The sequence below is a fragment of the Haemaphysalis longicornis genome, unplaced genomic scaffold, assembly GCF_048455015.1.
Source record: "Haemaphysalis longicornis isolate Haplotype H1 unplaced genomic scaffold, Haemaphysalis longicornis Haplotype H1 scaffold_5, whole genome shotgun sequence".
In the NCBI taxonomy this organism is placed as follows: domain Eukaryota; kingdom Metazoa; phylum Arthropoda; class Arachnida; order Ixodida; family Ixodidae; genus Haemaphysalis; species Haemaphysalis longicornis.
Window position 1 is genome coordinate 126,878,977 of NW_027526385.1, and position 72,089 is coordinate 126,951,065.

Genomic DNA, 72,089 nt, shown 5'->3' on the forward strand with positions numbered 1-72,089 from the left:
TATTGAGCTCATCACTCAAACTCCGCGCACACTCAAAACACAATAGAAACGGCAAAACTGTGCCTACAGGTTCAGGCATAGAAGAGGTCCGTACACAGCGATGACGACGACGGAAATGGGATAATCTACCCGCGATGTTGACCAGTGACAGCCGATCGGGCAGCCATGTCCTATGTGACGTCCCTCAGGCAATGCATAATGAGGACAACTGAAGAGTGAGCGGTTTGTTTTTCCGCGTCTTTCACATCGATTTGCGCGCTCACCGCTTCACGTGCACGTGTAATATTTGGCTCAGGTATTCCTGGCAGTGTTATCTAAACGTTGCGCAGGTTTACTTGTACTGCTCAATAGTGTTGCAGGGTCCCTTTAATGTTGTTAACTTGTACAGAGTGCCAACAGTTCGGGCCAAATTTATGCACAAGTATTCTACTTGGGCTTTTCATGATAATTCCTCCTGAAACCAAACGCCCAGGAACTTTTGCTCTCTAACTCTTTCAAGGAGCTGGTTATTGACCATAACTTTAAAAGTGGTGCATAACGGTTTATTTATAGAGCGAAATGGGATGTACGTAGTTTTTTGGCATTCAATTGTAACCTGTTATTTTTCAGCCAGTTTGACTTGGCTGAAAAATATCGGACATGGCTGTAAAATATCCGGTTTTCAACTTTGTAGTCTCACTTTTATTTAAAAAAGCTCCCTTCTGATCACAACTAATAGATAACTGAAATTGTCTCTAGTGTTTTCACGGGGGTTTTACCAAAGTTTTATATAGAGGCAAAATAATTGCATTTTCCTTCCGCTGCCATAAGTACCATGTGGCATAGAATACGCGGCAACATTTGTTACGGTGTTTCGACTGGGGTGCTGCCCTTATCAAGTAGTCTCATAGCTTCCACCAGGTCAAGTCATGTCAAACGAGAGCTCTCCATAAGCATCGATGTGGCCGCATCGGGCTGGTTTTTCTGTGAAAACCCTGAACCACACACCGAGGCTGCCTACCGAACCCTCCCGCGGCGCTGCCAAGCGGAAAGGTGCCTTAAAATTCACATTACAGAAATAAGATTTAGCGCAGCGAAAGACACGGACGGTGAAAAGGACGGGTCGGGCACTCGTCATGTCCCGTACTTTCCAACGTACAGGTTCAATCGCTGCACTAAATCATATTTCCGTAATATGAACCAACTCCCCCAGCAAAACGTCTTACTGAACGTTCACTTATTCTCACGGTGACCAATTTAGGCTGCCATGAAAAATGCAATATTTCGCCTCAGCGCTCGCTGACGTTACAGACCTCTAAAGGTGGATCTGCTCGGACCATTCCAATTAAACCGCCTTTGGATGGGGGCATTTGCGTCAGAAGAAGGCATGCAACTGTTGGCGGGTCACACGCAGGTCACGGTGAAAGATAGGCACTAAAAGAGGGACAAACCCCAACCGCCGCGAAATACGGAAAATGTTCACTAGGTTCTTCGTACAAGGCAACCTATGACGAGCTCCTGCTCCGCAGCTCCGGCGCGTCGCCGGGGCCCAGTGGGTGGTACGCGAAGGATGGCAAAAACCTGAACTCGCGCCCATAACCGTAACCACGAGGGTTTTATGTGATCAGAGCATATTGAGTACTGGTGAGTACCATTCGCCGGCACTACTGTGGATACAATTTGTATTATCCTTTGCATTGAATCTTCAAAACATTGCAATATTTTTCAAAACGGGCTCATTGCTCCAGGTAGGTCCCGATTTCTGGCCAATCTCCATAGTGGTATGGGCCACCAAGAAAGGACTACCGACGACATTTTGTGTTTTACACTAGGATTGCGCTAATATAGCTGCCGCTGAAAACACTGGGCTGCTTCTCTGTAGAGCCGTGATGAAGTGCAATCTGATCACAAAGGTTTTTTAGTTGTAAATTATAACCGTTTTCAGCCGTTGCCTTTCATCGGACAACAACAGCAGGAGGCACTGTCATAATGCCGCTTTATCGAAGAATGGGGCACTTGTGGCTTTTTCTTTTTATTGAAGACACCCCAGAAGGCACCCGTTTTAAGCATAACTGTCAACGAAGCCGTAAATAAGTGGTCTGCCATAGAAAACCCCCGGTCTTCATCTGTGGTCTACCCCAACCGCCAGTAAACTGCGTCCGTAAGATCGGCATAGAGATAAGAGAACAACCTCTGAATGCTTTTTTTTTTGTTGCAATGATGGTGAAATCTGGCTATTCAACGACCCTTTCATAAAACAATTTTTTGTGTGTTTGCCATGTATAAATAACGTTCGCCTAGTTCCCCAAATCTTTCCTGGTTCTTGGGAATATGTTAGTTGTTTGATACGCGGTCAACGACACCTTTGCGGCGACATAAATCTTACCCAGTGTTAGTGCTTAACGATACATCGTGCTTTCGGCTGCGTCTGTACCAGAGTCGTGAAACGCTTCCATTTTTTTTTCAAACTTCTGACTGCTTGCAGAACTCACTTAACGGACCCATTCAGTACCTAGACTATGGTTTGCGAAGTCCTCGGCCGAAGACTACGTCTCTATGCCCATGAGATAACTTAGCCGTTTCTCTCTGCTAGCTTTCCTCGACCACTCCAATTCTATCCCCAGAAGTTAAAACCTCAAGGAATAGCCACAAGGTATTATTCCTATCGAGCTTTTGGTGACAGGGTCGAAACCTTGGGGTGCGAAAAAATGCAAGAGATATGTGAACGAATATAACAGCACTAGTACCACATGTCTCGTCCGGTTCATCTTGCTCCTTGGGGCCTGACCAATGGGAGGGACTGTTCCGAGAACTATGAACTGTGGTGCGAATTTTTCTAGGTCATCCAAGAAGATTGCGCGCCGCAATTCACCAAAAAGACTCGTCGATGGAGATCTCCCTGGATTTTGCTTGATATCATTGAGTTGGCCACAAGCAGCGAGCCTTATTCACTATCTGAAGTGCCCCGTTACACATCAGAAAGCAAACGAACTTCAGCACTCAATGAAGGCTACAAGGCAGATAGCTCATGAATATTACGCACTGAATATCGCACTTAATCGCGCTTAAGTCAAAGGAGAATTACAAGCTGTTTTGGCCATATATTACCCGCTTATCGACCAGTTCTCACGAGTCCTGCTTTAGGGACCATTCCTTCCTTGTAACTGAACTCTCGTCAATTGTTCAGCCGTTTGCCTCCTAGTTTTCATCCATATATAGCTCTACTACATCTCTTCACCCCGACATCCTCACCCAAGAGGCTGAAGCAAGAGTCGCAACCCCCACAGCCTCATTCAGAACTCTACACTTTCCCTTCGATGACCTGGGTGTTGTGCGTCTTATTAGCCCATGCTAAAATTCAGGTCCAGCAGTCATTGCTCCTCCCTTTTTTAAACTCCTCTACCTTCATATATCGCTCCCTCTCCTATTCATGTTTCAGACTTTCCTTGGCAATGACTTTGTTCCTCAGATGTACAAGGATTCCTTCGCCGCCCCCTTCATAAAGGCGATGGAAAAGCAAACTTGCGAAGTGACCAGCTATCGACTCGTATATTACATCTCCATCAGTTGTAGAACATTTGAGCGTCCCTCAAATCCTGCCATTTTGACCTTCCTGGAGAGGAACCCCATTTTTGCTACCTCTCAGCATGGATTCCGTGCAAATCACAGCTGTCAGACAGCATTGCTGACTGTCACAGGGCCCGTCGACTGACCTCATCCAATTTGATCTCAGTATCGCAGTTGATACACTTGACCATTCCCTTCTGGTGACAAAGGTGGCTCAGGCTGGACTTCGGTGCACTTTGCTCCTCTGGCTAACGCTCTTTTTGGTGGGACTTTCTCAGCGGATTCTTTAGTGAAGATCGTGCACTAGGAGCTACTCCTCCCTCTCTGGGGTACCCCAGAACTCTGTACTAGGACCTACTCTCTAACCTTTATGTTATTCAAGAAGCATGTTAAGTCGAAGTACGATATAATTTGGCAGTACGCGGATGACACATCAATTTTATCCTGTGTCGCATCATCCGTTTACTTTTGTGCCCTCTTACAAGACCACCTCACCCGGGTTTCTCAATTGGCAACACTCAATCATCTCTCCATCAGCAGCACTAAGAGGGTGGTGCTCCGTTCTACCTAAGTAAGCGGGCTACCTCGCCCATCTATATATACACTGGGTGACTGTATCCTTCCAGCTGTTTCGTCTGCTTCAATTGTTGGAGCACCCCATAGCTAACTTCACACTCATCTCGAACACAGTGGACAAGGCACGTCGCACCCTGGGCTTCGTGCTAAGGACATTAAAGCTTTGTTGTCTATGGCCTTCTGTGCACATTACACTGTCCTCGTGTTGGCAAGAGTTGAATATTGCTCCTCCGTGCAGAACCCCTATCAGCTTCACCTGACCAAACGGCTAGGGAGCATTCAGAACCTGACCACCCGAACACTGTTCCCTCGTCTACGCTGAAGCCATGACGCCCTTAAGTGATATGAGGCTCGGCTGCACCACCATCGAAGGCAAACGCTCCAGCACCAGAGTTCTGTGGCCCATGTGGGTTTTCTCTTCCGCGGATTGGACAGCTCCCTGTGAGTCGCCTACATCTCCGCTATTCGTGTTAACAAGCGAACCGGCCAACCTGACGCAACGCATGCGAGGACTGTCCACCACCAGAAACCCTCATCCAAGCAGCAGTGGGGGACTTTCTCTCTGCACCTCTAAGTGTCGATCACCCCTCCCCACGGACAATTACTTGTATAGAGCGCTATGCAGAGGCATTGCAATATGCATATGATGACTATCATCCTCATCACAATCATCATCATCATTATGATCATCAGCCTATCTACGCCCAGTGCAGGGCAAAGGCCTCTCCCATTTTACTCCAATTATCCCGGTCCTGTGCTAACTGCGACCAATTTGATCCTTACAAACTTCTTGATCTCATCTGCACATATAATCTTCTGCCGCCCCGTCAGCGCTTCCCGTCTCTCGGGATCCAATCATTTGCCCTTAATAACCAACGGTTGTCTTGCCTTCGCATTACATTCCCTACCCTTGTCCATTTCTTTTTCTGAATTTTTACTAATTTGTCTTTAACGCGCGTTTGTTCCCTGATCAACTCCGCTTTCTTCTTGTTCCTAAATGTTACACCTATCATCTCCCGTTGCATTTCTCGCTGAGTCGTACTGAATTTAATTTATATTCTCTTTGTGAGCCTCCCAGTTTCTGCCTCGTAGGTGAGTACCGGTAAGAAACAGCTATCATACACTTTTTTCTTCAGGAACAATAGTAGGCTGCCATCCAATATTTGAGGAAGATCTGCCATTTGCACTCCACACCATTCTTATCCTTCTAATTATATCTACCCTATGGTTGGAATCCGGTGTCACAAATTGGCCAAAGTAGATATTTGCGGTTACCATGTTCATTGTCCCGCCACCTCTTTGAAACCGCGGTACTATCACGTGGTTATTGATCATTGGTTTAGTTGTCTCCATCTTATTTTCAGGCCCATGGTTCTTCTCTGTTTAGTGCGAAAAGCATGCTTTGCAATTCCCCCCCCGAATTACTTAGCAACACATCATCAACAAACCTGAGGTTACTGGGATATTTTAAATTAACTATTACTCCCACTGCTCTCCATTCAATGTTCTGAATAATTCTTGCAATCATGCTGTCAATAACATTGGAGATCTTGTCTCTCCTTGTCTTACGCCGTTCCTTATAGGTATTGTACTGCTATTCTTATAGAGGATGATGGTAGCTGTGGATGCATTGTAAATATCCTCCAGTATTATTGCATCATGCTCATCTACCCCATGGTGCGTAATGCCTGAATGACGGCTGAGGTTTCGACCGAGTCAAATGCTTTCTCATAATCTATGAACGCTATGTATAGGGTTCCGTATACTTAGCGCTCTTCTCTATCACGCTTTTGATGTTGACTGAGATTTAAGGTAGCAAAAATTCTAATTTTCATCTGCTCGGTAAGTACCTTTTTTATATTCCTTCATGTCAGCTTTCTTATGAATTAGCATGATGTTGGAGTTCCTCAAAGATTGCAGTACACTCGCGGTCATCAGGCATTGCGGATAGAGGTTTGCCAGTTTTAGAGTACGATTTGCCGGCCATCCTTCAAGAGGTCTCCGATAATCTGGTGCTCATGACGTGCTTTGCAACTTTTCATTTCTTCCAAAGCCTTTGTAACTTCTTCTGTCGTTACTGGTGGCATGTCTATCTCCTCTGAACTACTTTCTCGTCCGGTATTATCCCGGATGTCGCGGCTACAGTACAGGTATCAACAGAACTCCTCGGCTTCTACGACTATTTTATCCCTCTTTGTTATCACATAAATTTGTTTATCTTTATTTGCATAGATCTGATTTTTCCCAAGGACAAGACTCCTCTTCACTGCTTTCAGCTTGCCTCCGTTTTTACAGCATATTCGATCATCTTCATATTATACTTCCGTACGTAAGCTTACAGCTTATTGATTAACTTTGGAAGTTCCGCTAGTTCTATTCATTCAGCTGGGGTGCAGATTGTCTAGGTTGGCGTTTCCTAATTAGATGCTCCGTCTGCTGGGACAATTTACCAGTATCCTGTCCAGCCATTGTATCCTCGACTTCTACTGCATACTCCGTGGTAATCTATGAAAGGTTGTCGCTGGCTTTTTCAGTCGTAAACTCTGCTTACTCGTTAAAACCTGAATTTCGGTTCTGCAGGGCAATTCTGAATTATCCTACTTTACGTCTTACTGTTAGGTAATTAATCAGCTCCTGTTTTACTAGCTTGTTACGGTTCACCTAACAAATCTTGCCTAATTCGAGATCTCACCATACGGTGGTCACTACACCTTACCCTTCGAAGCCCTGCAACATCCTCTCCGCACTTGGAACCGTGAGTAATCTTGGTGACTGTAGTGGCGACACCGCGGACCCCGATCCTTCATACTCACGCTGGAACCCTCCGTGGTAATGAGTGTTAAGGTGAAGGGTGGAAAACTGAAACGGTGGCCGTCGGAGCCCACGTCAACCTTCGGCGGATGGGCTTCCTATATGTTTTGCAGGCGGGGAGCTTCGTGACCTCTCTAGCTAACAGGGTAACCCGAGAGAAGTATCCCCGTCTCCTGCTTTTGTGCATGATGTATTGTTCTTTCTAAGTTTCCCAAACACCACGATCGGTCACCTGCAGGGGGCCGCATCAAAGTATTCTTTCCACCCTTTCCTACCATAACAATCCCAAAATCTGATAATTACCTCCACTTCTTGGTAATTGAATATCAAGCCAGGCATATTGCTTCACAGTGCGTGTTCGGATTTCGAAGTTTTTAGAAAGTATTAAAAGGGGTATCCTATAAGAAGCAAGGAACCGGTGAGAGCTTGGTTGAGGTAAACAGTCAACTGTAGGCCAGAAAACTCCTACAGCACGACCGAATTGCCAAACTTGACATTAGGTTCACGACCCACCGCAGCCTCAACAGCTCGCAGGGCGTGATCATGAAGCCAGATGTACGAAACGAGACACAGACCGATCTTCTTGAAGGCCTGAAAAGTCAAGTTGTTACGGCTGTCAGGCGCATAACCTTAGAAGAGACGTTAAGGTAGTACCCACTAGACATATGGTCCTGACAATTGAGCATTCCGTGCTTCCACACCACATCAATGCTGGTTTCATCTGGTGCTCCATCCGAGCTCACATACCGAATACGCGGGGCTGTTTTAAGTGCCAGTGCTCAGTGCTTTGGGCATGATACAGTCAAACGCCGCTACAACGAACGCTTCTACTACGAAATGGCCTGTACAACGAAGCATGCCATATGGCCTGGCCAGATTCCACTGTTTCCTATGTACTGTGAACGCCAGTACAGCGAATACCACTACAGCGAATTTGCCTGTTTAACGAAGAAAACCATGCGTTCCCAATCGCTGAATTGCTGTTTGATAACGAATACGGCTAGCCGCACACGTGGTAACGCGAAGTAAGGAACCGAATCTGAGCAACCGGGTTGCTCGGTATAGGCTCGGGGCTTCATCGCCGCGGCACGCTGCTGCTGCCGATGGCACTTTCTAATGCAAACGGCCAGACAAAGGTAACCCCAGGCTATCTTTTAAAGAACTACAAAAATAAAAAAGGCGATAATGCCGCTGCACTGCTCCTCAGGGATGTAGCCAGCGGGAAGAGGGAGTAAACACATACAATGCGTGTTGCGATGCCGCATTGGTTGGGACGACCGACGATTACGTCTCGGTGGACGACCAGGTCCTAATTTGCTCTGACCTTACCACTGACGACATCGTGGAGGCCATCATAGAGAAAAGGGACGCCACAAATGACCAAGCGAGTAGCGATGAAGAGCTTGCAGAGGAGCCAAGCGTTATGACTACCCGCGAAGTGATAGCGGCCTTTGACGCGCTACAGGTATATATCTCGTAACTTCCTGACCTCGCGCCGCAGCATGCCGTGAACCTCGATAGCATCAGGTCGGTGGTGGTTGCGCATTCAGAACGTCATACTACTGTGCAGAAGAAAAGTGTTTACTCTTTTTCACCTATTGGAGTCTAAATCTGATGTAAATATAAACATATAGGTTCGCTGCTAATTCTAATTATTTGCTTACTTTATTGCACTAACTACGGTAAAAGGCATTAGCATTTTTCAGTTATTGCAAACTACTACAGCCTGCCCGATGAAATTGAAGCTCTATCATCTTTATCATCATTTAAAAGCCTTCTAAAAAACTTTTTTGTAGAGTGCTGAATGGTACATAAAAGTCATAGTGAAATTTGTTGTGTATTCTTCAGTATTATCATCGTTGCACTTTTGCGGATTGTTTTTTCTCGCTGAATGTATGTTTGTAGTGCTGCACTGGGTTTTTATTATTTTTATGTTACATTTCACTTTAATTCTTCTTTTCCTTTTTGCTTCATCGTGTTTTCTCATACTGAGTGAATGCAATTATGCCTGCTTTTGTTTCTTGTGGCGTAGGGTGTTTAGAAATTTCACCTAGATGCGCGGTTTACTGTTTTCTATCTCGTGAAAATTCCTTAGTGTTCTTTTGAATATTACTATAGTTTTACATGCATAATATTGCGTTTTCTGTTATTCTATTTGTCTTTTTTTCTCCCCCTTCGAGTCCGCCCTAGATATACTACTTATTTTGTATTGCTATATTGTTAATATTTTTTAATAATTTATATTACTACTCTGCAATGCATATAGCTCTATAATATGCCACTGTATAATGTGATTCTAGCGGCTTTCACTGTGTTTTATTCTTCTATGTAATATTTAACCGAGGGCCCTGGTGCAGTCTCGACTATGGGACCCTCGTCTGTATAATTTTGCTTTGTAACCTTCATCTTCTTGTAAGATAGAATGAACTTCTTCTTCTTATATATGCTTATATGCTTTATAGGGCGTTAATTTAGTGCGCGACGCATATAGCGAAGTGACTTGTATAACGAACAATTCACACGGTCCCGCACACTTCGTTATACAAGCGTTTGACTGTACTAACTCGTGTCCTGACCAAATACCCTGTGCCAAGTGCGCCCAACATATGACCATCTCACAGATAATGGTAGTTCACAACTCCCCTGCAGTAACTGTCAAGGCCAATAAGCGGCCTTCTCTAGGAAATGTGAACAGCTCCAACACAAAAAATTAATCATCAAGGTCACATAAAACATAACCTTCCCGGAGGCGCAAAAAAGGTTCGCCTCTTTCCCCCTAGGAAAGTACGCCGACGCGACTCGCGGGGGACGGAGCGGCGTATGGTTTCGGTGGGAACCCAATACGGCGAGACGGCCCTGGTTTCACCTCCGAACACCATCAGGTGGCCTCCGCCTGCCCAACCCGTCACCACACCGCCAGCTCAGTCAGCAGTGACTGTGGTGTGAACCACGTCCATCGGGATGCTGCGGCATCCACTGTTCTCTGTCTACCGGCCAAAGACACACGCGAGGTCACGGAGGAGATACAGAGGGAGGACACCGCAGTAGTTCCCACCGCCGCCGTACCACCTGTGCAACCCGGGACGCTCCTGAATCCACCTTACGTACATAGGCACAGTCCTGTAGCTCGAACATATCATAATGGGAGTTGAATATATTGTTCTATGGAACTGAAGCGGCCTTCTTCATAACCTTGGCGGTCTATACGAGATACCGCATGCTCAGCAGCTAAGAGTATTGTGTGTCCAAGAAACACATTAAAATTCTAGTCACACGGATTTCTCAAATATTTATATGGAATTCAGAATGGATATGGATGGCTGCACACACTATTCGGGGGGTGTGGCGAAAATTGCCTGGAATTTCTCATCATGCCTACCTATCTAACTGAACACTGTCCTTGAGGCTGCAGCAATTCACGCAATATAATTTAATACGTAGACAACAGTATGCTTTATTTGCATTCCACCCAATTTCGCCATTCCAACATCCGACTTCGAGGCGCTGGTTCACCAGCTACCAGAAAACATACATCCTCACAGGTGACCTTAATGCGCACTACTCACTTTGGGGCTCTTCCCGAATGGATGCCCGAAGTAGTAAAGATTCTAACATCCTCTGGAGCATGCCTTTTCAACCAGAAACAGCCTACATACCGTAACTTAAGACACAAAGCACACTCATTTCTTGACTTGGCTATTGGCTCTGAAATTATCTTTCATTGTTTCGAGTAGAGTATGGGCACGGACCCATACGGCAGTCACCATTTTCCCACCTCACTAACTTATGTAGGTAAAGGCCGATGCAGTCCATCTTCCCAGAACATGTTAAATAAAGCAAGAGCTAACTGTGATACTTTAGGAGTGATATCCAAACTACACTATACAACCATAAGACACCTACATAATGAAGAAGCTTCCCAACTGCACATGGCGCACATTCTCGAAGCTGCCGAAATATCCATTCCACACGATTTTCGTGCTATGCGCAACAAGAGGTCGCCATGGTAAAATGAGGACTTCTGGTGGTCGTGAGAGGCCCAGAGCAAGGCGTGGGGTATCCTCTGTCGGTGGCCCACGTCGGGAAATCTTCTATTGTACAAAAGGGCAAAGGCGAAGGGAAATCATGTGGGCTATTACAAAAAACGAGAGAGTTTGGGCTCAATCATCACATCCATATTCTAATACACCGACACTCACAAACTCTGCAAACAAATACGCAAAATACACGAACAGCAGATACACAGCCTCCTCTTGGTAGTGCAGCAGGGGACGAGGGAAATGGACGACTAGGCTAACACACTCACACAACAGTTCAAACACGTGTCCAGTTCAAACCACAAAACAAACACTTTCATGCAACACAAACTCCCTGCCAAAAAAAGCCTTTACATGACAATGACCTTTCAACGACGTCCTAATGCTCCGAGTTTTCACTTTATGATCATAGGTGTGCTTTCACTACCTGTAAGCCCCAAGCTCCAGGCCAAGACAATATCACATATGCAATGATACAGCACTTACACGCACACACTCTTGTTACACTAGAGATGGAGGGCCGTGGTTTAATTGGCGTGTGCATGAGAGGTTGGGGCCGTTACTGCACCAGGGTGGCCGATCCTGCTCTGGTGAGGGAGTCTGTTACCAGAATGGTCGTAGGGGTCAGGCCACACGCCAGGCCTTCTTTTGCAATTAGATCAACACAAGGGTTTTTTTTTTATTCCGATGGGAAATGTCCGGTACCGGTATTCGAACCATGACCCTTCTGCACGCGAGGCGGATGCTTTACCTCTACGCCACCGCTGCACCCGTGATGCTATAGCTAACCGCTTTTTTGTTGTCTTCCCTCCGTCCTAACCCCTCCTGGTTTGATGGCTGGCATGCGCTCTGCGTACGGGTTTTCAATTTTCTGCGACGCGTAGCACGCCACCCAGGACGGACCCTCTTTCTCTTACTTCTTTACCCCTATACACTCACCTCCTGTGCAATAAAGAATAATATTATTACTATTTTGTTACTTTGCAAACATGGTCAAAAACGTGCATGACCGACACTGGAATCCTTTACCTGATGCCGGATGTTTCTTCCACACAATTCTGGGCCATTTCAAGAGTATAATTAAATGTATGAAGCAGCGTAAGCACTTGAGTTCGGTGAGATAAAGGCAGCCCAGGGTCAGCAGCTTGAACGAAGAGAGCAGATGATGGAGCCGATGTCTCATGGGTAGGAAGCCCAGGTCGTTTACATAAACGTCGGGTAGATTGTCTAACATGTCTATCAATGCAGCACAGTCTAGAATCTCTATGCGGTTTCTCTAACCACGCAGCAGCTTAGAGGGGCACAATCCGGGGGTAGCCACGAAGAATTTCGTCTGGCCTAAGATAACCGTGGGTCGTGTGAATATAAGGAGCAGGCCGTGTGGTTATTGGAATAGGCCAGGAGATGCAAAAAGTAAATTTAATTGCCTTGTTGAAAGGAATGATGCGGGAGAAAATATGCCGACTTTGGATGAATGTTGACATCTTTGCCTGCAAGATTTTCAAAGTAACAATTATATCTATGTTCAGATTGGTTGAGTCGCGAAAATTTGTCTCTTCACCATGGGTGCAAACGATGACCACAATGTGAGCCAAAGAAAAACCCAACAGGACATTAGGTCATGCGATCGCTGTGCCAAGACGTTAATAATCGCATACAAGACGTTATTAATCGCATACAAAACTTTCAGGATGGCGAGACGATGGCACAGCACGCAAGCAAGATGCGCGTTACCTGAGCCTAAGGACCATGCGGGGTGCGGCGTTGTCAGTTTGTTGAATCCCCTCAAATATTTGCCAATATAACGGAACGTCCACATCCCCATGAACAATTGCAAAATCGCGATGCATTCCATGACAGCATTGATGACATTTGCGGTATGTATATAAGGTCCTTGGTTAATTGACGGCGAAGGAGTATTGTCTCCAGAGGTTTGAAGCATAGTTTTTCGGAAGATTCTTGCTAAGGCTTTGGCGCATCAGAGACAGTGATGGGCGCATGGAAACATCGACCGAATGCTGCGTAAATTACGGCCGTGCGAAAGTTCAAATGTCGAATTGACGGCAGTGGGCGGTGTGGGTGCGGAATGGCGTAGAGAAGAGCCTACGATAAGTTGCTAGCTGCCAATATGCTGGTACGGCAGTATTCTCGTAGGCCCTCTCTAATCACGCAAGAAAATCACATGAGACAATTGTGCTGCCTCCGCGAAGGATTGGAGAACTGGGACGCTGGACTTCACGATGAACACAGAGGGTGGACATTTTCAGGCACGAAAAAAAACACGATGCCCAGTGCTGTGCCTGCTGCATTTCATGCAACATGCAATTCGGTTGGCTCAGTCGTGAAATGACGTCATTGTTTAGGGCTATTACGACAGCGGAGGCCGCAGCCTGAAGCCGGCCTAAATTTTCTAGTCAGTTGTTTATAAAGCACCCCTTCCCCTCTGTAATTGTCATCACCAACAGTTATGCATTAGCTGTGTATAGCCGTGAACCATGCGTTGTGTTTGTACGCTCTTGTTTTGTTTCTTCTCATCCACCGGTGCCCGATTATGTTACAGTGTTTCAAGCAGAGTGAATGTATTCTTTATTTTTTTTGAATGTGTCCGTCCTATCTTTTTCATTTTGTTTATGTATCTTTTCCTTCCTTTTGATTATGATAGGGAGACTGTTTGGCCCTGACGTCACTAGCCTACAATATTCTGCTTTTATCTCCAGTGTTGGCTTCTCGTGGTAACTGGACGTTTTGTGAAACGCCCATGCGGAAAGGTGGGTACTTCTAGTGCAGATGCCATGGTATTCGATTCCTCGACACTCGCCTGCGCAGGTCGCTTTGTTGATCGCTGATTCACCGCTTGCGTATTCTTAAATTTGTGAAGAGAGCACAAGTACACTCCAATAGCCTTCTGTTTCCATTTTTATGTCAAGAATGCTAGTCAAGCTGCTTTTACGGCTTATTTCCCGGCTCCCTTTGTGCGAAGGTGATTTGTTTGTTGTTTTTTGGGCAAGAATAAGAACAAATCTAAGCAAATGCATCTTATTTGGTCACGTGACATCTTGGGGGTGCTGGATACATACATCTTAAGCCGCAGGCAAGTCTCCAAGCAAGTCCAAGCCACGCAAGTCACTGACTTCAGGTCTTACCCCAGAAGTTGGTGTTCTTCAAGACCATCCAATGAAAGTAAAGGCACGGCAATGGCCAGCGCCTCGACTACCTGACCTATCGACCTGAGCAATCCTCGGTAACTGCCATTATTTCATTGGTAACCTTCCGAAGCTCCTTATGTATGGCTGGAGAATCTCGAGTTGGTCCAGTTTTCACCGACGGGACGACGGCCAAACGTTCAGGGAAGTGTACTTGAATCTTAGAGACACTGCATGCATTTTGTTCCAGGACCTAGACTGCACCGTCCCCACATTTCAGTTATTCAACTTTGAGTTTTAAAAAAACGTTCATGCCTTTGGTACGCAAACAACGCGCCGAGCAGTGGCTTTACACCTGCACGCAGCATCCCAATGGAAGCCTGCTATTTTTTGTGGCGGAGATGAAGCGAGTTTTTTTGCCCGAGTCATAAACCAAGCCATTTTGCTTGCCTTGTTCGTAACCTCCTAAGACGGTGTCCCAATTCGCATCAAAAACCGCAGTGATAAAGACCATTTGAAATTATTATAAGGAAACACGAACGCCCGATCAGTGCCCTGGTCTTACAGACGATCGTTGGCGGGGTATTAGCTCCTATGCGGTACGCGAGACAATGCCCACAGTCCACAGAGAGGAGCTCGGAAACGTTTGGCCTCTCTAACCGAACTGATCCCGGAAGAAGTAGAACGCGCTTCGGTGACTTCTATGCCATCAGCAGCAACCCCAAAGCAACATGCTAAAAGAATCTTTGCAGCTGTTATTCTAGCCTGGCCACCTCTGACTCTCCGTCAGGAGGCCCGACACGTACGAACGTCCACTGTCAGCCGAAGAAGAACGTGAGGTCTTATACCCGGCATCAAGGAAGACCGACTTACAGCAAACCCGGAACGTTGTCTGCCGCGCTACGACTGGACAAAGACTGTTTTTGCTCTCGCTACTCCTACCGACCACTGGGGCTCCAAGATTTGCCCGTCGGGCCAAAATCTAGTTAGATAGAGTGCACCTAGTGAGAATTTGTGCCGGACCAGTGGGAGCCCAGCCAGTTTCAACCGTTTGCGGTTCCTAAGCCCGCTTAGGGGCAAATTAAAGAAGCCACGTTTGGAGGCGAATTTGCCCAATGGCTCAAAAACGAAAACCTTCCCACGACCTAACGACGCCCTGGAGAATAAAGTTTACGCGCGCCCATTGGCTGACGCTTCACTGCATCACTGACTTGGTTCCCTCACAGCCATTCTGACTTGGTTCTGACATTTGGTTCTTACTTGGTTCTGACTTGGTTCTGACACTTGCTTCTGACTGCCATTCTTGCTTCAGAAGCCTGCCATGACTGCCATTCTTGCTTCAGACTGCCATTCTTGGTTCTCACACTTCCTTCAGAAGCAAGTCAGAAGCAAGCTTCTGACTTGCTTCTGACAGCCATTCTGACTTCCCTCACAGCCATCAAGACTTGGTTCCCCAACAGCCATTCGGCGCAACTCCTTCACCACGTGACCAAACCTGCCATGAAAATGCAAAGGAGAGGACGACGAGTTGCCGCCAGCGATCAATATCAGCCAGCCGTGATACGACGGCCCGACGAAATCGCAACTTTAGAACGACTATTTCAATGTACGGCTATTCATTAACGCCCTCGTCGATGGATAGATACAGGAGCCGTATATTTTGTGATAAGCGGATCATTCGCGCCGAAACTTTAAAAAGTTGCAAGTTTAAAGGATGTGTGACGGTCCGTACATACGCAAAGACGGAGGCCATAACATTGACCCTAGTAAAACCTGTACGTTTCGCTACACCATAATCGGCACCAGTTACCCGGCTGTGTTTGCTATACTTCTTAATTGCCCCTTGATGTATTCATGCGCATAAACTTTTTAACCAACATCGGTGCTATCAAAAATTATCAGGCGAAGTAGATTATTTCCTCATTCGAAGGTGCCCAACTTACGTCAGAAATTGCAATCATGACGTCACCCGGCCTCCACGTTCAAGTATGATGGTGGATGACTACACTAAAAATGGTGTTCCTGACCCCAAAGATAGCGTGGAGAGAGATCAGAGGTTGTTTTTGAAATGGTGTAGTTCTGTTGCCAGTTGCATCGTGAGCTTGAAACTCGCCCTTTTAACGAACAATTACAGAATACAATAAAAAATACGTCGATCGATAAGGCGCAGAACTATTCCTTATATCGACCTTTGCATGATGCCTATCGCGGCATAATGTAACAAGTCACCCAAATAATCGTGATGCCCATTAAGCGTGCTCCACTGCCTATGTGTGAGTTCGGCAATAAAAACTCAATTTCTTCCACATTACAATGAAGTTTACCCGTGTCACATTCCAGCTAGTGTGTCATAGGGCGGTGGTACCCTGTTACGTGTCAGTAACACGTTCGGATTGCTGGAGAAAATAAGCACGGAAATGTAGAGATTTCACCTCGGCAGCATACATTGGGGGTTTTGTCAGATCTTAAGAATGAATACGTGCTTTATGATCACACCGTATATTAGACGGTCATAACATATTACCTGGTGGAATCCGTATGCATGGTAGAAACATTTTGGCACCTAATCACGATATTTCTGCAGGTTGTTTACCAAAATATGCTTGATCACCATACTAAGAGGAAATCAAAATAATACTGAACACAATTAAAAACGATCATGAAGTTTAGGAGTGAGCTACACTTTTTGTGCTTTTAAAAGGTTTGTTGCACATATTTTGCCTTAGTATCTTTAGATAACGATGGTGTACAAATGTGTCTTTCTAAAACATGACCAGTTTGACAAATTGGAGTATCCTGGTGACACCTTGCTACGTAAGTTTTATTGTTTTTTACTTCTTGTGGCGGCTCTACTGAACTGACGTACGGACAAATATGTGGCAAATATATAGGAAAACTGAAACAAAATTTCCCAAATTGCATGACTCATCGGCACAGTATACCAAAGACCCTGTATCAACAGTGCAAGCAATGTTCAGTTATTTGACACAATTTATTTTCTTACAAGCGGTCTCATATAACCTTCGCCAGGCATGCGCCCGACGAGCAGACGAAATTAAAATGATAAAGGCTTCCATGGCGGACCATACCCCGGCTTTGTTATGGTCTTAGAAAGGGTTCCAGGGACCATAGGGGTGTAGTTTTATTCTCTTTATCAGCTTTTCTTTCGTCTACTTCGATCACCACTGGATCTCCTGCACAAACACTTTCGCTTTTTTCCTAACTGGCGTGTCCCCTTGCTCCGCAGCATCAACGGAGGACGTGTACAGGTGTTAATTTCTCCCACTGAGGTGTGATCCTCCAATGGTGTTACACTGAGTCTTAAGATTTCAGATGTGTTCTGTTTGAACGTCTGAACGTGCTTGCCATGATCCGCACTTGCTGTCAGGAATTGTGGCCGTGGCCCGTGGTACACGCTACATTTCAGTACACAACCATAGGAAACTACTTTACAATATCATTTGTTCATTCAATTTTTTAGTTGTTATTGTCTCAGCTTTCCACAGCAATATTTGGCAGATTACATTGAGCCTTCTTGGGAATCCTACGCGCGAAACTATTTTTCGACGTAATTGCTATATTTCAAATTTTCAACACTCGCAGTTACGACGCGTTGCCACTGCCGCGAGACAGTAATAAAATCAGGGTTCTGCTGTATGTATGTATGTATGTATGTATTTATGTATGTATGTATGTATGTATGTATGTATGTATGTATGTATGCATGCATGTATGTATGTATGTATGCATTCATGTATGCATGTATGTATGTATGTAAATAAACAAATTTTGAGCAAGGTATAAACCACAATTGTTGGCAATGTTTCAGCAAAGGGAATCGCCTCGGTGAGGGCAAACCCTGGCCGGGCTGGCAAGCTTTATATGAGGGTAGCTCCCCTGCTGAGAAGAGAGAACGAAGAGGAATTGATCAAGCAGTTGGGTTTGGGAGTATGTAGGGGAAGGTTGTTCAGGAGGAAAGAAGGTTGCATAGTTTCATACGCGAAGAAGGTAAGAGGGAAGCCAGGGGGGTTGATATTTTGAGAAATTCTTGGAGAGGAATGATGAGAGGGTGTTTGTTGCCCCTTCGCGCGCTCTAGAGAGAGGTTCTCAGAAATGTTGGAAGCAGAAAAATGCGGTAAGATGAGTCCAATCAGAAGGTATCTGCAAGCCCCAGGTCAAGAGAAAAAGTAGAGACGGGAGAGAATATGCATCATGGGCAAGAGAAAAAAAGGGAAAACCACACACACAGACACACACACACACAAATAAGCCTTAGCCGCACAACTAAAACGGCAAGTGTAGCCAGCGGCAACATTCCTGCAACCTGAATAGCAACAATCGTGGCTTCTTTTACATTGCTCGACGTTTTCGATTCTTGTGTTCTCTACCATCTTCCTAGCGTTAAGTTGTACTGCTGTTTATGTGTGTGTGTATATGTAGTCTCCCCAGCCACTGAATACCTTGCTGTATACTCTTCCCTTTCTTTTGAAACCGCGGTTTTCCAGTGTCCCGCATTGTCTGAACTTGCAGCCCGCGCGGCATACGTTGACCCGTCATGGTGCAACCTTGAATGCTGCTTTGTTAACACCACCCCTTTTTCTCTCTCACGCTCCCCCCCACCTTTTTTTTGTAACTTAGGCGTAGCCCGACTGTATGCACACTCACCATTTCCGAAACATTTGTCGCTCCTTCTCACAGTTTTCTGTTAACCTATATAAGAAATGTGTTCGAAATGTTTGCGAATGCCAAATCATGCAACTTTACTCTGATGAAGGCAAGTCCCGTTGCCGCTACGTAAGTAAACCTTGTTTGTTATTGTTCTTTCTGTGTATCCGACTCTTTACGTATACTATTTCTGCGCGCTTTGTGAGTTCATCTTTCTCAAGATTTATATATATATATATATATATATAAAGAAATAGAAACCTTCGAACAAGGTAGAAACCACGGTTGTTGTCAATGTTTCAGCAAAAAGACTTGACTTCGTAGGGTAGGTCAGCAAATGAGAAGAGAGGAGCGAGTGGGTTTAAGAAAGCGCATTGGTTTGGAAGTATGTCGGTTAAGATATTGAGGGGGAAAGAAGGTTGTGTACTTTGAGACGTGAATTAGGTAAGACGGAATTTATCTGGGGGTTGATATTCCAAGAAATTCTTTGCGGTAAAGGACGAGAGGGTTTTTGTTGCCTCACCGCGTGGCATATTGAAAGCTTTAAGACGTAGGTTCATAGGTTTACTCCTCTCCTATATACTGTTTTTGCCACATTGAGCATTCCTACATATGCACAATGTTGCATGAACTGCACGTAAATCTTGAATTAAACTTGTGAACATAATTACCAGCTGTGCGTTTTACAATTCAGTCTGTCTGCAGGTTGCTGCACTTGTTGCATCTTGCACGGGAGCGGCTTGGTATGACTTGTTGCTTTGAAGGCCCTGTTTTAGCATGCACTGAAATATCTTTTAGATTCCTGGTTCTCCGGTAGGTAACCCATGGTGCTCCCGGAAACGCCTTTTTATGTCTGTCGTTACTCGCTGAAATGGGGTAGTATTTACGCAGTATATTGTTTACGTTTGGGAGGGTGTTTGAAAATTTATTAATTAGAGCAGGTGGCCTGCGCTTACGTTTTGTCGCTGTTTGTTGAGCACATCATGCCTTTTGAGATTAGACGCCCGTTGGCACGCCTGATCGAGCGAGCTTCTACGGTGGTTCCTGTTCATAAGGGTGGGCTTGAGTTCATCTAGATGCTTTACATAGTCCCTGTCATAACTGCATACACTTCTAAGTCTCGTGGCTTGTCCCACAAAGCTCAATTCTTTGCATTGTCTTTGGTGATGGATTTTATATTCAAGGTACTCCTGCCTGTCTGTTGGTTTTCTAAAAATCATGGTTTTATATTTACCGCGGTCTAGATTGACTGTAGTATCCCGGTAGTTCACTTCTGTTTCAGAATGCTGGCAGGAGAATGTATTTGTGTGATGCAAACAATTGGGATGAGATTAAACATTTCTAGACTGCCACGACCATGTTCCCAAATATTCAAGATGTCGTCGATGTAGCGGAGGTGAACCTGAGGTTTATGCGGAAAAGAGCCTCATAGGGTGGCTTCAAGTTGCCCCATGAAACCATTGGCATAGGTCAGAGCAAAGGGAATACCCATGCTTGTTGCAAAAACTTGCAAAAAGTAAGACGACTCAAATTCAAAATATTTGAGAGATTTAAAACTAGTTTTAATAAAGTTATGCCCAATTCTAGCGCATGATGGTGCGGGTTCTCTGATGAAGCTTTTGAAACAGTTTCGATTCCTTCGTCAAAAGAAAAGTTTGTATACAATGCGGCAATGTCAAGAGTAAGAAGGAGTGTTCCACTGGGTAGGCGCCACCCATTATTTGTCTCTTCTATTATTCGGAGGAAGTGGGGGGTTTTCCTAACGAATGAAGGAAGAAGAGCAAGAATGTTAGATAGGTAATGATTCAGAAACAGAGATAGTGGTTCGGTTCGGGTAGTGTTCTGCGAAACTATCTGTCTGCCGGGAATTTCGGCCGTAAAAATATTTCTACGGGTACTCTGGGGACTTTTGGGAAAGGTAAAAACGTCCTGCCTGCTTATTACTTGGTTTCATGCAATTTAGGTCAGTGGTCGTTGATAATTCTCTAGATCACAGATCTGTGAGGCTCTGAAGTATTCTTGAGATGTACTCCTGGCTCGGATCGTTATATAAGGAATTGTAGTGGCAAAAGTTGTTGAGCTGATTTTAAACTTCATCTTTGCATTTTCCCGTAGCTAAGACAACTAGGCAAGCATCTTTGTCGGCTTCATGGTAACTTCTTCCGACTCAGTGAAATTCTTGCTCTCGTTTGACTGCTTCGTTGTGGTCTATTTTTCTCTTGATACTGGTTTTTAGGTACTGATCTTATTCTGGAGACTGATCTACACTAGGTGTCCACGAGGTAAGAGGGTGGAGGGTGCGCTCGTTAATCTTAGCTTGGTCCGGTTTATATATATTATATATATATATATATATATATATATATATATATATATATACATATATACATATATGTAAATATATATATATATATATATATATATATATATATACATATATGTATATATGTATATATATATATATATATATATATATATATATATATATATATATATATATATATATATATATATATATATATATATATATATATATATATATATATATATATATATATATATATACATATATGTATATATGTATATATATATATATATATATATAATATATATATATATATATATATATATATATATATATATATATATATATATATATATATATATATATATATATATATATATATATATATATATATATATATATATATATTGTCAGAGGTTTTCAAGAAGTTGCCGCTCACTGATAGAGCAGAGAAGACAAACTCCGTTTATTTGGCGAATGCGCAGCCGAGTAGAACTAGTACAGGTGACCACCATGAAGCATTACTGAAAAGAATGACATTTGATTATGATCACACATAAGATTGTAATCAGTGAAATATTCTACCGCGGAGAACCACAGTGCTTACGCTAACTGTCTCCTTCGGGGAAGGCGGCTGCCGGGCCGCTGGCTTTTAGGAAGTGCGGGAGTGGAACTTTTTGAGACGAGAGACATGCAAAATTTCGTTACCCCGACAGCAACGGTTTCTGCTGGGAAACACAGGGGTGAAACGGAGAGTTGACTGGCGACGTCTGCTCGAGAACGGTATAAGGACCAATGAATCACCTTAAAAATTTTTCGCACAGCCCAGGCAGACGAACCGATGTCCGGAGTAAAACCTGGTCCCCTGGGCGGAACTGGACACGTCTGTGGGAAGCGTCGTACTTGTGCATGCGTTCGTGTTGGCGGGCTTTCGTGTTTTCCCGGGAAATACGGCGGCAGTACTGAAGGCGAGAGGTGAATTCTTCAGACCTGGGGACACATCCCGGCGAAGGTGCCGAGAATAACCAAGTGTCTATGACGAAGGAGGGATCACGGCCTTGAAGAAGCAAAAACGAAGCGTAGCGAGTTGTTTGTTCGCGTGCTGTTTAATGCGCAAACATAACGAATGAAAGGATGGCGCCCCAGTTAGTAGTGCTTGGTCCGATCTACATGGACATCTAATGTGAAAGTGTATAATTTAAGCATTTCGTGAGGCCGTTCGCTTAGGTGGGGCATGAGGACGTCATTTTGTGGATGGTTTTCAATGCACGAAGCAGGTCTGCAATGACGTTTCAAAGAAATGCCTTTCCACGGTCACTTAGTAGAACCCGAGGCGTCATGGCGTAAGATCACGTTATGCAAGATGAATTCGGTGACTTCTTGGGAGCATCCAGAGAGAACAGGAGCAGTCTCTCTATAGCGCGTCAAATGGTCGACCGCGGTCACTACCCAACGGTAGACGGAAGAGGTGGATGGTAAAGGGTCGTATAGAATAAATCCCACCACGTCAAAAGGATCCGTCGGACAAGGACGGGGTTGTAGAGGTCAAGCAGACGCAGTTGTAGGGCATTTGTGATGCTCACATACTTAGCGACGAACCTTGACATACCACGCCAGAAGAAGCGAGCTCTGATCCTATCAAACGTTTTTAAAAGCCGAGGTGACCAGCAGCTAGGTCATCATAGCAGGCTTCTAAAAGCTTTGGCTGGAAAGCCCGAGGAGCTCAAGGCACCCATTTTCTCCAGCAGGGTGATGCTTTACGCGGCAGAGCACACCGTTGCGGAGCATGTACTTTGCGAGCTGGAGTCGTAAACGGCTGTTAGGAGACTGCGCCACCCCAGACAGTCGGTCAGTTATGGTTCGGCAGTGCGGGTCCGCCTGCTGAAAACACACCAGTTCGGAGCACCCAATAGATGGCGTAGGGTCGATGGGAGCCAAGGATATAGCTCGCGCAGCGAAGGAAACATCGCATGCAGAATTTCATGTCGACCCGAGGCAACAATGTGAGAAGGCATCCGCTCCAAGGTGTTTTCGTCGGATTTGTACTGTACAGTGTAGTCGAACTTCTGTAATCGCAGAATCCATTGTCCAAGCCTGCCGTAGATGTGTTTCAGTGTCGATAACCAGCACAAGGTGTGATGATCAGTCACTACGGTGAAGTGGCGGCCGTATAAGCATGGGCAGAATTTTTGTACCTTTCAGACGACAGCCAGGCATTCTTATTCAGTAATGGTGTAGTTCTTCTCTGCGGAACTGAGAGTACGACTGGCATAGCGGACAACACGCTTTCAAAATTGGTTATAGCGCTGGAGAACAACGGCACCAATTCCGTATCCGCTTGCATCCGTATGTAATAAGGTGGACTTGGTGCCACCGAAATGGGTAAAGACAGGATCGGAGGTAAGCGCGTCTTTGAAGCCTTGAATTATTTTTTGGCAGCCTTCAGACGATGCGAAAGGCGTGCCAGAACGGAGAAGCTTGTTTAGCGGAGACGCGGGGGTGGGGAAGGTGCGCACAAAACGTCGAAAGTAGAAAACGAGGCCAAGAAAGCTCCGGAACGTCTTCTGTTGCGGCGGGCGTGGAATTTTCATCACGGCGCCAATCCTCTCAGGGTCGGGCCGTACACTTCTTTGTTCACAACATGGCCAAGGACCTTGATGGTCTTGCTGGCAAAATGACATTTTTTCTGTTGATCTGTAGGCCGGCGTTAGTGTGACACGTCAGCACTTTATCTAGCCGCTGCAGGTGTTAATAGAAGGTAGACGAGAAGACAACGATGTGGTTCAGATAGCTGAAACAGATCTTCCACTTTAGGCCACGTAAAACAGTGTCCATGAGTCGCTCAAAGGTTGCGGGCGCGTTACACAACTCGAACGGCAAAACATTAAACACCTGTACACCGTCAGGTGTACAGAATGCTGTTTTCTCCCTATCGGCCTAGTGCATGTGTATGTGACAATAACGTCAACGTAAATCCAGGCTTGAAGAATAATCCGCTGCTTGCAAGTAATCCAAAGCCTCATCAATCCTGGGCATCGAGTTTACATCTTTCGTGGTAATTTTGTTGCGGGCTCGATAATCCACGCAAAAGCGAACTGACCCATCCTTCTTACTAACACAACCGGGGAAGACCAGGCACTCGCGGTGGGACGAATTATGTCTCGCTTAAGCATATATGAGACATTATCTTGAATTATGTTTTGTTCTGACGACAACATGCGATACGGCCAGCGCAGTATGATGTGAAGACTGTCTGTCTGTATGCGGTGTGCTGAGGCAGTGGTCTGGCCTAACGTTTTGGAAAAAACTCCAAGAGAACCGGTGATTGTCCAGAAAGGCCATTAAGGACTGTGCCCCTGAGGTAGGATGGAGAGCTGGACGATTTGGTAAAGCGACAGGTAAACAGCACGTTAAAACGGGATCAGAAAGAAAAGAACCAGACCTGACAAGCGATAACTTTCAAATGAAATTTATTGAAAAAGAAGAAACATTTATACATAAAAAATTCAAATCTGCGCATATGCAACGGTGAGAAGGACACTCAAACGCGGAGATAAAAGGAACGATTTACCCTTGCTTCGAAGTTTATCAACAATCAAGGAAAGCCACTTCTTTCTTGTGAACACATACAGATGGCTGACTAACAAACTTTTCACCCAGCCTGGTTATGTTAAATCCCTCTATAATCTCTCGCTTAAGCTGAATGTGATGACAGAATAATACAACTGTTTTATCGAAATGGGGCTCACAGGCACGCGAGGAACATGAACGGCAATGATCCAACAAATGAGATGTGGGTGTGCCTTTTAATGAATTAAAGTGCTCTCCTAAACGCACATTTGGGCACCCCCCCCCATGTGGCCAACATGAAATAGACCACATGAGAAAAAGATTTTGTAAACAACACCAACACATGCTCGGCATATATTTGTTCTTGGGATTACCCGAGCACTATATCTACGGTCTTCAATACCTTGTTTCTTTCCGTCCACTAAGGCACAGATTTTTCCTGGTTGGTTTGGTGTCGATATGGCTAGCTGCACCCCATATTTACAAGCAACTTTTTTTAACCTATGAGTGGTCCGGTGAACATATTGAAGCACGGCGTACTTTTTCTGTTGTGCTTCTTGCTTATGTTCCCACAGTCTTATCTCAACCTCTTATCATTTTGACATCTTATTGCACGCTGATGCCAAAGCAGTTGTTGGAAAACGTGCTTCTTTCAGTTTTTGGACCTGTTCTTTGAAACTTTCATTCATAGAGTGTATGCATGATTTAGACAACGCTGAAAGAATGCTAGACAAGACAATAGAGTTCTTTACAAGTTTACTGTGGCTGGATTTGTACTTCAACAACGGTTTTTTCATCTAGGTGCAAGTAGCTAGAAAACATTGTTGTTACTAAATTTCAAAGAAAGATTTAGAAATTGGATGCACGAGTTTTTCGTGGCTTTAAGTGTGAACTTCAGGCCAATATCTTTCTGTCTAAATACCTTTAGGACGTCCACAGTACAGAGGAGAATGGAGCACTTACCAGCAATAACTAAATAATAGTCGACATACCTGAGAACGTTTTAACCATTCCTGCCAAGCCTTCCTCCAAAGAAGCATTAACTTTATCAGAAAAATGTCGCTTAATATGGGCGCCAGCTTAGACCCAATGCACACACCAGATTTTTGCAAGCACACATGTTTATTATAACCGACATACGTAATAATAAAGAAAAAACAAAAGCAATTCGATGAAAGATTATACACTAATTCCACGACAATTTCTGAAAGCAAGTTCATCGTTGTCATTCGTTATGCAATCTTTTACAGCAACTAAAACATAGTTTTGAGAAAGATAATAAAACAGATCCTCAACATCAATGCTAAAGGCCCCAACAATGGCAGGACGCTCATTCTCTAAATATTCAATAATATATTTCAGAGTTTCTTACAAGAATCGGCTGCTGAATTTTCAAAAACGAGAGGCATCTTTGCAAATGCATGGACATCTGAATCTGCCAAGTAGCCCTCTCAGACACCACCACTAGGAAGGGAATGAGAGTTTTGTGTGTTTTGGGGGTGCATCACAATTCCAGGTGCAGTTTTGGTGCTTTCCTTACAGACTTGGCTAAAGCCTCAAGATTTACCTCTTCAAGCAGGGACAAAGCTGGTTATTTCCTGTCTGCCAATTTTGCATTTGCACTCTTAAAGTTCTTCTGTACTGCAGACAGCGCCTTTTCCTGTGACATGCCTTCAGGTAAAACAAAGGAAAACCCCTCCTTATCAGAGACGATAGCCCGAACACCATCCAAAACAAGGTAATCAGCTAAATGGTTCTGCTCAATTGTGCCTCCGACGCCCCCCAAACGTACGAGCAAGAGCTTCTACACATTCATATACACACCTGAAAGGTAAGGAACAAGGTAAGGAAGCCGTTAGACCTAAGTGCTCGGTGAATCACAAGAAAAATTATGTTCCATGCTGTGTTGGTGTTTATAAAATCTTTGTCATGTGGTCTGTTTTATGTTGGCCAGACGGGCGGGTGCCCAAGTGTGCGTTTAGGAGAGCACTTTAATTCATTAAAAACAAACCGACATCTCATTTGTCGAATCATTGCCGTTAATGTTCCTCAAGCGCCTGTCAGCCCCATTTCGAGAAAATAGTTTCATTACACCGTCATCCCATTCAGCTTATGTGAGAGATTATAGCGGCATTTAACATACCAAGGCATGGTGATAAGCCTTTTAGTTACCCTTCTGTATATCCACACAAGAAAGAACAGCCTTTCTCTGATTGTTGTAAATGTCCAAGCAAGGGTAAATCGTTGCTGTTATCTTTTTCAGCGTTTGAGTGTGATTCTGACCATTGCGCATGCGCAAATTTAAATTTTCATATATAAATGATTCTTTTCAATAAATCTCAGGATACAGTCAAACCTCGATATATTGAACACGGGTATATCGAATTATTGCCTATATCGAACACTTTCTATCTCACCCGGAAAATCACATGTATATTAAATTTTCTGTATCGAACTCGGTCGGTTAAGAAATGGATATATCTAACTCAGCGACGGCCGAAAGCGCGCGCTTCGAAGACAGGCGGCAGGCTTTCCCGCAACGCAGGGTACAATAGCAATGGCGCAGCAGGCGTTTGCGACTTAAACGCATGCGTGAGGCGCCGGTAGCGCCATTCAGGTTAGGCGGCATACGCAGTTGGCTGACTCAGGCTCAGCCGGTTCACCAGTTGGTTCAGTCGTTGTTCATCAGCTTTAGCCATCGTCTTGTCTTGTTTCAGTCGATAAGCTCTAGCCTCAACGCCTTAACGAACTCTTCAGCGTCTTGCTTGGTTTAAACTAGCGGACACTGTTCGCGTAGTTACGTGACTGTATTTGCAAGACGCTGTGTCAGCCGCGTGCGGCGTGGTGATTGCGGCAAACGTGAAGAAACGAACGTCACTGACGTTTGCGACCAAGCTGGAAATCATCCGCCGCGTCGAAAAAGGAGAGAAGTCCAGCGTTGCCGCAGCGTACAATGTACCTCGGAGTACGTTGAGCACGCTGCTCAAGACGAAAGGTGACATCAAGGCGAAAGCGGGACAAAGCCAGCACTGCGGTGCAGGCCATGTTAGGAAACCAGCCTTCCAATACGTCGAAAGATCGCTCCACAGGTGGTTCCTGGAGTCCAGAGCTAGAAACATTCCGGTGTCGTGGCCTATGCTCCAACAGAAAGCGAAGGATTTCGCATTCATACACTAAGCCGAAGGCTTCGCCGAAAGCAGTGGATGGCTGCAACGGTTTAAAGCTCGCTACCAGATCGTTGGCAGGACGGTTTCTGGCGAAAGCGAGGAGGCCAACGACGATAGCATTAAGAAGTGGCTCCCAACTACGGGCGAAGCTGTGGAAAGAAAGTGAGGAAAGTGGAAAGAAAGAAAGAAAGAAAGTGAAGAAAGTGGCGGGCATTTTTTCTTCACTTTCTTTCTTTCTTTCCAAATTCTTAATCTGTTTCAATGATCTACCACATCCTCCCCTTTGCTTTCCGAGGTTTTCTCGACTGCCAACCCTTATTTCTGTGTTATTTTCAACGAGCCCCTCATTTCCTATTCTGATTCGCTACATGCATAGCGAGGGCCTCTGTTCTGGCAGTCTTGTTGCCAAAGGAAGCTTAAGAGGGTTCAAAGCTGGTCGACCACTCTGGACATGTCGTAGACACTCGAGTCACGACCCGGGGGTTAAAAAGAAGGTCCCCTTCACCCCGATTAGTCCGAATGGCGCTGGCTACCACCCCCAAGCACAGGAAACAAACATACCTAATATAAATACCCCAGAAAGTGAATGGGAAAATCGCCCCGCCGGTAGCGTAGTGGTTATCGCACCAGACCGGTATTCTGGAGGTCGTGGGTTCGGATCCCACCTGGCGGGCATTTTTTCTTCACTTTCTTTCTTTCTTTCCAAATTCTTAATCTGTTTCAATGATCTACCACATCCTCCCCTTTGCTTTCCGAGGTTTTCTCGACTGCCAACCCTTATTTCTGTGTTATTTTCAACGAGCCCCTCATTTCCTATTCTGATTCACTACATGCATAGCGAGGGCCTCTGTTCTGGCAGTCTTGTTGCCAAAGGGAGCTTAAGAGGGTTCAAAGCTGGTCGACCACTCTGGACATGTCGTAGACACTCGAGTCACGACCCGGGGGTTAAAAAAAAGGTCCCCTTCACCCCGATTAGTCCGAATGGCGCTGGCTACCACCCCCAAGCACAGGAAACAAACATACCTAACATAAATACCCCAGAAAGTAAATGGGAAAATCGCCCCGCCGGTAGCGTAGTGGTTATCGCACCAGACCAGTATTCTGGAGGTCGTGGGTTCGGATCCCACCTGGCGGGCATTTTTTCTTCACTTTCTTTCTTTCTTTCCAAATTCTTAATCTGTTTCAATGATCTACCACATCCTCCCCTTTGCTTTCCGAGGTTTTCTCGACTGCCAACCCTTATTTCTGTGTTATTTTCAACGAGCCCCTCATTTCCTATTCTGATTCGCTACATGCACAGCGAGGGCCTCTGTTCTGGCAGTCTTGTTGCCAAAGGGAGCTTAAGAGGGTTCAAAGCTGGTCGACCACTCTGGACATGTCGTAGACACTCGAGTCACGACCCGGGGGTTAAAAAGAAGGTCCCCTTCACCCCGATTAGTCCGAATGGCGCTGGCTACCACCCCCAAGCACAGGAAACAAACATACCTAACATAAATACCCCAGAAAGTGAATGGGAAAATCGCCCCGCCGGTAGCGTAGTGGTTATCGCACCAGACCGGTATTCTGGAGGTCGTGGGTTCGGATCCCACCTGGCGGGCATTTTTTCTTCACTTTCTTTCTTTCTTTCCAAATTCTTAATCTGTTTCAATGATCTACCACATCCTCCCCTTTGCTTTCCGAGGTTTTCTCGACTGCCAACCCTTATTTCTGTGTTATCTTCAACGAGCCCCTCATTTCCTATTCTGATTCGCTACATGCATAGCGAGGGCCTCTGTTCTGGCAGTCTTGTTGCCAAAGGGAGCTTAAGAGGGTTCAAAGCTGGTCGACCACTCTGGACATGTCGTAGACACTCGAGTCACGACCCGGGGGTTAAAAAGAAGGTCCCCTTCACCCCGATTAGTCCGAATGGCGCTGGCTACCACCCCCAAGCACAGGAAACAAACATACCTAACATAAATACCCCAGAAAGTGAATGGGAAAATCGCCCCGCCGGTAGCGTAGTGGTTATCGCACCAGACCGGTATTCTGGAGGTCGTGGGTTCGGATCCCACCTGGCGGGCATTTTTTCTTCACTTTCTTTCTTTCTTTCCAAATTCTTAATCTGTTTCAATGATCTACCACATCCTCCCCTTTGCTTTCCGAGGTTTTCTCGACTGCCAACCCTTATTTCTGTGTTATCTTCAACGAGCCCCTCATTTCCTATTCTGATTCGCTATATATATATATATATATATATATATATATATATATATATATATATATATATATATATATATATATATATATATATATAATAAGGATGATTTGTTTCTAGGCCGCAGGACTGGGAGACCATGAAGTCAGCTGGCGAAGCCAGGAGCAGGCATTCCGCTCTGTCGTGTTGACCGAGAGCAAAAGCGAGAAACTGATTCTTCCTCCCAAGCGTTCGCGCGATGCAGCGCCCCTGTATTGTTGCCACTTGACTGCGATGATGATGTTTTACTGTTCTGGCAAGTACCCTCTCATGGCGAGTGGACAGTGCTGCCTATACTCCTGTTACTCATTCGTGAATTGCGCTGGTGACGGACATCGTTACAATTGCACCTGGGGAAAAGGAGCCATCCTGGCGATCAGGGAGTCGAAATGGTGAGAGTCTCATGGTAAGGCTTGAGGCGTTGAACGTGTACAATACCACGGCCGCGGCGTCGCTGGTCGGGTGATGCGGCAATGGGCTCGACAATATAATTGACAGGGCAGATGCATTTGACGACAAGGTAGGGCCCATCATATCGCGAAAGGACTTTACTGCTCAAGCCAGGAGCAGTCATTCGCACTCACAGCCAAACAAGTGTTCTGGGTGGGAAGCTTGGTGTAGAGGTCTTTTCGTCATGCTGTGTCTTTTGTCGATCTTGATCTTCCTTGGTTATTGAACGTGCCAGTTATCGGCATTCTTCAGTGTGTTTGGCGTCGTATGAGATGGGCATGCAATCAGAGTCATGAGGGCTATAAGAATATATTGTATCAAGTCTACAATAGGGATCGCGTCCATAAAAAAAGAAAAACGGAGATAAGCCACTAGTGGCTTGCGTGGCGGTATTATACGCATATATAACAAATGGATGGATGTTGTCCCAATTAGAATGATCTGGTGCCACGTACATTGCGAGCATATCCCCCAGCGTCTGGTTAAAACGTTTGGAGAGACCATTGGTCGGTGGGTGGTACGCCGTTGTGGTGCGATGGATAGTATGGCAGGCTGCGAAGGGGGCTTCCTTCCTTTGTCACTGAGTAGTTCTCTAGGCGCTCCATGACGTAGAATGAAGTTCCGAAGAATGAAAGCGGCAACTTCGCCCGCAGTTTTGGCCGGCAGTGCTGCCGTCTCGGCATATTGGGTGAGGTGGTCAACAGCGACAAGAACCCACCTGTTTCTAGCTGCCATGCAAGAGAGAGACCTATAGATGTCGATTGCGACGCAGTCGAAAGGTCGTTCAAGACATGGTAAAGGTTCTCTAGGTCATATTCCTTGGCGAGGTTAAGGTGTACTGATTTGGCAGTGAACCCAGAAACAAACAAAATTACTAACAAAACGGTACATGCCATGCCAGTAGTATCGCACGTGCAAGCATTGGTACGTTTTTGGTACGCCATCATGGCGAAATGCGGCTCGTCATAAAAAACGGCTCATTTTCTACGAGTAGGTGGAGCAGAAATACTAGGAGCCACTTGTGAACTTCGGGTCGGTAGTTCCCCCGAAACAGGATACCGTCACGAATGGCGATGAGCGACGCTTGCGGGCGTAGATTTTGAGATGCACCTTTCGCCGATTAGCCTGACAGAAATTTGAAGGTGAAGAAAATCCAGGCATCTTTCTTTTGCTCAGATGGCATGGAGTGGATCTTTAGGGGTGAGATGCAGCAATCGCCACTCGAGAGTCGCTCACTTTTATGCGGCAACGAGGCGTGAGAAAGGGCATCAGCGTCATGTTGCTTCCGGCGTGAAATAGAGGTAACGCCAATGTCATTAACCCGGAGTAGCAAAGCCCAGCCTGCTAGGCGAACGAAAGGATATTTGAGTGAGGAGAGCCTCCAAAGCGAGTCGTGGTCCGTAATAACGTCGACGGGGCTGCCGTAGAGATACTGGCGGAACTTTTCAAGTGTCAAAACAATGGCTAGTATTCTCGCTCTGTCAAAAAATAGGTGGTCTCGTCTTTTATTAGCGTACGACTTGCGTAGGAAACTACATACTCGTCATAACGTGCCTTCCGTTGGCGTGAACTGCCCTCAAAGCGACTCCCCTCGTTTTGGTGTGCATGTCGGTAGGGGCGTCTGGATCGAAATGACGCAGGATTGGCGGAGATGTAAGGAGATGACGCAGTTAAGGAAAGGCGTCGTCGCAAGCCGTTGACCATTCAGAGATGCTGCCTTCTGTGCTGAGGAGCTGTCGTATGCACCATGAGGGATGCATCGTTCCGTGCAACGCGGCGAAAGTACAAACACAGGCCAATGAAGCTGCGATGGGGTTTCAATGCTGTCGGCTTCAGGAACTCCGCTATAGCACGCAACGTGGCAGCATCAGGCAGGACACCAACTTTAGACACAATGTGGCCAGGAATGGTAGGCTGTCGGGCAACAAAACGGCACTTCTTGATGTTTAGCTGTATTCCTGTGGTAGTTAAGAACTTCAAAATTTGCTGAAGTCGAATGAGATGCGTTGACAAATCTGGAGAAAAGACTCAATATCATCCATGTAACAAAGGCACGTCTGCCATTTGAGTCCACGGAGAATGTTGTCTATCATCCACCCAAAGGTTGCATGCACATTGCAGTGGACAATCGGCATAACGTTGAACTCATAGAGGCCATATAGAGTAACAAAGGCCGTTTTTGCACGATCAGCCTTCGCCATAGGGACCTCCCAATAACGTGAGCGTAAGTTAAATGAAGAAAAAAGTTTGCCCCCTGGAGACAATCTAGGGCGTCCTCAATTCGTGGCAAAAGATATACGTCTTTGCGGGTTATCTTGTTAAGCCGTGGGTAATCAACGCAAAACCGAATAGAACCATCCTTCTTCTTGACAAGCACCACCGGAGACGCCATTAACTTGCTGATGGTCGAATCAAACCACGTTGGAGCATGTCCGTGACTTGCTCGTCATGTACGCGGTGTTCACTGGCACAAACACGGTAGCGACGTTGTCGTAAGGCGGCATGACTCCCGCTACCTATGATGAGTTCAACAGTGGTGTTACGCTACAGATCAGTCTGGACAGAATCAAAAGAAGTCCGAAATCGGTGCAGCAGTGCGAGGAGTTGGTCTCGTTAGGACGACGAAAGCTTGTCATCAACGGCGCGAAGAATGACATCTGCAGATGTTGGGGGTGTTGCGGCTGCAGAAGTGCAGAGTCCACTGACGTCAAGGGTTGTTAAATTATCCTGAAAATCCCCAGCGACAACAGAACCTACAGTCTCGACGTGGCCGACGCACTCTCCGCGTTGCAGGGTGCAGGGACACGAGCCGTAGTTAGAAAGGATAAGTGTAGCTTGGCAGTTGCTGATTGGAAGCAGCGAGAAAGGCAGCCGAAGAATTCGTCGCTGGCGGAACAGGTTAGAAGGCGTAAAGAGTACTGCCACAATGGACAGAGACGGGCACAATAAAGAATCAAGGACGGCGGAATGAGGAGTAATGCTAACTTCTTCCGCAAGGACCAGTTTTATGGCAGACGTAGCGTGCGGGGTACCAGTGGTAGGATCCATGAACGGGAAGAGCTCTACTTCGGCACGGCCACAGTCGATTACAGCTCCATGTCAGGAAAGGAAGTCCCACCGCAGTATTACATCGTTGGAGCACGAAGGTAGGACAGTGAACTAAATAACATATATGACCTCTCGATTAACTGCACGGGCAGTGCACACGCCAAGTGGTTCTATGGGATGACCCTTAGTAGTCCACAATAAGAACAGAACGTAAAAGCGTCGTAACCTTCTTCAATTGGCGGCAGAGTTTGGCGTCCATCACACAAACGGCGGCTCAAGTGTCGACAAGGGCTAAGATTTCGGCACCATCTATGGCAATATAATGACGTTTGCGAGAGAGGTAGGAGGTCTTGGGTAGATCGACGACGACGTAGTCCTTGCCTCCGGAACTGCGGCGCCTAGTTTTTCGGTTGCGTTGGTGCCGGACGAGGAAGCATGGGAGACAGCGACCGTCGTCGCGGAGACGAAGATCGGCGGCTGGCGAAGTCACGGCTTTCGGAGGACATAGATGTCACCAGCGAATAAGCGGCGCCATCCTCAATGAGTTGCTATTTGGTACAGGAATAAGCCGTTGGGCGGTTCTGTCCAGTTGTCATACTGCGGCGGCAATAGCAGGCCACAGGTCCAGGAGCCCTGCAGGCCAAGCAAATTGGACAATTGTCTAGCGTCCTCCCGATGGTTAGTCAGCTGCGGACCAGAGCATACCGATGGTCGTACAGGTAGGCGGGGCGGGAGGGCGACGGTGCTCCGTTGTATAAATCTGGCTGTGACTTCAGCTTAAGGTCGTCGTAGGACCGGGTCCACAAAAGTCGGTGCAGGGGCTATCGGCATGGAGGCTATGGAATGGTCATAAGACAGAGTTGGGGTGACTGGGGCTGACGGCGTAGTGTCGGAATAGGGCACGGGGGTGACAACAACAGGAGTTGAATGCAGTACAGATGAAAGGGACTGAACTAGTTGTTGGACAATAATCCGGAGGTCATGGTTGAGGGAAGATTTACACTCCGGAACGTTCAGGATTACAGACAACAAACGAGCCACTTACTCGGGCACAATCTGCTCGATTCGTTGAAACAAAGTACCGTCACCCTCGCCAGCAGCCAAGCTGGGCATAAACTGATCTTGTGCGACAGGTCTCCGAGTTAGAGCACGCTCCTTGCGGAGCTCGTCAAAACTCTGGCAAATGGTAACGACCTCTGCAACAGTTCGGGGTTTTTTCGCGTGAAATATTTGGAAGGCACCGTTTCGATGCCTTTCTTGATGTGTTTCATCTTCTCTGTTTCGGGCTTGGCGCTGTCCATCCTTCTGCAGAGACCTATGGCCTCCTCGATGTACGAAGTAAAGTTTTCCCCACTTTTCTGTGCACTTTCCCGCAAGCGCTGCTCCAACCGGAATTTTCGTCCATCGGAACGGCCAAATACCACTTGGAATCCGGCTTTAAATTCTGGGCGTGTTTCAAGTCGGGCTGAGTTGTTCAGAAACTATTTCTACGCGACCCCAGTCAAAGAAAATTCTATGTTATTGAGCGTGAGGTGGTTGTCCCAATTGTTTTGCCTGCGCACCCATTCAAATATTGGCAAGAGTGTAATCGACGTTCTGCTCATCGGTGCCATTGTACTTGCGAGGGTCTCGCTCACGGGTAGCCCCAGAGCATAGGGTGGGTGTTGGCGTGGGCGGGCGTTATCTTCTCGAGGCATTGTAGTTTGATGAAGTATCCGATGGCGGAGCTCCAGGGTAAGGAAACGAGTACCCCGCACTCCAACCAAAAACTTTAAGGAGATTTATTCCTAGGCCGAAGGACTGGGAGAGCGCGAAAGCAGCTCACGAAATCAGGAGCACGAAGTCCGCATGTCGTGTTGACCGAGAGCAAAAGAGAGAAGCAGCATCCTCTTCCTACCAAGTGTTCTCCGATGCGGCCGCCGTGTATTGTTGTCACTTGACTGCGATGATCATGCTCTGCTTTTTCGGAACGTACCCTCTCATGGCGAGTGGACACTGCTGCATATACTGCGGTTGCTCATTCGTGAATTGCGCTGTCGACAGAAATCCTACAATATATATATATATATATATATATATATATATATATATATATTTATATATATGGGTTGGGAGTGAAGAAAACCTCATAAAAGCAAAAGGAAGAATATTGGTAGGTCATTGAAACAATTGAAGAATTTAATGACTGCCGGGTGGGATCCGATTCCGCGACCTACAGAATACACGTCTCGTGCGATTGCCGCGACGCTACTGGCGCGGCTATTTTCCCCTCGACTCTCTTGGGTATTTTCGTTAAGGTATTTTCGTTTCCTGCGCTTGAAGGTGGTAGCCACTGCCACTCAGACTAGTCGTGGTGAAGGGGACCTTATTTTTAACACCGGGACCTTGACTCGACTGTCAATGGGATGTCAAGAGTGTTCGACCAGCGTTGAACCCTCTTAAGCTCACGATCGCACTGAGACTGCCAGAACAGAGGCACTGTATCTGCGTGCAGGAAATCACAATGGGAAATGAGGGGCTGGTTGGATTTAGACTCAAATAGTGGCTGGAAGTAAAGAAAGCCTCGTAAATGAAAGAAGAGACTGCGGTAGGTCATTGAAACATAAATAATTGGGAAAGACGTAAATAAACTGATGAAAAAATGCACACCGTTTGGGATCCGAACCTACGACCTCTCAAAGACTCGTATGGTGCGATGACCACTACGCTACCGGCAGAGCGCTTTTCCCTCTAGTTTCTAAGGTATTTCTTCGAAGGTATTTTGTTTCCTCCACATTGGGGCGGCAGCTTTCGAAGTAATACACGAGCAAAAGATAGCTGACATATGGAGTATATAATAGAGCGAATTGAGCAGGCTGTATTGAACGAATGCTGCATGAAAGCAGTAAAGAGGCCCTTAGGCAAGGGAAAAAATAATGTATGCAATAAAGAAAAGCAAGAAAAATTCATCACAAATGGGTATGAAATACTTATACCGGCCTAGGAGTTCTTTAGATATTTGTAAAAGAGGTACGACATCCAGTATAATAGGGAACGAGGAACTTGTTTACAGGAGATAGACATCCAATCAATAACGACCACAGAAGTAAGGAAGACTTAGAATGAAATGCGCGGAGCAAAGCATCGGGTTAGGATCAGAGAGCAGCAAAGCTCTTGAGGGGTGGGGGGCAAATTGTGCTTGAAAAACTAGCCAGCATTGTACATGAAAAGCCTAATGACCGCTAGTGGACCGTAAATTTGAAAGAACACAAAAATCATCCGAATACATAAGAGAGGTGATATGAAGAACTTAAAAATTACAGGCCGATCAGCATACTCTGACTCGTTTTTAAGTACTAATGAAGAAAATCGGTAACAGAACTTCTGCCACCTAACATTTCAGTGAACCTAAAAAAGCAATGTTTTGTAGAGGCTATTCAACAATAAATATCCACACGATCAATCAGGTGATGAAGAAGTGCGCTCATGTATACGGAAACACTATACATAGCCTTCAAAGGAGAAAGCATTTGACTCGGTCAAAACCTCAGCAGTCATTCCGGCATTGCAGAATCAGGGGGAAGACAAGCATTAGGTAAAAAAATAAATTATATATACAATGTGTCAACAGGTACCGTTTCTCTCTACACGGAGAGCAGTAACATACCTATAAAAAAGGGCGTCAGAGAATAAGGCCCAGTGTTTCTAATGATATTCACAGCATGTTTACATGGGGCATTCAAAACATGGGATTGGAAACAGGTTGGCGTAAGAAGTAATACAGAAATGAAACAGGTTGGCGTAAGAAGTAATACAGAAATGCCTCTATAGCCTCCGATTTGCTGATTAAGCTGCTTTGCTAAGTCGGGGGACGAATTGCAAAGCATGGTTAACAAAATAGACAAGCAGAGTAGAACCGTGTTCCTGAAATATATAGTGCAGAAAACTAAAGTAATTCTCAAATGTCTCGTAAGAGGACAGCGTTTTTACATATGTAGCGAAGCAGTTGAAGTAGTAGGCGATTATATCTACCTAAGGCAACTAGTGACCCAGGATCCCAAATATGAGGCAGAGATAGTTAGAAGGATAGAAATGGGGTTGAGTGTATTCGCAGGCATTCTCAGATAATAAATGGCAGCCTACGAGTGTTCCTAAAAAAGAAAGGGCCCACAGCTGCATCTTACCTGTACTCATCTATGGGGCCGACAGTTGGAGGCTAACTGAAAGGGCTCAAGATAAATTAGGGACGACTCAGCGAGCAATGGAACGGACGATGACAAATGTAACATTGACTGACAAAAAGAGCTCGTAGTGGATCAGAGAATAAACGTGTGTTAAGGACACAGTAGAAATTATGAACGAATGGCTGTGGGCAGGCATGCAATGCCAAGGCAAGGTAACTGTTTCTCATTAAGGGTCCTAGAATAGATCTCTAGAGAAGGCAAGCATTACATGGGGTAGAAAAAGGCAAATGGGGCGATGAGATCAACAAACTTGGGATAATAAAATGGTCGCTGTTATCCCAGGACCGGGATAATTGGAAATTTATTAGAGAGGCCTCTTCCCTGCAGTGCGTGTGGTCAGGCTGATAATGAAGGTACCATAGGTTGTTAGGTTCCTTAGGTAGCTTAAGATGGTTCAACCCTGGTCGATTACTCGACATGTTCTAGACGCCCGAGTCACGGCCCTGGGGTTAAAACGAAGGTCCCTTTATCCCCGAGCAATTCGTGTGGCGCCCGCTGACAACCCCAAGTGCAAAAAACAAATCACCAGCCTCACCAGCTTATCTTCCTCCTGTGCAAGGCAAAGGCCTCTCCCATTAATCTCCAATTACCCTGGTCATGTACTAATTGCGACCAATCCATCCCTGCCAACTGCTTGATCTCATCTCCCCATCTAACTTTCGAAATAAAACAAATACCTTAACACAAATACCCGGAAAATTGAGGGAATAGCAGCCCATCTGTAACCATATTGGTCATCGCTACAGTCCCTTATTCTGGTGGTCGTGGGTTTGTATTCCACCCGGCGGGCTTTTTTTCCTCTTTCTGTATTACAAAAATTCATATGTTTGTAGTATAACATATCATTATCATCACCATCACCATCATTACCAGCCTATCTACGCCCACTGCTGGGAAAAGGCCTCTCCAATTGATCTGCTATTACCGCGGTCCTGGGATAACTGTGACCAAAGTATTCCGGCAAACTTCCTTATGAGCCTATCCAGCTTTCTGCCACCACTTTACATGCTTGCTTTCTCTAGGTATCCACTCTGTTACCCTTAATGACCAACGGGTATCTTGCCTTCGCATTACATGCCCTGCCCACGTGTATTTCTTCTTAATTTCTACTTATATGTTCTTTAACACGCGTTTGCTCCCTGACCCACTAGGTTCTCTTCTTGTCCCTTAATGTTGCACCTATCACCTTCCGCTCCATTGCCCGCTAACTCGTTGTCAATTTAACTTGAACCCTTTTAGTCAGCCTCCATGTTTCTGCCCCGTAGGCGAGTACTGGTAAGATGCAGCTGTCTTACACTTTCTGCTCCAGGTACAATGGTAGGCTGCCATTCATTAGTGAGATTGCCGCATGCACTGCAACCCCATTCATTGCCTTCTACTTACCTATGTCTCATGGCTGGGATCCGGCGTCACAAGCTGACCTAAGTAGATACATTCGCTTACAAATTCCGCCATCTCGCCAAATAGCTCAAACCACTGTGCTGTCCCGAGGTGATTTATCTTTACTTTTGAATTCGGCATAATATTTTCAGGACACGGTTTTACTCTGTTTATCTAGTGCGGAAAGGACGCTTACGAATTCGCTGCCCCCTCGGTTACTTAGCAAGGCAACGTCATCAGCGAATCTGAGGTTACTCAGGTATTTTCCATTAACCGTTACTCCCACCTCTTCCCAATTCAACGTTCTGAATACTTTTTGTAAAGATGCTGTGAATAACATTGGAGAGATTGTGTCTTCTTGTCTGACACTCTTTATTTTGGGTATTTTAGTGCTCTCCTTATGGAGGATGATGGTAGCTATGAACCTATTGTAGATGTCCTCTGGAATTCTTTCATAATGCTCATCTAGCCCCCGATTCCGTAATGGCTGAATGACTGCTGAGGCTTCGACAGAGTCAAAGGCTTTCTGATATTCTATGAAGGCTATAAACAGGGGTTCAGTATACTCTGCGCACTCATCTACCACCTGATTGATCGTCGAAGTATGGTTGTTTGTTTAATACCCTTTCGGGAACCCACCTTGTTCATTAGGTTGACAGCAATTTAAGGTTGCAGAATTTCTGTTAGCGATTTCCTTGGTAAGTACCTTGTAGACGACTGACCGTAAACTGATCGGTCTGTAATTTTGCAAGTCCTTCACGTCACCTTTCCTTGGATTAGGATGAGTTTCGCGTTCTTTCAAGACTGCGGTAAACTTGAAGTTATTAGGCATTGCGTATACAGGTTTGCCAGTTTTTTTAGGTACAATTTCTCCGCCTTCCTTCAAAAGGTCTGCTGTTATCTGATCCTCACCAGGTGCTCTGCCCGCTTTCATTCCATTCAAAGCCTTCCTTATCTCTTCGTTCGTTACTGGAGGTATGACGGTCTCCATGAACTACTTTCCCGTTCGGAATTATCCTAGATATCCGCGCTATTGTACAGATGCCTATAGAACTCATCGGCTACTGTAATTATTTCATTCCTCTTTGGTATGGCATTGTCTTGCTTGTCTTTGTGTGCATACATATTATTTTTTCTTACGCGAAGACGCCTCTTTACTGCTTTCAACATACCTCCGTTCTTTACACGTATTTTATCCTTTCCATATTAAACTTCCGTATTTCAGCTGTATTGCGCCTATTTATTAACATCGCAAGCTTTGCAAGTTCTATTCTTTCAGCTTGTGATGTTTGCAGTTTCCTAATAAGACCTTTCGTATCCTGGGAAGTTTTCCGGTATCTTGTCTTGCCATCGCGCCCCAGACGTTTACTGCACACTCCGTTATAATGCGTGTAAGGTTGTCACTGGCTTCTTTTGTCGTAAACGCTGCTTCTCAATAAGATCTGAATATCCGTTCTGCAGCGCGATCCTGAGTTTTTTTACTTTACGTCTTACTTTAGGCTCATTATTGGGATTCTTTCTTGCCTGCTTGTTGCGGTCCCTGCTCAAATCTACCCTAATTCGAGATATTACCATACGGTGGTCCCTCCTCCTTACCATTATGAGCACTTGCATATCCATCACGACGCTGTTGATATCGAATAATATATAGCCTACTTGATTTTTATGCTTCTCGTCTGGGCTCCTTCTAATCCACCTCCGATTTTTCCGTTTGAAGAAGAATGTATTCATTATGCCTAGGTTATTACGTTCTGCGAACTCGACTAGTAGGTCCAACTGCTATTTCTACTAGCCAGACAATACTTCTCTACTGCCTTGTCTCCAGAAGACTGATTATAGCCTACTTAGGCCTTGAAGTCCCCGATAAGTACGGTACACTGTGTTTTTACTTCAGCCATGGCCGATTCCACCTCTTCATAGAAGGGTTCTACTACCTGGTCGGCGAGGCTGGATGTGGGCGCATAGCCCTGTACGTCCCTTGAGTTTGTATCTCTTATTAAGCCTAATTACAAAACATGCTGCCCCTTTGTTAATGCTAGAGTATTTTTCAATGTTGCCAGTTATTTTTTATTTACAAGAAATTCCCAACCGAGTTCTCTTCTGTCCACTAGACCACGGAAACATTGGACGTGTCCATTTTTAGCACCGTAAACGCTTCACCTCTCCTCCTAGCCTTACTAAGCCCTATTCATCCCAATTAAAGCCCTTTATTTTCGTGAACAAACATTACACACAACTATAACAAATAACATGCCGCATTCTAACATTTCCTGTCCATGGCAATCCTAACTGCAACACCTCAAATATATATATATATATATATATAACTATATATATATAGTTATATATATATATATATATATATATATATATATTTATATATATGGATATATATATATATATATATTTATATGGATATGTATATATATATATATATATATAGGATTTCGAGAAGGGCTGTCTTTGGTTGCCGTCGCAAATAGTAAAAAATGGGTATAGCTTCTAACAAAACCGTTTATTGGTCGACGTTTCGATCGGATGCCGATCTTTCTCAAGACCTTAAAAAAATCTACGAGCCGGCAGTTCAATGTGTGCGCCTCCTGGTTGATGATCCCTACTCTTCTCAAGTTGCGCTGGTGTAGTCTCTCGTTAGGGCCCCGGGGCAGCACCAATGACACAAAAATGGTTCCAATGTCCGGTCTTTCGGCCTTGATGTGGTGAAGGAGGGTACGGTACCTTTGAATTGCTGTCTCCGCGCTCGTCCTCGCGATGTCGTTAGTGCCCACGTGAAGGACTAGGAGAGACACCCCTCGTGGCACGAAGTCCAGCAGTCCCCCGACGTCGTCAATTCGGGCACCCGGCTGCGATATGAACGCTGGGGAGTCCGGGCTTGACGGGTCGAAGTGCGTGTGTAGGTGCTTCGTCTGGGAATCACCCACGACGGCACAGGTGGGTGCATGCTGAGGGAATTTCCAGATGATCCGTTTCGTAGAAGCGTTGACGGCAGCCACTGCAAGTGATACTTTGATTGCGAGAAGGGCTGTCTTTGGTTGCCGTAGCAAATAGTAAAAAATGGGTATAGCTTCTAACAAAACTGTTTATTGGTCGACGTTTCGATCGGATTCCGATCTTTCTTGGATGCCGATCTTTCTCTTGAGAAAGATCGGCATCCGATCGAAACGTCTACCAATAAACAGTTTTGTTAGAAGCTATACCTATTTTTTACTATATATATATATATATATATATATATATATATATATATATATATGTGTGTGTGTGTGTGTGTGTGTGGGTGTGGGTGTGTGTGTGTGTGTGTGTGTGACAGATGCAGTCCTCATTGCCCCTACTATACGGCAGCTTGGCTGCTTGAATTGAAAAGGTGGTTATCAGCTTTGTATGATAGAAAAATAGAAAAATCAAAATCGAGCAATAAGGTAGCAGGTCCACACCGTGGATTACAGAGGAGAGTGCAGATTTCGGGGCTACTTCTACAGCCCAGACCATACTTCCGTACTGCCTTGTCTCCAGCCTGATTCTTGCTTAGTTTTGCATTGAAGTCCCAAAAAACTGCGGTATACTCTGTTTTTACTTTAGCCTTTGCCGATTCCACGTCTTCATAGAAGCGTTGTACCACCTGCTCGGCATGGCTGGATGTAAGCCTGCAGCCATGTACCACCTTGAGATTGTATCTTTATTGAACCTAATTAGAAGACCTGCTGCCCTTCTGTTAAAGCTATACTAATATTCTATGTTGCCAGCTATGCTTTCATTTCCAAGAAATCTCACCCCGAGTTCTCTTGCGTTCACTAGACCGTGGTAACAACGGGCGTGTCTATTTGTCAGCACCATACATGCTTTACCTGTCCTCCTAACCTCACTAAGCCCTATACATCCCATTTAATGCCCTGAATTCCGCGAACAAACACAACAAACAACTATAACAAAAAACCTGCCGAATTCTCACAGTTGCTGTCCATGGCAGCCTTGGCTGCCAACAGTCATATAAATTTATATGAATGTTATATATATAGGTATGTATGTATGTATATATATATGTAAATATATGTATATATATATATATATATATATATTTCTATATATTTATGTAAATATATATATATATATATATATATATATATATATATATACGTTCATACACACATATATAACAAAGATAATGGGCGACCGTCAGAGCACCAGTCTCCCCGAGCAGGTAGGTGCTCTGCTAAGGTGGAGGCTGAGCTTCTGAGTGGCGTCAATCCCCCAGTGGGTATATGTCCCCGTAGCGACACAGCGGCAGCTCCATCGACAGTGCTTCGGCGCGAGACCTGCGCGCGGACGCCAGACCTCATTTGGACTCTGAAACGGCCAGAAAATATAATGTGGTTTTTTGGCAGGTCTTGCAAGAGGCACCAACGAGGTCAGGCCGTTTCAGAGTCCAAACGAGGTCTGGCGTCCACGCGCATGTCTCGCGCCGAAGCACTGTCGATGGAGCTGCCGCTGTGTCGCTACGCGGACATATACCCACTGGGGGATTGACGCCACTCAGATGGTCAGCCTCTGCTTTACCCGAACACATACCCGCTTTGGGAGACTGGTGCTCTGACGGTCGCTCACTATCTTTGTTACAATCACCCCCACACCACAGCAGGCGTGTCCACAGCAGGCACCGATCGTGTGCTCCGGGTCTCTTCGACAACGCGACCCCGCCTTTTTCAATGGCAATGACGACGCCGATGCCGAGGAATGGCTGTCTGCCTACGAAAGGGTGAGCGCCTACACCCGATGGGATGACGGGATGAAGCCGAACAACGTCGAGTTTTCCCTTACCGAGCTCGCCAACACGTGGTTTCATAACCACAAACCGCGCATAAAAACATGGCCTGAATTCATGACTGAATTCATTAAGGCGTTTGGACGCCCCGCTGTGCGCAAGCTTCTCGCGGAACAGCGGCTTCGCGGGCGAGCAGAACGAGACAACGATGGTTACACCAGTTACATTGAGGACGTCGTTGACCTCTGGAAGCGGGTGGATCCTGCGATGCCTGAGTGCGAAGAGATCAGGCACATCCTCAAGGTCATCGAGGAATATGCATTTCAGATGCTCCTGGGCAAGAACCCGCAGACTGTTGACTAAGTCCTCAGTTAATGCCTCAGCTATGACGAGCTGCGTAAACAGCGTGTTGTTACTCGACAACGCAAACTGCCTGACGAAGACGTTTCATGAGGGTCATTCTTGTCATTGGCCGTACCTTCCGACCTTTCAAATCTTCTTCCGCACATCGAGGCGTTCGTGCGTGCAGAAGTTTCGCAGCTGGCCCTGCTTCCCAGCGCTCGAGAGTCTGCCTTTCCGCTGCCCCCGACTGTGCGGAGAGTGATTCAAGAACAGGTCGCCGAAGCACTGTCCATGGAGAGAGAGAGAAACATCTTTATTTGGCCTGCGAAAAGGGTTACCTATGGAGCTGCCGCTGTGTCACTACGGGGACATATACCCACTGGGGGATTGACGCCACTCAGAAGGTGAGCCTCCGCTTTAGCTGAACACATACGCCCTCGGGGAGACTGGGGCTCTGACGGTCGCTGACTATCTTTCTGTGTGTGTGTGTGTATATATATATATATATATATATATATATATATATACATATATATATATATATTTATATATTTATATATATATACCACCCTCAAGCGTCAGATACACTTCTAGTAAACATAAATAACACAGAAAGTGAAGGAGAACACAGTCGCCCAGATAGCCGAATTGGTAAGGCACTCGACATGTAATCGAAAGGCGTGGGTTCGGTCCCCACTCTGGGCGCGTGTTTTTCTTTCTTTCTTCTGTATGTTAAAAAAAATTTTACTTCATTAATCGTAGTGAAAAAGAAAAGAGCCTAACCACACCCCTATGCCTCCTTTGGCGTTGTAGGCTGCTGACCTATCTTTCTGTATTTCCTCAACGAGCCCCTCATTTCCTCACTATATTATTCTGCGAAAGCCTAGCGAGGGTCTCGGTTCTGGCAGCCTTGATGCCTAGGTAGCATAAGAGGGCTTCCCACCAGCTACCCACTCATGACAGGCTGTACACGTCCGAGTCACGCCCCGGGGGTTGAAAAGAAGGTCCCCTTCTCCCCGTGTAGTCAGAGTGGCGCTGGCTACCACCCTCAAGCGTCAGATACACTTCTAGTAAATATAAATAGCACAGAAAGTGAAGGAAAACACAGTGGCCCAGATAGCCGAATTGGTAAGGCATTCGACATGTAATCGAAAGGCGTGGGTTCGGTCCCCACTCTGGGCGCGTGTTTTTCTTTCTTTCTTCTGTATGTTAAAAAAAATTGTGTACTTCATTAACCGTAGTAAAAAAGAAAATAGCCTAACCACACCCCTTTGCCTCCTTTGGGGTTGTAGGCTGCTGACCTATCTTTCTGTATTTCCCCAACGAGCCCCTCATTTCCTTACTATATTATTCTGCGAAAGCCTAGCGAGGGTCTCGGATCTGGCAGCCTTGATGCCTAGGTAGCATAAGAGGGTTTCCCACCAGTTACCCACTCATGACAGGCTGTAGACGTCCGAGTCACGCCCCGGGGGTTGAAAAGAAGGTCCCCTTCTCCCCGTGTAGTCAGAGTGGCGCTGGCTACCACCCTCAAGCGTCAGATACACTTCTAGTAAATATAAATAGCACAGAAAGTGAAGGAAAACACAGTCGCCCAGATAGCCGAATTGGTAAGGCATTCGACATCTAATCGAAAGGCGTGGGTTCGGTCCCCACTCTGGGCGCGTGTTTTTCTTTCTTTCTTCTGTATGTTAAAAAAATGTGTACTTCATTAACCGTAGTGAAAAAGAAAAGAGCCTAACCACACCCCTATGCCTCCTTTGGCGTTGTAGGCTGCTGACCTATCTTTCTGTATTTCCCCAACGAGCCCCTCATTTCCTTACTATATTATTCTCCGAAAGCCTAGCGAGGGTCTCGGTTCTGGCAGCCTTTATGCCTAGCTAGCATAAGAGGGCGTCCCACCAGTTACCCACTCATGACAGGCTGTAGACGTCCGAGTCACGCCCCGGGGGTTGAAAAGAAGGTCCCCTTCTCCCCGTGTAGTCAGAGTGGCGCTGGCTACCACCCTCAAGCGTCAGATACACTTCTAGTAAATATAAATAGCACAGAAAGTGAAGGAGAACACAGTCGCCCAGATAGCCGAATTGGTAAGGCATTCGACATGTAATCGAAAGGCGTGGCTTCGGCCCCCACTCTGGGCGCGTGTTTTTCTTTCTTTCTTCTGTATGTTAAAAAAATGTTTACTTTATTAACCGTAGTGAAAAAGAAAAGAGCCTAACCACACCCCTGTGCCTCCTTTGGCGTTGTAGGCTGCTGACCTATCTTTCTGTATTTCCTCAACCAGCCCCTCATTTCCTTGCTATATTATTCTGCGAAAGCCTAGCGAGGGTCTCGGTTCTGGCAGCCTTGATGCCTAGGTAGCATAAGAGGACTTCCCGCCAGTTACCCGCTCATGACAGGCTGTAGACGTCCGAGTCACGCCCCGGGGGTTGAAAAGAAGGTCCCCTTCTCCCCGTGTAGTCAGAGTGGCGCTGGCTACCACCCTCAAGCGTCAGATACACTTCTAGTAAATATAAATAGCACAGAAAGTGAAGGAAAACACAGTCGCCCAGATAGCCGAATTGGTAAGGCATTCGACATGTAATCGGAAGGCGTGGGTTCGGTCCCCACTCTGGGCGCGTGTTTTTCTTTCTTTCTTCTGTATGTTAAAAAAATGTGTACTTCATTAACCGTAGTGAAAAAGAAAAGAGGCTAACCACACCCCTATGCCTCCTTTGGCGTTGTAGGCTGCTGACATATCTTTCTGTATTTCCCCAACGAGCCCCTCATTTCCTTACTATATTTCTGCGAAAGCCTAGCCAGGGTCTCGGTTCTGGCAGCCTTGATGCCTAGGTAGCATAAGAGGGCTTCCCACCAGTTACCCACTCATGACAGGCTGTAGACGTCCGAGTCACGCCCCGGGGGTTGAAAAGAAGGTCCCCTTCTCTCCGTGTAGTCAGAGTGGCGCTGGCTACCACCCTCAAGCGTCAGATAAACTTCTAGTAAATATAAATAGCACAGAAAGTGATGGAAAACACAGTCGCCCAGATAGCCGAATTGGTAAGGCATTCGGCATGTAATCGAAAGGCGTGGGTTCGGTCCCCACTCTGGGCGCGTGTTTTTCTTTCTTTCTTCTGTATGTTAAAAAAAAACATCCCCCTCGCGAGGGGCACGATCAAATGCAGAGCATTTCCGCGGGGGGCGCGCCTTCAAGTCTTATGGATTACGTATTGGTTGTTCTTGTAATTGTTGTCTTCCAGCGTAGACATTGTCGATAAAGTCGATGGTGAAACGTGAAACGTGCCGTGAACCCCCTGCCGCAGCTATTACGCAACGTGGAGCGGCTATGACGCAACACAATCCAACACAATCCACTTTAATCCAACCCAATCCAAATCCAAGCCAAGCCAAGCCAAGCCAAGCCAATCCAATCAAATCAATCGAATCCAATCCAATGCCCTTCGCGAGAGAGTGTTATAGCGCCGAAATCGCGCCACCACACGAACGCGTGATGCGAACCCAACGCGGCGAGAGAGGGTGTTGCGCACGTCCCCACTTGTTTGCCCGAACCGAACGCGGCGAGAGAGGGTGTTGCGAGCGGAGAGAAGGCGAGGAGGACGCGGGGGAAAGGGCGCACCTGTGGCCGACGGTTGAATGAGTGAAGGATATAAGGCGCGTGCGTAACCTTCCATTCTGTATCGGCTTTGTGGAGCAGTCGGTAGAGCGCCGTATACCTTGCGTTCCGCCCGCTGAGTCGTGGGATCGAAACCTGGCGCCGGAAAGTGTTATTTTTCTATATAGTGTAGGGGGAGCGATGCGGACTACGGACGCCAACGCGGGTGACATCGTGAGTTACTGAAATGCTCTGCATTTAAAAATTTTACTTCATTAATCGTAGTGAAAAAGAAAAGAGCCTAACCACACCCCTATGCCTCCTTTGGCGTTGTAGGCTGCTGACCTATCTTTCTGTATTTCCTCAACGAGCCCCTCATTTCCTCACGATATTATTCTGCGAAAGCCTAGCGAGGGTCTCGGTTCTGGCAGCCTTGATGCCTAGGTAGCATAAGAGGGCTTCCCACCAGTTACCCACTCATGACAGGCTGTACACGTCCGAGTCACGCCCCGGGGGTTGAAAAGAAGGTCCCCTTCTCCCCGTGTTGTCAGAGTGGCACTGGCTACCACCCTCAACCGTCAGATACACTTCTAGTAAATATAAATAGCCCAGAAAGTGAAGGAAAACACAGTCGCCTAGATAGCCGAATTGGTAAGGCATTCGACATGTAATCGAAAGGCGTGGGTTCGGTCCCCACTCTGGCCGCGTGTTTTTCTTTCTTTCTTCTGTATGTTAAAAAAAATTGTGTACTTCATTAACCGTAGTAAAAAAGAAAATAGCCTAACCACACCCCTTTGCCTCCTTTGGGGTTGTAGGCTGCTGACCTATCTTTCTGTATTTCCCCAACGAGCCCCTCATTTCCTTACTATATTATTCTGCGAAAGCCTAGCGAGGGTCTTAGTTCTGGCAGCCTTGATGCCTTGGTAGCATAAGAGGGCTTCCCACCAGTTACCCACTCATGACAGGCTGTAGACGTCTGAGTCATGCCCCGGGGGTTGAAAAGAAGGTCCCCTTCTCCCCGTGTAGTCAGAGTGGCGCTGGCTACCACCCTCAAGCGTCAGATACACTTCTAGTAAATATAAATAGCACAGAAAGTGAAGGAAAACACAGTCGCCCAGATAGCCGAATTGGTAAGGCATTCGACATGTAATCGAAAGGCGTGGGTTCGGTCCCCACTCTGGGCGCGTGTTTTTCTTTCTTTCGTCGGTATGTTAAAACAAATTGTGTACTTCATTAACCGTAGTAAAAAAGAAAATAGCCTAACCACACCCCTTTGCCTCCTTTGGGGTTGTAGGCTGCTGACCTATCTTTCTGTATTTCCCCAACGAGCCCCTCATTTCCTTACTATATTATTCTGCGAAAGCCTAGCGAGGGTCTCGGATCTGGCAGCCTTGATGCCTAGGTAGCATAAGAGGGTTTCCCACCAGTTACCCACTCATGACAGGCTGTAGACGTCCGAGTCACGCCCCGGGGGTTGAAAAGAAGGTCCCCTTCTCCCCGTGTAGTCAGAGTGGCGCTGGCTACCACCCTCAAGCGTCAGATACACTTCTAGTAAATATAAATAGCACAGAAAGTGAAGGAAAACACAGTCGCCCAGATAGCCGAATTGGTAAGGCATTCGACATGTAATCGGAAGGCGTGGGTTCGGTCCCCACTCTGGGCGCGTGTTTTTCTTTCTTTCTTCTGTATGTTAAAAAAAATGTTTACTTTATTAACCGTTGTGAAAAAGAAAAGAGCATACCCACACCCCTATGCCTGCTTTGGCGTTGTAGGCTGCTGACCTATCTTTCTATATATATATATATATATATATATATATATATATATATATATATATATATATATTTATATATATATTTTGTTACGAGGCGAGGACATGGAAGAGAAGAATGTATTTAAAGCATTTACACTATTTACAGGAAGAAAGGCTGGGCTGGACCAATCCCTCAAAACTACATCGTTTGTCGTCCGCTAGGTTGCTCCGTGGCATTACCCCCCGGCGGAACAAGCGCCGGCGCGGCGCTACGGCGAATCCATGAGGGGCGGTTGGTACGGCTTCAGCCGGACTACGTGGACAATGTCCGTAGAAGGTGCACGAGTCGACGAGGGAGGAGAAACTGGGGAGATCTCATACGTGATATCGGTTACTTGACCTAGCACACGATACGGACCAGAGTACCGGGGCAGCAGTTTTTCAGAAAGCCCGACTTCGCGAGTAGGTGTCCAGAGAAGGACAAGGGATCCCGGTGGGAAATGGGCCACGTGGTGTTTGCGGTCATAAATCGTCTTTTGGACAGCTTGCGAGGAATAAAGTCGGTGGCGGGCTATCTGCCGCGCATGATCAGCGCGGGCAATGGCTTCACTGGCGTACTCCGACCGCCGTAGCGGTAGGTCGCCGACGTGGGGAGGAGTGTGTCCAATGGTAGAGTAGGATCACGGCCATATTGAAGGTAGAATGGTGAATATCCTGCGGTATCATGCCGTGATGAATTATAAGCGAAAGTCACATAAGGCAGCATGACGTCCCAGTCGCGATGGTCCGAGGAATGTAGCAAGAGAGCATATCTGTCAGGGTTCGATTGAGGTGTTCCGTGAGGCCGTTAGTTTGGGGATGATATGCTGTAGATAGCTTGTGCTTAGCAGAGCATGAGCGAAGAATATCGTGAATTACTTGGGAGAGGAAGTAACGTCCGCGGTCAGTGAGCAACTGTCGAGGTGCGCCATGCTGGAGAGTTATATCGCGAAGCAGAAAATCGGCTACATCTGTAGCACAGCTGGTCGGCAATGCATGTGTGATGGCGTAGCGCGTGGCGTAATCGGTCGCGACAGCAATCCACTTGTTTCCCGATGAAGACAAGAGAAAGGGGCCAAGCAGGTCTATACCGACACGGAAGAAAGGTTCTGCCGGGATGTCAAGAGGCTGGAGCTGGCCCACTGGAAGCGACGTTGGTGCTTTTCTGCGTTGGCACTGGTCGCAAGCCCTGACGTAGCGGCGTACGGAACGGTATAGGCCAGGCCAGAAGAAACGACGGCAGGCTCGATCATAAGTGCGAGAGATGCCGAGGTGCCCAGCAGTCGGCATGTCATGAAGCTGCTGCAGCACAGTGGAGTGTACGTGCTGGGGAACAACGAGCAACAGCTCAGGACCATCGGGACGAACATTGCGATGGTATAGGATGTCGTCACGGAGCACAAACATTGCCGTTGAAGTGTCGAGTGCGGCCGAGTTAAGGCTGTGTATAATAGATCGTAGTGCCGGGTCATGCCGCTGCTATTCCTTAATGCGAAGAAGGCCAGATATAGTGCACAGAAAAGCTGCACCGTCATCGTCATTGTCGTCGGGTGGGTCGACAGGGTGGCGGGACAGGCAATCAGCGTCTTGATGCAAACGTTCAGATTTGTATTTTACATCAAATGTATACTCCTGGAGACGCAATGCCCACCGACCTAGCCGCCCTACGGGGTCCTTTAGCGGAGAGAGCCAGCACAGCGCGTGATGGTCTGTCACGACTGTAAACTTGCGGCCGTGCAGGTAAGGACGGAACTTGGTCACTGCCCACACAAGGGCGAGACATTCTCTTTCAGTGATTGAGTAGTTGCGCTCTGGGGTGAAAAGAAGGCGGCTGGCATAGGCGATAACACGCTCCAGTCCACCTTGTCGTTGCTCCATGACGGCCCCGATACCGTAACCACTGGCATCCGTGCGGAATTCTGTGGGCGCATGAGGATCAAAATGAGCCAGAAGTGGTGCATTGGTGAGCACGGAAACTAGGGTGGTAAAAGCGGCCATTTGATCGGAGCCCCAGGAAAACGGAACGTTTTTCTTCAGCAGGCCGGTAAGGGGTCGGGCAATGTGCGCAAAGTCCTTGATAAACCGGCGGAAGTAGGAACAGAGTCCCAGAAAGCTTCTGATGTCTTTTGTTGAGCGCGGTGCCGGGAAGTTCTGGACTGCGCGAACTTGATCCGGGTCGGGTTGAACTCCCCTGGCGTCAACGAGGTGCCCCAGGATTGCTATTTGTCTACGGCCGAAATGACATTTTGAGGAGTTCAGCTGGAGACCCGCCCGTCGGAACAGTGCCAGGATCTCAGAAAGGTGCTCGAGATGGGTGGTAAATGAAGGCGAAAAAACGATAACATCGTCCAAGTAACAGAGGCATGTGGACCACTTAAAGCCCTGGAGCAGTGAGTCCATCATGCGTTCAAATGTTGCTGGCGCGTTGCAGAGGCCAAAGGGCATCACCTTGAACTGATAAAGACCATCAGGTGTTATGAAGGCGCTCTTCTCACGGTCCATTTCATCCACGGAAATTTGCCAATATCCCTACCGAAGGTCGATGGATGAAAAATATTTGGCTCCGTGGAGGCAGTCAAGGGCGTCATCTATCCGCGGAAGGGGATAAACGTCTTTCTTCGTGACGGCATTAAGGTGTCGATAGTCCACGCAAAACCGCCATGTGCCGTCTTTTTTCTTGACTAGCACCACTGGTGAAGCCCATGGACTGCAGGAAGGCTCAATGATATCCTTCGCCAGCATCTTATCCACTTCTTGTTAAATTACTCGCCTCTCAGCGCGGAAAACTCTGCACGGGCGTTTGTGAATTGGGCTTGCGCTTCCTGTAATAATTCGATGCTTCACCGACGAAGTTTTACCTACAGGGCGGTCTTTGAGATCGAAAATGTCCCAATAGGATGCTAGAAGTCGGCGGAGCTCAACGGACTGTGCAGGGAGGAGATCGGGAGCCAACATCGTTGAGTATGGTTCGGTTGGGGAAGGCGCACAAGAAAAGTCATCGGCGGGAAGTTTTTGGGGATCGGCCGTTAAAACAGAAAGGTTGTACTCTCCTAAAGGGGACAGATGACCAAGAGTGATTCCTTTGGGCGGCGATTGCGCGGAAAAGCTGAAATTGAGAAACGGAAGAGATGCTCTGCTTTGCATGATTCTGACAACGGTGTGTGGTAGCTTCACTCTGCGCTCCAGTGCAACGGGTGTGGTTGGTGATACGACGTAATCCCCGTCCGGTACAACGAAGAGATGAACAGCCGGACATATGTGAATGCTTGAGGCGGTAAACGAACATCTTCGAGACAGCACAGACGCGGCAAGGGTTCTTCGATAGTGACTGGTGGCAGTGGAAGGTCGAGGTGGACGAGGCCGAGAGAACAATCTATGAGCGCTGAATGATCCGACAAAAAGTCTTGGCCTAGAATAAGGTCATGGGTGCAGTGGTCTAAAACGGCGAACAGGACTGTTGTGTCATGGCCAGCGATGGTGACGCGCGCGGTGCACATACCGGCGACCGCTGGGGTACCTCCGTCAGCGACCCGGAGACACGAAGTGGCTGGGGTCAAAACTTTTCGCAGACGACACCGAAGCTTCGCCCTCATGACCGATACTTGCGCCCCGGTGTCAATGAGCGCACTCACATCGACACCATCAACTTTCACGTCCAACAAGTTCTTTTCGGCTCGCAGTGTTATCAGAGGTTTTTCAGGTCGGTCGGAAAAGCAGCGTCACCTCCGGGGGCTGCATCCTCTAGTTTTCCTGGAAGGGTCTCGAGTAGCTGGTCGGCGGGGTCGCCGAGGAAAAGCGACGAGGAGAACGGGACTGGCGACGCTGCGGTGATAGGGAACGACCAGACCAGCGGTTGTCGTCGGAATCAGCGGTGTTCGGCTGCGGCTGACGGCGGGAGTAGAAGCGTCGAGGAGGGTCGTCAGGGTACTGGTAGAAGTTGTTCTGGCGGGGCGGAAATGGACGGCTCTGGCAGTATCGAGCCACGTGGCCTACCTGTCTGCAGTTGAAGCAGATCGGCCGGTCGTCAGGAGTCCGCCATTCATCAGCAAGGCGGCTCTTGAAACGTGGCGGCATATTGTCGCACCGAGAAGGGCTGATGGGTGAACGATAATGAGCGCATGGGTGACTCACGGAGCAAATTGGTTGCACTCCTAGGTTCAGCAGCTCTTCGCGCACAACTGCCTGTATGAGACGTACAGGGACAGTGGAGGAGGTCTGGGCGTCGTGGGGAAAGCAAGTTGGGGCAATGGCCTCAATCTCGCGACGTACAATTCTTGTGATATTATCTGGAGTTGGTGGCATCCCTGTGGAGGTGCGCTGTCCTGCTGGCGGCTGGAGGTTATCTTCGCAGGAAGAGGTCGCAGCCGTGTTAGGGAGCCGGGTGAATTTTTGAGCGATTCGGCGGCTTTTCGCCAGCTCAAAGGGACGACATTCGGCGATAAGGGTGTCAACTTTGTCGCAGTTCTGGAAAACTAGAAGGTTAAAAGAATCGTCGGCTATGCCTTTTAACACGTGGCCAACTTTTTCTTCCTCCGACATCTGACGGTCAACTTTGTAGCAAAGGAATAGCACGCTCTGAATGTAAGTAACGTACGATTCAGTGGGGCTTTGCACGCGGGAGGCAAGGTCATTTTTGGCTTCCAGCTGCCGACTCTCGGACCGTCCGAACAGAGCCTTCAGCTCTTCTTTACAAGCGTCCCAACTGGTGAGGCGGGCTTCGTTTGTGTCAAACCAATCTTTGGCCGCACCTTTAAGGTAGAGGTCCAGGTTGGCGAGCATGAATATGGGGTCCCAGCGGTTGTGGCTACTGACACGCTCGTACATAAGGATCCAGTCTTCTCCGTCGACGTCATCCGTGCCGCTGAATTTACCGGGTTCGCGCGGGTGGGTCCTCCCCTCGTCCTCGCCTCGTAACATCTTCTGGTGGAGGTGCTGGCCTTCTGCGAAGACGGAGCTGCGTAGCGGACGCCACGTCCGGCACACTTCCGTTCGCAAAGAGCACTCAGGGACATCCCTCACCATGACTCCGCCTAGCCAGGCCGCTACAGGCCAGACCATCATCCTTACCCAGCACCTCCGCCACAAGATGTTACGAGGCGAGGACGCGGAAGAGAAGAATGTATTTAAAGTATTTACACTATTTACAGGAAGAAAGGCTTAGCTGCCGCTAACATCAGAACGACCCACAAGAGACCTCGTCGTCTTCCTCTACCTACAACCGTCGCTGGACGCATTGTTCTTGCTTGTGGACCAATCCCTCAGAACTACATCGTTCGTCGGCCGCTAGTTTGCTCCGTGGCATTATATATATATATATATATATATATATATATATATATATAAGACAGAAATAAGAATTGGCAGTCAAGAAGACCTCGGAAAGCAAAGGGGAGGATGTAGTAGCTCAAGATAAAGAATTTTGAAACTAAAAAAGTTGAGAAAAAATGACCGCCAGAATGGGATCCGAACCCACGACCTCCAAAATACTGGTCTGGTTCAATAACCACTACGCTACCGGCTGGGCTACTTTAGCCTCCGCTTTCTGGGGAATTTATGTTCAGGTGTTTTTGTTGCCTGTGCTTGGGGGTAGTAGCCAGCGCCTCTCGGACTACTCGAGGTGAAGGGGACCTTCTTTTTAACCTCCGGGCTGTGACTCGAGCGTCTACGACATGTCGAGAGTGGTCAACCAGCGTTGAACCCTCTTAAGCTCCCCATGGCACCAAGACTGCCAGAACAGAGGCCCTCGCTATGCATGTAGCGAATCAGAATAGGAAATGAGGGGCTCGTTGAAAATATGTCAGAAATAAGAACTGGCAGTCAAGAAGACCTCGAAAAGCAAAGGGGAGGATGTAGTTGCTCAAGATAAGGAATCTGGAAAATAAGAAAGTGGAGAAAAAATGCCTGCCAGGTGGGATCTGAAACCACGACCTCCAGAATACCGGTCTGGGGCGATAAACACTACGCTACCGGCGGGGCTACTTTAGCCTCCACTTTCTTGGGTATTTATGTTCAGGTTTTTTGTTTCCTGCGCTTGGGGGTGGTAGCCAGCGCCACTCGGACTACTCGGGGTAAAGGTGACCTTCTTTTTAAAATACGCTAAAAAGAACCCCCGAGGTCTTCTTGTCTGCCAATTCTTATTTCTGTCTTATTTTCAACGATCCCCTCATTTCCTATTCTGATTCGCTACACGCATAGCGAGGGCCTCTGTTCTGGCAGTCTTGGTGCCATACGGAGCTTAAGAGGGTTCAAAGCTGGTCGACAACTGTAGACATGTGGTAGACGCTGGAGTCACGGCCCGGGGGTTAAAAAGAAGGTCCCGTTCACCCCGAGTAGTCTGCGTGGCGCTGGCTACCACCCCCAGGCGTAGGAAACAAAAACACCTGAACCTAAATACCCCATAAAGTGGAGGCTAAAGTACCCCTGATGGTAACGTAGTGGTTATCGCACCAGACCGGTTCTCCGGAGGTCGTGGGTTCAAATCTCACCTGGCGGGCACTTTTTCTCCACTCTCTTATTTTCCAAATTCTTTATCTTGAGCTACTACTTCCTCCCTTTTGCTTTCCGAGGTCTTCTTGACTGCCAATTCTTATTTCTGTCTTATTTTCAACCAGCCCCTCATTTCCTATTCTGATTCGCTACATGCATAGCGAGGGCCTCTGTTCTGGCACTCTTGGTGCCATGGGGAGCTTCAGAGGGTTCAACGCTGGTCGACCACTGTCGACATGTCGTAGACGCTCGAGTCACGGCCCGGGGGTTAAAAAGAAGGTGCCGTTCACCCCGAGTAGTCTGAGTGGCGCTGGCCACCACCCTCAAGCGTAGGAAAAAAAACACCTGAACATAAATACCCCAGAAAGTGGAGGCTAAAGTAGCCCCGCCGGTAGCGTAGTGGTTATTGCACCAGACCGGTATTCTGGAGGTCGTGGGTTAGGATCCTACCTTGTGGGCATTTTCGCTCCACTTTCTTTTTTCCAAATTTTTTATCTTGAGCTACTACATGCTCCTCTTTGCTTTCCGAGGTCTTCTTGACTGCCAAATCTTTTTTCTGTCTTATTTTCAACGAGCCCCTCATTTCATATTTTGATTCGCTACATACATAGCGAGGGCCTCTTTTCTGGCAGTCATGGTGCCATAGGGAGCATAGGAGGGTTCAACGCTGGTCGACCTCTCTCGACATGTCGTAGACGCTCGAGTAACGGCCCGGGGGTTAAAAAGAAGGTCCCCTTCACCCCGAGTAGTCCGAGTGGCGCTGGCTACCAGCCCCAAGCGCAGGAAACAAGAACACCTGAATATAAATACCAAAAAAGTGGAGGCCAAGATAGCCCCGCAGGTAGCGTAGTGGTTATCGCACAAGACCGGTATTCTGGAGGTCGTGGGTTCGGATCCCACCTGGCGGGCATTTTTTCTCCACTTTCTTATTTTCCAAAATCTTGAGCTACTACATCCTCCCCTTTGCTTTTCGAGGTCTTCTTGACTGCCAATTCTTATTTCTGTCTTATTTTCAACGAGCCCCTCATTTCCTATTCTGATTCGCTATATATGTATATACACATATATATAAATTGTAAAAAGGAGTGCGTGACTGACTGATTGACCGACTGACTGACTGATCAACGCCCAGCCAAAACTGCTAGATCTAGATACTTGAAATTCCGCGAGGTTTTTGCGTCATTGACTAGGTGCTCTCTAAGGCGAGTTTTTCGGAAATTGCACTGCTAACTACAGAAAAGGGTGAAATTGCGGTTTCACAAATTCGTGATTTTCTCGGTCACCCATTCAAATATTGACTAACTTTTTGATGATATATGAAGCCCTTAAGAATATTTAAACGTAGTTTTTGGATTTCGCCCTAACCTACACTAGCGATGTGATTCCACATTCCGAAAATAAAATGGTGTTCCTAAAGATTCTCAAATAAATCTTTCACCGATTCAGTTATCCAACTGGGTTTTGCTACCATATGTTACTAATGAAAATGAGGAGAACCCCTTTTAAGGATTTCGCCCTGCGACGCCGCTCAAAGGGCCAAGCTGCTGTTGGGGGCGAAGCTCCTTAGGGCGTGGGTCTGTCCATCCTTGACGTATGTATGTAGCCACCTCTAGTTTGGTTCTTGGATTGTTTACTAGATTGCGTGGCTACCTCTAGTTTACTTCTGCGATTGTTTAATAGATGGCGGTACTTGCATATGATAAAAAGATGCGCTTGGATTGTTTACTAGATGGCGTGGCTACCTCTAGTTTAGTTCTTGGATTGTTTACTAGATGGCGGGGAGCGTTGTAATAAAATCCGTTCGCTGTTGGCGCGTGCTCGGAGTCGCCCGATGGATAAGGCTGCAGATGTGCGAGCCCGCGTGGCAGAAGCGCTCTGTGAAGCTGCGCGACGCCGCCGCCAAGATCCTGCCGCACGAGAGCGGGAGGCCGTAGCGTGTCGTCTGGCTGCGCGACGACGCCGCCAAGATCCCAGCGTTCGAGAACGAGATGCCCAAGCGTCACGGCAACGGCGCGAGGACCCTGCCGTACGCAAAGCGGCACGGCTGCGGGGCGAAGAGGATCTCCAAAACATCAGAGAACGGGAAGCGGCGAGAAACCGCGCGTATCGACAGGCAGACCCCGATGCAGTGAGAGCTCGTGAGGCGTCTGCAAAACGCATCAGGCGAGCTCAGCCCCAAGGTCCCGACGCGCGGTTTAAACGAGACTTTCTAGACGTTACGTTCGGGCACAGATGTAGTGGGCGAACTTTCACTGAAGAGTCACAGTTTTACCGATGATTTCCCCTCAGGAGCTTCGCCCACTCATCATCATTCACCCCGTGGATATGCTGTGAATTTTTTTTACAAATGACAAGGCTGACGAGCTAAAAAGGGCTAGCACGTTATTTACACGTGTAGCCAAACTGCTCTTTGAAACAGCTGCAGATTTCAAGAGCAACTTCTAATTACGGTGTTGAACGGCAACACTTCCAAAAAGTTAAAAATTCAACTATGGGGAGAGCCAAAAACGGTAAAAAAGATTTTCAGATAATTTTTTACCGCCCGCCTTTTGAGATATCGTAGTGGTTTTTCTTGGGATAGGCATTTTACTCAGGTATCTAAACACTGTTCTACAACATTTTTCAATGACACCAACCCAATGGAGGCAAGCAGTATTTCCGGAAAACACTGAGTATATACATGTTCCTAAATAACCACACAGCCAGTTGTTATCTCCCACTTGTTGTTTTCTTGAAAATGCTGCCCATTTAATTTCTTAAAAACCAATTTCAGGATGTTGTCCTAACATGCACCTAAGAAGGCCAGCAAGATTTTTTAATCTGCATCCCTTTGGACGTAAAATTCAGTTGAGTGTTCCCCCTTTCGCTGAGCAGTCGCCATGTGTTGAGACTTTCGGCAACTACGTGTCTCCTGTAGGAGCCGGTGTCATATATTATAAATTTAAAAGAGAAGATGTACCAGTAAAAAGCGCAAAGGTTAGCCCTCGGCATCTGTTCGGACCCCACGCTTCCCGCAGAGAGCCCATGTTACTTATGATCAAGCAATACCAACGAGCATCGTTCTTGTCTTTTCAGATAGCACTTTCCATGAGGATGAATACCCCTCACCCGGTCGGCATCCATCGTTTGTTTCCAGCCCAATATCCTGCGGAATTCCAGTTGTGTTTACAACCTGGCACCGTTTTTTTATATCTTTTTAGGAATGCAAGAAAACCAAGCTCCTCCTATATTCATGCACTTTTACAACCCTTGTGCTGTGGAAGAACCTGGTGACTAACAGCGACCTGGATGTACAGAGATTACTTTCTCTAGAGCGATGGCTGCCCGTTCATCACATGGCTTTCTGAAATTGGGAACGACTCCCACTTCGCCGGCTCAATAAAGCTTTTTTCACTCACTGACTCACTCGCTCGAGCACACTATATTGGTGCGATATGTTTAGCAAGAGATGGAGTAAAACACGAGTGGCAGTCGTTTCACAATACCACGGTGTGCCTGCAGTGGGAGCCCATGTGCGGACAACAGGGAGGCGCTCCCGAGTTTGTACCATTTCCCAATGAAGTAGCCATATATATATATATATATATATATATATATATATATATATATATATATATATATATATATATATATTTACATATATATATATGAAAGATGCAGTCCTCAGAGCCCGTGTAAACGGCTGCCTAAATACTAGAGGAGTACGAAATCAAAGCCGAGAATTAAGGTAGCATCTCCCCTCCATGGATGATGGGGCGCGTGCAGATTACGGGGACTCGAAATGATATCCAAGTTGCGCCCCGAGTGACATCCGATTTGCGACCCGACCGTGATTCGATTTGAGGTGTGAGTTGCACCATTAGCTTTGCTTATATGAAACTACAACTCACGGCTCAAATCAAAGTTCGCTTCATTATCGCTTAATAATGGTAGTGTGCACACGGATGGATGCGGACAGACGGAAGTACTCCGAACAGTTATATCCGAGGAAGTAAGCCGTTTCACTCTCGGGTACCAACTCACGGTCGTAGCCCAACTAGTAAGACGAGTGACACTAACCCTGTCTGATCTACCAGACACAGGCTCGAATCCTGCCGGTGCCTGTGTGAGTTTTTTGCGATTGTGAATGCTATGGGCACGTACATAGACAGACAATGTGAGGTCAAATTTACTCCGCACCTAAAAATATGCCGCGATCGGAAACCCCAATTGAGCCCGCACCTCTTTAAAACTCCTGCGGGGCGCTACCAACTGCGCAATCCCTGCAGTGGACTTCAAATCGACTTCATCGGGGTGTTGTATATACGTAGGTTCAGAGACCAGCCTAGTAACGCCTCCCCTTGAAAACCGCGGGAGACGCAGACCGTCTTTCGTTATCCCGGCAATTCGCAGCGTGAAACGGGGTCCAATGTCGGGGTAAGCCATTGGCAGTTCTGGAAAGCTAGAGCCGGAACCCTCGTAATGCATTATGCAGAACAGAAATATATTGGACTAGGGATCCCGTACGTACAGGCATCAAAGATGCACTCCTCAATTGCCAATGCTATTCCTCTACCTAAAGGTTCTTTTAGAGCACCGCATAAGGGGATAATCATTTTTCTATACAACAGGAATAAATAAATCTAAGCCGCGAAAAAGTCCGTAGTGATCAGAAGCGAGATTCGAACCCGCGATATCCGCATAACGGGCGTTGTTTGCTACCAACTACGCTATTCCGGCGGCGGACCGCCTATCGACCTATGCGGATGCTTATATTTACGTAGGTTCAGAGGACGGTCAACAAACGCCGACCCTCGACAGCCACGGGAGACGCGGAGTATCTTCTGTTCTCTTAGCGGGTCGCCACGTGAAACGTGCCGCGCCGTTGCGATAACGATTTTAGTGTTCCTGTTTCATACTAAAATAAAAAAGGACCTTATTGCGCACTATAAAGCGCCTATAAGTAGCCGAAAAGAACTGGAAATGAGGACTGCATCTTTGATTTGGGTTCTTACGGAATCCCTCGTCGCATATATATATATATATATATATATATATATATATATATATAAATATATATATATATATATACATATATATATATATATATACATATATATATATATATACATATATATATATATATATTTATATATATATATAAATATATATGTATTTATATATATATTTATATATATATATATATATATATATATATATATATATATATATATATATATATAAATATATATGTATTTATATATATATATATATAAATATATATATATATTGTCACGGTGAAACAATTGATGAGGGCCAGTAGGAGAGAGAGAAAAGAGGATGTATTTTGGGAAACTTGTGCCTGACGCCTGGTAGCAGTCGCACCAAGATCACGCGCTCTCGACTGGGCACGTTCTCGTCTTCTTCGCGGCTTAGGCGGTGATGATCATGCTTGTGATTTCCATGATGAGGATGAGGATGATGGAGACACGCCAGAACGGCGCACACCGGCTCCGGAAGATTGGCGTATGCGCCCTGTTTCTGGGTACACACGTAACACTATCCCCCTCCCGGAATAGCATCGTCCCGATGCTGAAGATCACTTTCAACAGGGTCCGAAGCCAGAATGGTCGTGAAGTCGGCTTAGCGCGAAACATGCGGTTTTAAACGCAGTACATGAACCGTCTCTGGTCGAGATGTACGACGACCGGCAACACCAGAATTCTCGGGTACCACCTGGTAAGTTACTTCGCTAAGTTGACAAAGCACCTTGTACGGCCCGAAATAACTGCGCAGAAGCTTCGTCGATAACCCCCCACGTCGAACGGGTATCCAAACCCAAACAAGGTCACCCGGTGCAAATGCCGCGTGACGGCGGCGAAGGTCGTAACGGGAGGCGTCCAGGTGCTGGTGTTCGGTGATACGGAGGCGGGCAAGCTGCCGGGCTTCCTCAGCGCGCTGTATGAACTGCTGGGAAGAGATGTCATATTCGTCGGTGATGTCCTGAAGCAGCATGGCGTCGAGCATTGTTGTAGCTTCTCTGCCGTAGAGGAGGGTGAACGGTGTTATTCGAGTCGTTTCCTGCTGGGCCGTCTTGTACGCATAGGTGATGTATGGGAGGACTGGATCCCAGGTCTGGTGTTCAACATCAGCGTACATGCAGAGCATGTCAGCGATGGTTTTTTTGAGGTTCCACGGTCCGTAATAACAACTCTGTGGGCCCCATGTCGGAGAACTATCCTTGTGAGAAAAAACGGTGCCACTTCAAGCGCTGTGGCCTTTGGAAGAGCTTTTGTTTTGGCGTACTTTGTCAAGTAGTCAGTGGCGACTGCTATCCACCTGTTTCCCGCGATAGAGGTGGGAAAGGGGCCCAGCAGGTCGATTACCACTTGCTGGAACGGCACTTTGGGAATTTTAATTTGTTTGTAGACATCCGGCAGCTCTGCCGGGATGCGCCTTGTGTCTCTGGCAGTCGCGACCAGTTCGGGCGTACTGCCTCACGTTCGCCGAGAGCTTGTGCCAGTAATACGCCTTCTTGAATCTTGCAAGCGTGCGTGCGTAACCAAGGTGATCAGCGGACGGCTCATCATGACAAGCCTGCAAGATGTCGTTTTGTAAGGGTGACTGAACGACGAGGAGGTGACGCCGGCCATTCGGGGCGAAGTTACGTTTGTATAACACGCCGCTGCGAAGGCAGAATGTTGGCTGAATGTTGGCCTGACCCCGGCGACCATTGCCGGTAATGCACTCCCTCACCAGAGCAGGATTGGCCACCCTGGTGTAGTAACAGCCACAACCTCCCATGAATACGCCAACTAACCCTCGGCCCTCAGTCCCCAACTGCTGCGAAGCAACTGACAACGGCGGCGGTCAGACCTGTGACGCAGCAGAGGGTGCTAAGAATCACTGGATCCGGACAGGCCGCCAATGGAATCTGAACCTGGCAACGTTTAACGTGCGAACCTTATCTAGCTAAGCAAGTTTCGAGGTGTTGTTTGAGGAATTAGAGGGATTAAGTGGGATGTAATAGGGCTTAGCGAGGTTAGGAGGGCAGGCGAAGCCTTTACGGTGCTAAAAAATGCACACGTCTTACGTTACCGCGGTCTAGAGGACAGAAGAGAACTGGGAGTGGGATTTCTAGTCAATAAAAGCATAGCTGGCAACATAGACGAATACTACAGCATTAACGAAAGGGTAGCAGCTCTTGTAATTAGGCTCAATAAGAGGTACAAGCTCAAGGTGGTGCAGGGCTACGCGCCCACATCCAGCCACGACGACCAAGTAGTGGAACGCTTCTATGAACATGTGGAATCGGCAATGGATAAAGTAAAAACGCAGTATACTGTAGTTATGGGGGACTTCAATGCTAAAGTAGGCAAGAATCAGGCTGGAGACAAGGCAGTTTGGAACTATGGTCTGGGCTGTAGAAATATCAGGGGGGACCTACTAGTTGAATTTGCAGAACGGAATAACCTACGCATAATGAATACCTTCTTCTGTAAACGGGAGAGTCGGAAGTAGACCTGGAGGAGCCCGAATGGGGAGCACAAAAATGAAATAGACTTCATATATGCGATAACCCTGGCGTCGTGCAGGATGTGGAAGTGCTCGGAAGGGTAAGGTGTAGTGACCACCGTCTGGTAAGATCTCGAATTAGGCTAGAGTTGAGGAGGGACCGCAACAAGCTAGTACGAAAGAAGCCGATAAATGACCAAACAGTGAGACGTAAAGTAGAAGAATTCAGGATCGCGCTGCAGAACCGATATTCCGCCCTTAATGAGGAAGCCGAGCTTACGACACAGGAACCCAGCGACAACCTTACACGCTTTCTCACGGAGTGTGCAGTAGAAGTTGCGGGCACTACGGCTAGACAGGATACTGGTAAACTTTCACAGGAGACGAAAGATCTAATCAGGAAACGGCAAACCATGAGAATGTCTACCGCAGCTGACAGAATAGAACTAGCAGCGCTCTCGAAGTTAATCAATAAGCGCAAGACAGCTGACATACGAAAGTATAATATGGAGAGGATCGAATACGCTGTAAAGAACGGAGGTAGCCTGAAAGCAGTAAAGAGACGTTTTGGCGTGGGGAAAAATCAGATGTATGCACTTAAAAATAAGCAAGGCAATGTCATCACAAATAGGGATAAAATAGTCACAGTGGCCGAGGAGTTCTATAGGGATCTGTACTGTAGCCGGGACATACAGGATAATGCCGAACGAGACAGTAGTTCAGAGGAGATAGACATCCCACCAGTAACGACGCAAGAAGTAAGGAAGGCTTTGAAAGAAATGAAAGGGGGCAAAGCACCTGGTGAGGATCAGATAACAGCAGACCTCTTGAAGTATGGCGGAGAAATTGTACTTGAAAAACTGGCAAACCTGTATACGCAATGCCTAATGACCGCAATGGTACCGGAATCTTGGAAGAACGCGAACATCATCCTAATCCATAAGAAAGGCGACATGAAGGACTTGAAAAACTACAGGCCGATCGGCTTACTGTCAGTCGTCTACAAGGTATTTACCAAGGTAATCGCTAACCGAATCTCTGCAACCTTAGATTTCAGTCAACCTAAAGAACAAGCAGGGTTCCGTAAAGGTTATTCAACAATGGACCATCTTCACACGATCAATCAGGTGATAGAGAAGTGCGCTGAGTATACTCAACCCCTATATATAGCCTTCATAGATTATGAGAAAGCATTTGACTTGGTGGAGACCCTAGCAGTCATTCAGGCATTACGGAACCAGGAGGCAGATGAACATTATGTAAGAATACTAGAGTATATCTATAATGGGTGTACAGCTACCATCATCCTCCATAAGGAGAGCAGTAAAATACCTATAAGGAAGGGTGTCAGACAATTAGACACAATCTCTCCAATGTTATTCACAGCATGCTTACAAGAAGTATTCAGAACGTTGGATTGGGAACAGTTGGGAGTAATTGTTAATGGAGAATACCTCAGTAACCTCAGATTTGCTGATGACGTTGCCTTGCTAAGTAACTCGGGGGACGAATTGCAAAGCATGCTTTCCGCACTGGGCGAACAGAGTAGAACCGTGGGCCTGAAAATAATATGCAGAAAACTAAAGTAATGATCAATAACCTCGGGACAGCACAGCAGTTTAAGATAGATGGCGAGGCAGTGGAAGTGGTAAGCGAATATATATATACTTATGCCAAGTTGTGACCCCAGATCCCAACCATGAGGCAGAGATAATTAGAAGGATCAGAATGGGGTGGGGTGCATATGGCAGACATTACCAGATAATAAATAGCAGCCTACCATTGTCGTTGAAGAAGAAAGTTTATGACAGCTGCATCTTACCGGTACTCACCTACGGGGCAGAAACTTGGAGGCTCACTAAGAGGGTTCAACTTAAATTGAGAACGACTCAGCGGGCAATGGAGCGGAAAATGATAGGTGTTACATTAAGGGACAAGAAGAGAGCGGAGTGCGTCAGGGAGCAAAATGGTGTTAAAGACATATTAGTAGAAATTAAGAAGAAGAAATTGACTTGGGCAGGGCATGTAATGCGAAGGCAAGATAACCGCTGGTCATTAAGGGTAACACAGTGGATCCCTAGAGAAGGCAAGCGCTGCAGGGGGCGGCAGAAAGTTAGATGGGCAGATGAGATCAAGAAGTTTGCGGGGATACATTGGTCGCAGTCGGCACAGGACCGAGGTAATTGGAGAATAATGGCAGAGGCCTTTGCCCTGCAGTGGGCGTAGACAGGCTGGTGATGATGATGATGATGATATATATATATTTATATATAAATATATATATATATATATATATATATATAAATATATATATATATATATAAATATATATATATATATATTTATATATATATATATATATGGGAAAATCGCCCCGCCGGTAGCGTAGTGGTTATCGCACCAGACCGGTATTCTGGAGGTCTCGTGGGTTCGGATCCCAACTGGCGGGCATTTTTTCTTCCCTTTCTTTCTTTCCAAATTCTTAATCTGTTTCAATGATCTACCACATCCTCCCCTTTGCTTTCCGAGGTTTTCTCGACTGCCAACCCTTATTTCTGTGTTATTTTCAACGAGCCCCTCATTTCCTATTCTGATTCGCTATATATATATATATATACATATACACACACATATATATACATATTTTTTTTCTCCACTTTCTTATTTTCCAAATTCTTTATCTTGACCAATTACATCCTCCCCTTTGCTTTCCGAAGTTTTCTTGACGGCCAATTCCTATTAATGGCCTATTTTCAACGAGCCCCTCATTTCCTATTCTGATTCGGTACATGCATAGCGAGGGCCTTTGTTTTGGTAGTCTTGGTGGCGTCGGGAGCTTAAGAGGATTCAACGCTGGGCGACCACTCTCGACATGTCATAGATGCTCGAGTCATGCCCCGGGGGTTAAAAAGAAGGTCCCCTTCCGCCCGAGTAGTCCGAGTGGTGCTGGCTACCACCCCCAAGCGCTGGAAACAAGAACACCTGAACATAAACACCCCAGAAAGTGGAGGGTAAAGTAGCCCCGCCGGTAGCGTAGTGGTTATCGCACCAGACCGGTATTCTGGAGTTCGTGTGTTCGGATCCCAACTGGCGGGCATTTTTTCTCCACTTTCTTATTTTCCAAATTGTTTATTTTGACCACCTCCAACCTCCCCTTTGCTTTCCGAGGTTTTCTTGTCTGCCAATTCTTATTATTGTCTTATTCTTCTCAACGAGCCCCTCATTTCCTATTCTGATATATATATATATATATATATATATATATATTTATATATATATATATACATATATATATATATATATATATTTATATATTTAGGATTTGGAAAGGAGGGGCTCGTTAGGAAATACAGAAAGAAATGCCGGCAGTCTACAACGCCAACGAAGCCATAGGGGAATGGTTAGACAATTTTTACCGTTATTGACGTTGCATTATTATTTTTTTTTATTAATTACGTGAGAAAGAAAAATAGAAAAACACGCGTCCAGAGTGGGGACCGAACCCACGCCTTTCGATTAGATCTCGAATGCCTTACCAATTCGTCTATCTGGGCGACTGTGTTCTCTATAGCTTTCCGGGGTATTTATATTTAGTACAACTGTATCTTACACTTGAGGGTGGTAGCCAGCGCCATTATGACTACACGGGGAGAAGGGAACCTTCTTTTCAACCCCCGGGGCGTGACGCGAACGTCTACAGCCTGTCACAAGCGGGTAACTGGTTGGAAACCCTCTTATGCTACTTGGCATCAAGGCTGCCAGAACCGACGCCCTCGCTAAGCTTTCGCACGATAATAGGATTTCGAAATGAGGGGCTCGTTAGGAAATTCACAAAGAAATGCCGGCAGTCTACAACGCCAAACAAGGCATAGGGGAATGATTAGACAATTTTTACCTTTAGTGACGTTGCATTTTTATTATTTTTTTTATTAATTACGTGAGAAAGAAAGAAAAACACGCGCCCACAGTGGGGACCGAACCCACGCTTTTCGATTAGATCTCGAATGCCTTACCAATTCGGCTATCTGGGCGACTGGGTTCTCCTTCGCTTTCTGGGGTATTTAAATTTCGTACAACTGTATCTGACACTTGAGGGTGGTAGCCAGCGCCACTATGACTACACGGGGAGAAGGGGACCTTCTTTTCAACCCCCGGGGCGTGACGCGAACGTCTACAGCCTGTCATAAGCGGGTAACTGGCGGGAAACCCTCTTATTCTACCTTGGCATCAAGGTTTACGAGTATACATACATATATATATATATATATATATATATATATATATATATATATATATATATAGCGAATCAGAATAGGAAATGAGGGGCTCGTTGAAAATAAGGGTTGGCAGTCGAGGAAACCTCGGAAAGCAAAGGGGAGGATGTGGTAGATCATTGAAACAGATTAAGAATTTGGAAAGAAAGAAAGTGAAGAAAAAATGCCCGCCAGGTGGGATCCGAACCCACGACCTCCAGAATACCGGTCTGGTGCGATAACCACTACGCTACCGGCGGGGCGATTTTCCCATTCACTTTCTGGGGTATTTATGTTAGGTATGTTTGTTTCCTGTGCTTGGGGGTGGTAGCCAGCGCCATTCGGACTAATCGGGGTGAAGGGGACCTTCTTTTTAACCCGCGGGTCGTGACTCGAGTGTCTACGACATGTCCAGAGTGGTCGACCAGCTTTGAACCCTCTTAAGCTCCCTTTGGCAACAAGACTGCCAGAACAGAGGCCCTCGCTATGCATGTAGCGAATCAGAATAGGAAATGAGGGGCTCGTTCTCATTTCCTATTCTGATTCCCTACATGCATAGCGAGGGCCTCTGTTCTGGCAGTCTTGTTGCCAAAGGGAGCTTAAGAGGGTTCAAAGCTGGTCGACCACTCTGGACATGTCGTAGACACTCGAGTCACGACCCGGAGGTTAAAAAGAAGGTCCCCTTCACCCCGATTAGTCCGAATGGCGCTGGCTACCACCCCCAAGCACAGGAAACAAACATACCTAACATAAATACCCCAGAAAGTGAATGGGAAAATCGCCCCGCCGGTAGCGTAGTGGTTATCGCACCAGACCGGTATTCTGGAGGTCGTGGGTTCGGATCCCACCTGGCGGGCATTTTTTCTTCACTTTCTTTCCAAATTCTTAATCTGTTTCAATGATCTACCACATCCTCCCCTTTGCTTTCCGACGTTTCCTCGACTGCCAACCCTTATTTCTATATATATATATATATATATATATATATGTATATATATATTTATATATATATAATATATATGTATACTCGTAAACAACTACAGCAAGTATAGTTTGAAGAATGCCGGGTTGGAAGGCCAGTATTCGTAGAAGAATGAAAGGGGTATCAGCAGGTACAATCCACGTTAAGTTTTCCGGTAGATTCATGGACTTCTTTTCAGCCTTCTTTTTTCTTTTATTCTTTTTGCTTGTGTGCCGAATGTCGAAAGAGGAGGGAGCGCGTTCTATGGAAAAATCAGCTATTAGCAACAATAGAGGAGACAAAAATAACTAAATAAATTGTATTCAAGCAACAGCTTTGGGGATGGGCATGCAGGGTTGTTGCGAATCATGATGCCCACTTTTTCAAAATGAATTATTTCAGATAGCGCGAGGTTTCTAAGCTGCCTTTCGAAGTATTGATACCAGCCGGGTCAGGGCAATTGAATTTATGGATTAAGTACGATTCTCTGTATTTTCTGGCCCTTGGAGACTAAGTTTGACTACAGAATAAAGAGCTTGAGAACATAGAAATGGTGGTTTGGCTGGTTAAACTGTTGCGCGACTGCTATGGAGGCCCTGTTATGAGTGCCGGCCCGTTGTCCATTCAGGCGTACGGTCATAGGTTGACGCGTTTCTCCTATGTACTGCTTTTGACAGAATGAGCATTATAGCATATTCACAACGTTGGAAGAATTACACATGAAACTTGAATTATTCTTTTGAAAGTATTGACTGGCAGTGCTTTTGAGCATGCAATCCGTCTGGAGAAGTTTGCAGGTCTTGCATCTTGTACGGAGGCAAGGGCTGATGACTGGTTCCTTTGAAGCGCCAATTTTGGAATGCAGTAAAATGTCTTTTAGGTTCTTATTTCTTTTGTACTTACCTTTTGGGGCTTCTGGGAATGTCGTTTTAAGTCGTTGATTACTAGCTAGAATGGGATACTTTTTCTGCAGGATAAGTTAGGCAGCTCGTTTGAGAATAAGGTTATTAAGGCTGTTTGCTGGGCGCTTTCATTTGGTCGTTGGTGCTTGAGGAGTTCATCCTTTTGTAGCTTGGATGCTCTTGCCTATGACATAACCGGCTAGCTGCCCGGGTGGTTTCTGCCTGCCAGGGTGGACTTCAGCTCAATAAGGTGTTTTATAGAGTGTGTGTTATCACTGCATCCTCTTCTTTGTCTGGTAGCCTGCCCTATATCCCCCCCACACACACAACCACACACAACCACACACACACACAAACACTCACACACGCGAATACACGTAAATAAGGATTGGCAGTCAAGAAAACCTCATAAATCGAAGGGGAGGTCATAGAAACAGATAAAGAATTTAGCAAGAAAGAAGTGAAGAAAAAATTCCCGCGAGGTGGTATACGAACCCACGACCTCCAAAATACCGTTCTGGTGCGATAACCACTACGCTACCGGTGGGGCTATTTTCCCCTCCACTTTCTGTGGTATTTATGTCAATGTAATTTTTTCCTGTGCTTGGGGGTGGTAGCCAGCGCCACTCCGACTTCTCGGGGTGAAGGCGACATTCTTTTTAACCTCCGGGTCATGACTCGAGTGTCTACGGCATGTCCAAAGTGGTCGACCAGCGTTGAACCCTTTTAAGGTCCCTATGGCACCAAGACTGCCAGAACACAGCATCTCGCTTTGCAGGTGGAGAATCAGAATAGGAAATGAAGGGCTCGTTGCAAATAGGACAGAAATACGAATTAGCAGTAAAAAAAAAGTCGGGAAGCAAAGGGGAGGTGATGTTATGTCATAGAAACAGAGAAATAATTTAGAAAAAAAGACGGAGAAAAAATGCCTGCCACGTGGGATTCGAACCCAACACCTTCACTTACTTTCTTTCTAAATTTGTTATCTGTTTTTTATGACCTACCGTATACTCCCCTTTGCTTTCCGAGGTTTTTTTGACTGCAAGTCAATATTTCTGCCTTATTTTCAACGAGCAATGTTTTTGTACCCAGCACTGCCTCCTCACGATGTAACCACTGTCCAAGGAAATGGGAGCGTTCTAGAGGACATCCGTGTCGTGGTCGCTCAAGTGCTTTCGATTCTGTCGATCGCTGAGTGGCATTTTGCGAGCAGTGGCTTAAAATGCGCCTGGTGTCTAAAGTAGAGCACAGTGTACACAATAACGACTCTACCCAGCGCAGCTTAAACAAGAAGCTTCGGGTGTAGGCAACATTTAGTCGCTGCCGGTGTGGCACGCCTTCAGTGAGCTTTCGCTGACCCTGTGGATACGGGAAATCGCACTGAGGGTCTGTAGCATCAAGAGGCGCATAACGGCTCAAAGGATTCTGCCAAGCCGGCAGCTGGAGTGTCCAACCTAGGTCGATTGCAGCTGCTTTTCTATCCTCGTTGGAAAACGGGATTCCAAAGGTGAAGTTTAGGTCGCAGGCTTATATGGCGACCGCATTGTAGATCTTGTTGCCCGTTATACCAGAAAGACCTGGTATCCACTGCAGCGAAATTTCATGTCCTTCACAAAAAGCGCCGGAGAGGAGTTTGTTTAATGAAGGGAAGTGATTACAACACAAGGGTAGGTCTAAACATGTGTACACCGGACATAGTAAAATCAATTAAAGATAACGGTGATGGCTGGTGTATAGGGCCAGATTTGATTATGCGTGATAGAAGATGAGGTTTAAAAACTTGACGTCTCACAAATACTCAAACACATGTTTCACGAAAACCATGGCATCGTCACCTAGAAACAACGATGGATGTATGGGAATATGTTGTCTGTAAAGTTCTCTGAAGTGTTTGTGTCGTGTTGTGTGAAGTGCCTTGCATGTGATTAGTATGTGCACTACGGATAGGGCCTCTCCGCACCTGCTGCACAGGGGTCAAGAAGATCCCATCAGCAGATACGAGTGTGTTTCATGGGTGTGCCCAATCCATAGCCTACCCAAGGCGACTTCCATGTGTCTGTTGCGTGAGTCAGATGTGTAGCGTCCCAAGTGTGGCTTATTACATGCATTTTGTTTTCTGTCTGTTCATTCCAGTGTGTTTGCCGTGTTGTGCGCAATGTTGTCTTGTGTGTGGCTTGACGTGTTTAGGGTGCCGTAATGTCTACAGTGTCCTAAGTGCAGGAGCAGCGACCCTCTCGTCGGCCAACTCATTTCCAGCAATCGCAGCGTGTCCTGGGACCTGGCAGAGGAGCAGCTGATGCTTTTGCGCATATACAGACATGATGGTGTTAAATACAAGA

At 46.5% G+C, this 72,089-nt stretch overlaps 2 non-coding genes across 2 annotated transcripts; both read left to right on the forward strand.

The window, feature by feature from the left end:
- The first annotated feature begins 28,882 nt into the window (after nt 1–28,882).
- On the forward strand, nt 28,883–28,955 carry Trnat-agu (transfer RNA threonine (anticodon AGU)). Its single transcript has one exon. It is a non-coding gene; the product is annotated as a tRNA-Thr (tRNA).
- A 16,907-nt stretch (nt 28,956–45,862) lies between these two features.
- On the forward strand, nt 45,863–45,934 carry Trnar-ucu (transfer RNA arginine (anticodon UCU)). The gene has a single exon. It is a non-coding gene; the product is annotated as a tRNA-Arg (tRNA).
- Nucleotides 45,935–72,089: the final 26,155 nt, after the last annotated feature.